Consider the following 52,664-nt stretch of genomic DNA (forward strand, 5'->3'; position numbering starts at 1 on the left):
AGAGAGAGAGAGAGACAGAGAGAGAGAGAGACAGAGACCAATATTATTGGTAAAAGGTGCTATAACAGCAATACCACTGTACTATTTAGACTCTCCCAACCCTACTGCAAGCTGTGCTTGTGACAATCATCCATAGCAGAGGTATTATACAATGTTCTGTCTCCATCATGGCAGGGTAGCTCAGACCGAGACATTTTTCAATATAAAATGTGTTCAAATGTCGAGTGGACCTTCGGTTATATTGGAAAATGCCCCAAGCTGTATTATCCTGTCATACAGCTCATTGTGGGTTGAAGTGTTACTTCATCCACCACAAGGCAGAAGGTGGATCAATATCAGGGTCGTAGGCAGATGCATCTCAAATGGCAGAATCTCCATTAAAGTAAGATCTTTGTATATTATCCCTGCTGTACAGACTAAAAGAAAACCACCCCAAAGAAGAGAAAGGTTAAAAAGGCTTTTTAATTTAGTGTGCTGATTAAGCTTATTTAAGCATAGGCTGAAATTGCATGCACTTAAATAAAAAGAATGCCATTCCATACATGAGTCACCAAGAACAACTGCTCATAATTCACTTGCACCCACAGTAAAAAGCTCAGATTGTGTGCTGCCGGGTAAACTTTAATAGATTTCCAGACAGTAATTTGAGAAACATATTCACACAGAAACTACTCATCAGTGAGGGCATGTATATTGTCATTTTTCTTTTTTTTGTAATATTTTCAAGATACATTCACTGGGTTTTACGCAAAAGAGTTGCAAAGAATACAAAGTACATTGTACAGTGCATTATCAACATGAAATACACTTGAGTCTGACTTTGAGCTATAGTTGTACAGCAGTGCCCTCTGCTGGAAAATAAACAGCAGTGCCAGTGGATTCCAATGGTGGATAGAGCAAGGAGGGCCGTATCTGTATCTGGATTTCATGCCAACTTCTGGTCTTAATAATTTAATTAGCCCTAACATTCATGCCACCTGACATTCTAGCTACAATTCTTGATAAATGCATGAATGACAGCCAAAGACTGTTCTCGTGTCACTATGTGAAACGTTTTACTGTGATTTAACTGAGTGAACCATTGTTGGTGTGCACTGCAAACTAGCTAAAATTTAGCAAATTTAGCCAGGGTAATTGGCGGAAACAAAAACTTGTGTTAACGCCAGCCCTCCAGGACCGGAATTTTCTTGCAACAGGTGGTCACAGCCGATTTGAATCTGCAACCCCCTGATTTCTACACCATTTCCCCTACCCTTAGGCCCGTCCATTATACTGGACACATATAACGAGACCTGATACCGCCTACCCTGGTCCTAGAGAGCCGCGGGCTCCACTGGGTTTCACTGTCACACAGTGCTTAATGAATGAGCCGCTGACTGCATGGTTACATTCCCATGCCAGATTTCTTAGGTTTGAACGGGTTCCTGTTTTTAAGGGAAATACTGGGACTGGGACCCTGGACCTCTCCGAGACCAGGGTTTTTGGGGGCCTCTTCTCTGGACACAAAACAAAACGGGGGTTCAAAAATGTGTACCATATTAGGATAGGATATCACCGGCAGCTAATACCACGAGGCCTATTCGTACCAGCTCTGCGCGGGCTGAGTTTGGTGAGCTGGACTGCCGGACTGCGGCCGAGAGAGCAGGTACCGGACGGCGGTAAAGCGCGCGGTCCGCGCGGAGCCCTCTTCCAGGTGCGGCGGGCGATCAAAAGCGCACAAACACCGCCGCGGTCGCGGTCCGCGCCATGCAGACTTCCTGCTCCCCCGAGACAGGAAGGGGATATTGCCGAGGTCCAAACAGCGGAGAAGGACTGTCACACAAGCCCTCGCCGTTCCCTGTTCAAATACAAAACACGCCGCCGAGGATAACATGCTCTCCCCTTCCCTTCCTTCTGTTTTTCCTTTTCCTATCGTTGGCCGGGCTGTCTGTGTACACTCATAATGCTAACATGATTAAGGCAAATGATAAACGAGAGGTGTTGTGGAAAAAGAACTGAAGATAACAAGTTTTCCCACAGATAGCATGCTTCCGTTTTCTTTTTTGTTCCCTTTTTTTCATTCATCCTATCATTTTATTGCCCGTGTTCACTGATAAAGTAGCAAAATATATATTGGTAAGTCAGGTGTTGTGGAAAAAAAGATGACTAAGCGGTTTAAAAATAAAAGTGAAACAGAACACATAACAAACAGTTTTACTATGATTTGTTGACCGTCGGAAGACTTCGCTGGAAATTCAGTGGTGTCCTTTGGATTACATTAAGTCATTCACAAACAGAACCTTAATCCAGGAAGCAGATTTTCCGCGTCATCAAGTTTTGGCTTTAAAGACACCTATCAAACACAGAAAATGAATCAAATGGAAAGTGAATGTAAGTGATGTCACATACTTGCCAAACGCTACTTAAGGAAAGGCTTATTTTCAGCAGTATCATGGTGCTCAAAGTGCTTATTTCCACGTATGGCCTGTCACCAGGATAATCCTTCAAACATTCTGTGTACAGTAAATACATCCCCATTGGCCCGCATTACCTGGAGTGGAATTTTGGCAATACACAAAAGTGTACACACCAAACTTCCGAACGGATGTGCGAAGAAGTCTGTGTGTGTGTGTGTGTGTGTGTGTGTGTGTGTGAGACCCATTCATAAACCATACAGTACAACTATCCATGACAGCACACTAAACCTGTTTTTAACGAGAGGCGATAGGGGCTGTCGGACGGCCCGGTCTGTGTTCCTCAGTGTATTATCGTGCCCCATCACCCAGAATCATGACATGGCCGTGCCAGCACTGCCTGTGGCCAGCCGCCCAGCAGGGCGGTGCATACAGCCAAATCCTGATTTCCCAGGGTTTTACTAGAGAGGGTGCCGCACGTGTCATCACGCAAGAGGTGTCAATCAATCAAAGTGCTTGATCGTAAATTATTGCTGGATGAGGCAGCATATGCGCCTACAGATGCAAAATAGGAATTCTAAATTGTGAGAAAAAGACAAGGCAGGGCAGACAATAGCCTGTGCTGTGGAAAATAAGGTGAACACAATGAAAGAGAATTATGTTTATCTTTTATTAAGTAAAATCCGCAGACATCTGGAAACGTGTTTTGCACATAATACATTTTAAAGAAGAAAATCAATGAAAATTATGTGTGTGTATGAGAAAGAACAAACAAAATCTTGTGTAGGCTACTTACTGGTGTCCATGCACGTGTAGCAATGGAATATACAGATGGGTGACACAGACGTGGGCCACGAACGGCAGGGACTTCACCTGTTATGGGAGATTTTGGACCGACGTGCTAGACAGCACTCCACCACCATCATCAAAACACCAAATAAGGGAATATATTTTTGAAGAATGGTGTTCCATCCCTCCAGTAGAGTTCCAGGGACTTGTAGAATCTATGCCAAGGCACATTGCACCTGTTCTGGTGGCTTGTGGAGGCCCAACACCTTACTAAGACACTTTATGTTGGTTTTTCCTTTAATTTGTCACCCATCTGTATACCAACCTAGTCCAGTACAGGATGTCATAAAATCGTTCATTATTTTAGATGAGCAATCTGACCAGTATTGACACTGTCTGATTTAAACAAAATCGGGGGTGGCGATATACTATGCAAATATTTAGACTACACTGGAGTACAACCACACGAATTTAAAGTTCTCTGGTGCTCCATCATTTGTGGCTTATTTTGATGATGTTATTAAAATGCAAAACGTGACTGTTTGCCCGCTGGTGCACCTCGGACCTGGCTAGGCATACAGCGGAACAACACGCTTTAACTGGTAGACTGGAAAATTCAGTGGGTGGCATTTGGTCTGTTTGTGCAGGAACCAAGCCCGATAACGAGATGAGCGTTATATTTTGACTGCGGGTTGCGATTAAACATGAGACGAATTGGAGGCTTGTCCCATTCTTCCAAATGAATGAGTTGCAAATAGCCGGGACATCAGTTAAATATTTAACGATCGATTTCCCGATTAATAATTTTTTCCCCCCAGATCTTTACTTATTTCTGTTTAATCCTCCCACATTTCTTGTTCAGCGTTTTAAAAAAAATAAAAATTAGTTATAAAGTGCGGATCCATATTTGGATCATTAAACAGACCTAAAGTGAATACAGTTTAGTTTTGTTTTAAATTTACAATGCAATTTATGTAGGCTATTTTAATATGGCTATTTTATTGATGGGAAACTATACATTTGTCAACAGCAACCAATAGGATCGAGCAGATTTACTTAAAGACATATGCAGTATCATGTGTATTGAAAATAATGAAGTGGTCCCCTACAAAAAAGAGAAAAAAAGAAAATAAATGTTCTATGAAAAAGTCTGATATTCTGAAAAAGTACGTTTCTGTGCAGCTGAAGCTATGTGGACATTATAGGGTTAAAAAGCAGTCCGTTCCTGTCATAAAATCTCGTCGGATGCAGCGCGTACATAAGGAAATCTCACGATACTTTCAGTCAGTGGCGGCTGTCTGGCCCCCTCACTCAACTCCGGACTTGTATCTGACATTTGAATGAAAGCAGTCTGAAAAACTACGAACTCACACAACATAAGAAAGGATGGCGTCGGCTTTGGAGCAGTTCGTGAACAATGTACGGCAACTCTCCGCCCAAGGTGTGTACTAGCTGAACGCAGCGGCTTTTTGATCGATTTGAACTGCTAGCTAACAAGATTAGCAACCGGATGCTAATGCTAAATTAAACGCCCCGGTTCTTGGCAGCATTTTTGTTATGTCATGTAAACAAACCCGTGCCTTACCATTGCAGGTCCTACTGTGTTCAGAGTTAATATTAGAGAGCCACGTTATTTAATCATGCTGTACATATGTTGTGTTTGCAGAACTAGCACGGAATTGACATCTGGCAAGATAATTGACTTTTGTTTTCTTCCAGAAAATATTTCTGGGGGAATGTCGGCTTGTCGGTAATCCCACCCCCCATCCTCCTCTGATTGGCTAAAGCTTTTCAAGAACAAGTGTTACTAGCTAATACGCCTGTCAATCTAGTTTAGTCGGCTACAAAATTTCGGTTACACTTCCTGTGAAAATGGAAAATGTGCAGCCAGGCCTTGACAGTGGCTAATGTTTACCTGCTGGTAGCTTGACATACAAGTCCTGGCCTCTAACTGGTCAGGTATAGGCCAAAAGTGAACCACAAAGCGAGTCATGTAGTGTACAATGATTGACCCGTACCTCATTCGTGTTTTAATATTAAAAACGGTAATGCAGATAGCCAACTTTTCGCTAAAATGCTAGCGTATGGTAGCTCTGGTTATCGATGCTAACAACCCTAAGTTAAGTGAATCATGTCGATAGTCTAGGAAATACAAATTTTGAATTATTCATCGGAAAAATCAGGTCGAATAATCTATGAAAGTCTAAGCTTAACCATGTATAACATATCGACAAAATCAGCATTCCTTAACCATGGGTGTTTAACGTGTCTCATACTCTCAATAGTGGAACATACCATAGCTCAGTGGGCAGGCTAGTGATTCTGCTTTGTAAATCTGGCCTTTTTGAACTGTGTGTCTGTCCCCTGGTCTCAGGTCAAATGACTCAGCTCTGTGAGCTCATAAACAAGAGCGGAGAGCTGCTGGCCAAGAACCTGTCTCACCTGGACACCGTGCTGGGGGCCTTGGATGTGCAGGAGCACTCCCTGGGGGTTCTGGCTGTGCTGTAAGTCTGCCCCAATCGGTTGGGCTCTGGGAGGTTCTGCTAAATGGCTAACTCTTTAAGTAAAGTTTATCAGAGAGTATTGGGAGGCTGCCCCAAATATTGCATGAAAACACTCAAAAAATGTGGCTGGCCTTTTGTTGCATATGCATGTGGTACTAGACCTCCTCAGTGAAGACAGTGTATTGCATTTTACGCATATCCAGAGTGACTCACACAGTGAAACATTTTAAATACTGTACATTTGTACGGCGAGATATTTTACCGAAGCAGTTCAGGTTCTGTGCCTTGCTGTAGGGTACAAGCGCAACTCCACAGCTCTGAATTTAGCCCAAAACCTTTGAGTTACCACCCCAGTTCCCTATCAGTATACAGTACTGCCACCCCAAAAGTGTTTTCCAGTATCAGAGTTGTCTAAATTTGTCTGTCTCGTAATCCTTTGACACTATGAACCTGGCCAGTTTGACTGTAAATTGAAGTCTGCCTGACTTCTGCGGACATGTCTTACTAATAGGGCGGTGGTGAGCTACGACTTCCTCGATGTGGGGCTCCAATTGGAGACGGTGATACGACTGGATCTATAGCATGGCCATGTTTAACTTACACCAATCAGAGTGGTGAAAACCAGCCGCTGTAAACCGTAACTGCTTTCTTTGCACTCTAAAAATTCATAGTGCTTCCAATTTTTTAAACCGTCTTATCTTCACCTGTGCACAGGTTTGTGAAGTTTTCCATGCCAAACATCCCAGACTTTGAAACCCTGTTTTCCCAAGTCCAGCTGTTCATCAGCACCTGCAACGGAGAGCACATCCGATATGCAACAGACACCTGTGAGTCCCACGGTTCGGCTTCCTGTGAGTGTGAACTCTCACCAGGCGGAGAAACGCGCTCTAAACGTCTCTCTCTTTCTGTGATTACAGTTGCTGGCCTTTGCCATCAGCTGACGAACGCCCTGGTAGAACGAAAACAGGCAAGAGATCCCTTCGTCCTGGTTCATTATTCTTTATGGGTCACTGCAAGCAGCCCTGATTTATCTGCTCAAACCGATCATTGTATGGCAATCGTGTGTGTGTGTGTGTGTGTGTGAGAGTGTGAGAGTGTGTGAGAGTGTGAGAGTGTGTGAGAGAGAGACTAACTCTTGGTATGTCTCTTTTGTTACAGCCGTTAAGAGGGGTTGGTATCCTAAAACAGGCAATGGACAAAATGCAGATGAATTCAAACCAGCTTACCTCAATTCATGCAGACCTGTGTCAGGTAAACAAACCGGGAAAGCTGTCCTCATGGAACAGGTCACTGAATATTTGTTCTCAGGCAGCCCTCCTTGATTGACATTTAGAATGTGTGTTTTTTTTATTTTATATGTGCCTCTTTGGTCTTAATGTACCAGCCATTGACTGACAAAACTGGGGCTCATTTTTATGTAAGGAATTTCTGTTGTTTCTTCAATTCCCAAGTGATCGTAGCTCTACTCCAGTGTTGTCGCTGCCTGTAGAATTTGGGATTAGGCAAAACGAGTGCAAAAGGGAACTAAATTTCTTACCACTGGGTTATGGGGTTGACCACATTGATCTTATTTAGTTTGTTTTTTAAGAAATCTTTGATTATAAATATGTAAAATGCAACTGAAGTATAAGGAACCTTTGTATGAATGAAAGTTTCGGCCTGTATCCTGGTGTAATTTGATCCGGTAGGCGATGTAAGACCTGGGGTCTGAAACCTTTGTTGAAACTCGCCTACAGCTGTGCTTGTTAGCCAAGTGCTTCAAGCCCGCCCTTCCGTACCTGGAGCTGGACATGACGGACATCTGCAAGGAGAACGGGGCCTACGACGCCAAGCACTTTCTGTGTTACTACTATTACGGAGGCATGATCTACTCAGGACTGAAGAACTTTGAGAGAGCACTGTATTTTTACGAACAGGTGAAATCACTGCTCCTAAACGCATGCCTCGTGGTACTGGCGGTCACGTTGAACAGGGACGCTTTCGTGTTTTTCCCGCCAGAATCGTACCTGGGGCCGATTTCCGGCACTGTTTACGCAATGCTTGCAGTGGAATGTTTACTGGGAATATGAGGCCGTCATGTTCTCAACAGACGTAGAACGTGCTGGAACACGTTTTTGTAAACAACAAAAAGATGACTCCCCCCGCTAACACAACACGTTCTCACGGTGGTGCTGCCGTGTAGTGGGGATGTTGTAATATTTTACGTTAGCCGTGTTGTTCATTTAAGATTTACAGCTTCAGGGTATTGGAAACATTTTACCTGTAAACCCGTCAATCAATCGCCACCTTTTGTATGTGTGATGACTCAACAAGTGTCAAAAGGTCTGTTTGCCAACCCAAACCAGTGGCATTACCACTTTCATTTTAAAGCAAAACAAGGACGCTGTGTACTTTTGCGAGGAGCAGTTGTATTTATGAGCTGCATTCCGCACACAGTTTTTAATCCTGGAGCCAGGTTCATTTAGAGACATTTCACCGCCCATTGAAACGGTTTCCCTGCCCTGTGAATTGAACGGCTTTTGGCGTACGGTGTTTGCGCAATCGGGTATTTTTGAAATTGATGAAAAGCCCTGAGGCTGCGAACACACACACTTTTTTAGTAAACGGTTTGCGTGTGGTTTTCGTTTGTCGGTATGCTCTCGGTGTGCTAGCCCGTGACGCCCCCCCCTCCCCCCCCCCCCCCCCCCCCTTTCCCGCCAGGCCATCACCACTCCCGCCATGGTCGTCAGCCACATCATGCTGGAGGCCTACAAGAAGTACATCCTGGTCTCCCTGATCCTGCACGGCAAAGTGCAGCCGCTCCCCAAGTACACCTCCCAGATAGTGGGGCGCTTCATAAAGGTGAGGCCGTCGCTATGGAAGCCGAAATGCGTCCGTTTGACGACCTCATGCAGGGAAGCTGATTGTAATGGCGCGGTCTGTGTTTCGGCCATTCTGGGATTTTTTTTTATACCTTGCTTGCACATTCTGTTTCTGTTTCTTAGATATTCAAATGCTTAAAAAAAAATTTTTTTTTAAGTCTTATTAACAAATTGATTAAAAAAAATTTTGGAACCAGGACCCACCCCCTCCTGCAGACACAATGTTTTTTCGTTTTGATGTACGAATCTTTGATTAATCACAGCTTACCTTTGCTGCCTGTGGCATTGTACCCACACAGTTGCGTGTAGGTAGTAATGAAATGTGAGTATCACACGCACTGTGAGCAGAGATGGGAGTACTACCTACACGCGCTTATATCTGAAGTATGCTGAGTGTCTGTCAGTTGTTCTCAATCCATTTGTTTTCCTGTCAGTGCAAAAAAACAAGAATTACCCTGATAGTCATCTGATTTATGCTTTCTTTCTTGTTCTTCTGTATTGACAGCATAATAATGTGTAAATTGCAGTACGTAATTATGGAAACTGGCCTCCGGGCCTTATGTTGACAGCCGCTCGTCTTAAGCCATTCGCTGGTCTCCCCTGTCACAAGAAAGGTCCCGGGTATTGCAGAGATGGGGACACATGATTGGAACAGGGTTGCCTAATTTCTGTGAGCCGGCCAATCAAACCAAGTTTTCAAATGGTTGAGTTGAAGAAACCTGTGTAACGCCATTAATGTGGGCCAGATAACGCCTGACAGTTATCCTTTAATGTGTGAAACGTGGGTGACAGGATCCAGTCCTGGAGTGCTGTGGTCCCTGCTGAGTTTCAGTGTTTTACAGCACTGCTGATTTAAGTCACTGATTGGCCAAAGAATCCTCACAACTGAGGCTGCTGGGTGGCTCATTCGGGTAAGGCACCTCACTGTTGTGCAAGGATGAGCTCCATGGTCTTGAACTGAATCCAGAGTATAAGTATTGAATCCAGGTTATGGGAGGGTTCCACATGGGAGGAAACCACAAAGTTCAGTAGGAATGCTGCTGTTCTCGTTTTTTTACGTTTTTTGAAAAAAAACCTTTGTTTTTTTAAACGTGTCCCCAGCCGCTGAGCAACGCCTACCACGAGCTGGCGCAGGTGTACGCCAGCAACAACCCGGGGGAGCTGCGCAGCGTGGTGAGCAAGCACGGCGACGCCTTCTCACGCGACAGCAACACGGGCCTCGTCAAGCAGTGCGTCTCCTCCCTCTACAAGAAGAACATCCAGCGGCTAACCAAGGTGAGAACCCATCCACTGTTCCCTCCGTCTGTCTTCAGCCCGTACTTACCGACCAGACCCCTCTGCCCCGCGACCATTGGGGTTATCTGGCCACGCCCTCCCTGATTGGTCGCTCGTCCCGGTCACCGTGGCACCCCGTACTGGCCCTACAGGGGTTGCGGTCAGGACAGCAGAACTATTGGCCGTCTTGTTCCTGTTAATCTTTTCCTCTCGGCCATTCTCTGACATGGAACGACTTCTGGAGTCCCTGACTAGGCACTGCCGCCACATGGGAACATAAAGATATGGATGCTGTAACTGCATAAATGGTGGAAATGAGCGGTGCAAAAAAAAAAAAAAAATTACATTACAGTCACTTAGCAGATGCTCATAGAAAAGTATGACTAATAAAAGTAACATCAGGGTTACTCTCAGGAATACACAAGTGCATTATCACCATGAAGGCACAGAGGATTGTAAAGGCCCTTTTATAATCAAGTGATCTGATGAACCAGACAAACCTACTAAAAAATTAGCATTGTAAACAAACGGAAAATGCCACATAATTAGTTTTCCATTTACATCAGTTCATTTTCCTTGAGAAGCGTGTTAGCTGGCAAGCTAAATATCTTAGCAATTAACTTCTATATTGCCAGCTCTTTACCACCAGCTTTTGTGCTAGAGCTATTTATGTGACCACAGGTTGTCTATGTGTTGCTATTAAAGCTGCAGAATTCACAGAATTAGCTAGCATCTTGATAGTTTTATTGTTATTTTTTTTGGGGGGGGGGGGGGGTAGGCAGGGGTGATTTTTGGGTTTGTAAATAGGGGGATGAGGTAGGTTTTAAGGTAATTGTAGGACGTGTTTGTGTTTCAATTAAGGAACATCAGAAATCAAAGTCTCTCTCTCTCTCTCTCTCTCTCTCTCTCTCTCTTCTCTATCTCTCCCTCCCTCTCCCTCTCTCCCTGTTGTTGTCTCCGCTTGGCAGACGTTTCTCACGCTCTCCTTACAAGACATGGCGAACAGGGTGCAGCTCTCCAGTGCGCAAGAGGCAGAGAAATACGTTCTGCACATGGTGAGAGAATAACAGCCTGCTTGCGGTTACAGCTACACCTATGGATTATATACTGTAGGACGACACTCTAGACACTCAGTCATCTGTCTGGGCATTTAACACATACTCCCAGTCCACTTAAGCAGTATACATTTTTACATACTGTCCATTTATACAACAGTATATTTACTGAAGCAATTTGGGTTAAGTACCTCGCTCAAGGGGACAATGCTCACACACCACCTGCGAATCAAACCTGCAACCTCTGGGTTACACACCCGGTTCTCCGAACTATTTTATGAAACAAAGTAAAGTCCGTTTGTGTCTAAATCAAGTGGATAGCCCAAGTTGCTGTATCGGTCGTGCATGGAGAATGATGCCTAAAAAGAACTGATTCTGAACCGAAAGTTCTCTCTGTGTTTGCAGATAGAGAATGGTGAGATCTACGCCAGTATCAACCAGAAAGACGGCATGGTCAGTTTCCACGACAACCCAGAGAAATACAATAACCCTGCGATGCTCCACAAAATTGACCAAGAGGTAGGACGTATGTTCTGGACATTTGGATACAGGGGCCTCTTTGTATGTATAATAATGTTCACTAATGCAGAAACATTTTAATGTGCACATTTTCTGCGTCACAGATGTCCTCTGGGTGGCAGGTTCCCTAAAAAAAGCTCAGTACATTTTATCCAACCTGGCTTAATGTGGTTTCCATTAAAAATCACATGAACTCTGCATGACTGTGAGTTTCATTAAAGAAAAAAACACTGGCTCCATTATACAAACTTTCTACATTATATCAGTCCTGCATTAGCCTGGATTCCATTGAACAAACAGGCTACATTATAAGAATCCTGCATTAGTCTGGGTTCTGCTAAACCGGAAACAGGCTTGCTGTGTTGTTGCAACCCTGCATCACAGAAGGTTCGGAGTAGGGGAATGTTCTACGGCTCAAATGTGGCTCTTTTTGCTGAAAACATTAAGGTTTTGACATAAGAACACCGATTTTTGTATTGTGTGCCATGGACACAAAATGGCATATGCACTATGACCAAGGCTGCAGACTTGTCTCACACACACAAACAGCTGGTGCAGTTGGTACCTAGAGGGGTGGGCGTGTTTCACATCCCGCTCAAATCCGGTCCCTACCCACCTTCTGTCCCAGACCTCAGGCCACCAACACGTGAAACCCAGTGCCACTTACCCGTAGTGCTCTCTGCAGTGTTCTGCTATGTTCTTTCTCCTCGTGCTGGAATACTGTCTTTGAGAGCAGTAACAGCCGTATTCACAACGACCTTCGGTTTATGGACTGACCTTGAGGGACTGCAGTATGAAACCAGAGAAAGCATTAGCTAAACACTGTAAATGAGACAAAGGGGCGGGTCTTAGGACAGTCTCTAAAGAACACAGCATGGAAAAATCTACAATGTTTAATAGAAATAAGTGCCAGAGGAAACAGACGGCAGAGTGCTTCTGAAAGCGGATGCATTATTCACAAAGCTGATGTTGATTAGAATAATAATGAACATTCTAATTTAATCCTGGCTACTGCTGATTTGAGTATTAGTGTAATTTCTAGTGATTCATATAAAAGATAAGGCTACAGTAATTTAACTGTTCAAATCGGTGAAGGATTAGTTTTTAATGGTGTATTTTCATGTTTCACTTTAAAAGTTCACCAACAGACTCAGGACAGTTCAGAGCCCTAATAACCACCAATCCCGATGTGCTTGTATGAGAGGCTCTGCTGTGTATGTACTCTGCATTACAGAAATGTCCTGTGCCACATGAATGAAATGGTGTTCCTTTGTTAAAAGTTTGCGGTGCACTCCCCAGCATACATTACTAATTAACAGTGTTTTTGTTTTTCCCCATAGCAAAGTCCCAGTGTCAGCTACCCAAGTATGCTGGTAGACTGCTGTGTGACCCTGTGTGCTTTCTCTCCTCCGCAGATGCTGAAATGTATAGAACTAGACGAAAAGCTAAAGTCCATGGATCAGGAGATCACAGTAAATCCACAGTTTGTACAGAAGGTATGCTCTGACCCTTACACTTGGGAGTGGCCAGTCATGTTCATTAGCGCTCACGGCTGCAGCCTCTGCTCTCGATTTGGGAGAAAGCAGACAAGCGTGCGCTGCCGTCGGAAGCGTGTGATGTCAGCGCTGGCGGGGTCCAGATTTGATTGGTCCGTCAGACCCGTCCACGCTGTCGAACAGCGTTAGCGGCACGAGCCAGCCGGCAGCTCGGAGAATTAAATCTGTAATGGCCTCGTGTCACCCTGCTACTCGGCACACTGGCCAGAGAGGAGACCAGTGAACCTCTGTCCCCGGCCTCGTGGGTCCTGGAGGGCTGCAGTGTGTGCAGGTCTGCAATGTCTTTCTGCACTTAATCAATCCTCTAGAGCAGTAGCTTGCTGTTAGCATACCTTTTACTTGGTTACTTTCGGCCAATGTAATGGTTGCTGATTTTAGTGAAAAGAAAACCCGTCAGACCCTGTGGCTCTCCAAATGCCAAAAACTCCTGATGTTATGTAGTTTTAGTATGTACTTCAGCAGCATTAACTGAGCTTTCTTGAAGTGAGATTAATCTAGCAAAAAATAGTGTTATTGGAGTGTACTTTATGCCAAGCAGACCCGTCTAACTTCATTCTGAAGGTCTGTATGTTGGAGTATGTTTATTTGTCTTTATTTCTAACAGTAATTGCGCCCTGTTTTTTGACAAGTCTGCAAAGATAAGGGCCATGGGAAATGAATCTGGGTATAAAATCTATAAAGCCAGGTTACTGATTTGACCAATTAAGCCGAGGGTAATTGGTTGGAACTGAAAAACTGCTCGCAGCAGATCCTCTGGGACAATTTGGTCGCGCAGTTCCGAGGTAAACTGTGAAGGAGAGGAGTAATGCGTCTTCTTAAACTGTGCCTTTCAGAGCATGGGATCGCAGGACGATGACGTAGGAAGCAAGACGTCGAGTTACTCCTGAAGCCCCCTGGGAAATATCGAGCCTCGAGTCAGGCTCTCTTTGGAAGATGTTTTTTTTAAAGGAGGAAAAAAAAAAAAAAAAAAAAGCCTGGACATTGTTCAAGAAAATCTGAGTGTGTGAACTAATTTATTGCTTTCACACAATGCCTGGAGGAAACTAAACAAAAAAGGAAAAAAAAAACTTGTTTTATTTATCAATGTTCAGATGGAAGAGCCGTTTGCTGCATTAACAGAAATAAAAGGAAAAACTGGACTTTTTGTTCACAATAAGTAAATAAGTGATTTTTTTTTGCGATTTATTTTATTATATGGCATTTGAATAATTAGTTGGTAATTCGTGCACTACAGACCTGTTTCTTTATAGAATTAAGGAATGTTCAATGTAGTGCAATGTTGCAATGTAGTGTCCAACCACAAGGTGTCACACTCCATTTACAAATTATCTGATGATTTTTGTAAACGCAACACGTGTATTTTTGCGCTGGTACAATTGGGCTTGATCGATTTGAAAATTCTGGTGATGGTTGGAACAATAACGCTAATATTCGCAGATTTATTGAATGTATATTGCTTCAGTGGAGACTGAGCTGAATGCGGCATTCAGCGTTAAATTGCTATCAGATTACCAAATGTATTTGGTTTTATTTAGGCTTTAGGCTGTGTCTTATAAGTTTTTTTTTAACTTGTGGCATGACCTTAGCGAGTTGGACCTGAACTGGAGAATAGCTCAACTAACGCAAATTGTGCTACTAGACATTGTAAACTCTAGCTGTATGTGGCTACGAGGCGTTTTTCTGGCATTCTTTGGCGTGTCAGTCTGTCTCAAAATGTGACAATTTGGCACGCCCAGTGATATTGTTTTTGAAAGACCGGCGTTTGAAGCGTCTTTCGTTCGGATAATTAGAAAACACAGCTAGAATCGGAAGTGACGCAGGGCAGTGCAGCACTTCAGAGCTCAATGGAATACAAACAAGCTGTGCCCCGCCTCTGTTTATTAAAGGATATTCACCAGGTTCTGTGCATGCTGCTAATCGGAAGTGTTTCCCTTTACTTATTCGTGATCTCACCTAGAAAGGCAAATTGTGGTTTCAGGAAAGGGGCAAAGATACTGGAGGGTTTTTTTTGTTTTTGATTGACACCACCAGCTCGCGCTCTCTAACCAGCCAATTGGAGTTTTCGTGCGGCTGGAAACGCCTACTAAAGGCGAGCTGCGTTTCAATACACCAATCGGAACCCTGTTTTAGCTGACCGGGAGGGGGCGTGAGCTCTACAGGAAACGACACCTACCCCCGCCAATAGAGGGCGAAACTCTCCTCTGGTGACCAATCACTGCGAGGCATTGGGCGGGCTCCACAATGCTCGCCGTGTTCTGTTGAATTCTATTGCCGACCATTAAAAAAAATAATAATCGGGAGAGTGGAAGTAGAAGAACCAGGGGTAACGCGACAGACATACAGACAGGGCTGTATTTAAAGGGACCGGTGGCTATTCTCAACAAGAAAACGAAACATCAGTAATTTGATGGTCTTTATTACTGACCCTTGGATTTTGGTTTGGCTGTCTCATTTTAAATCCGGACCGTTTCTGTGCGGCTGGCTAGCTGACTGGCTAGCTATATTCATTTTCTCTCGGACACGTTTCATCGTTTAAAAACACTACATAGCGGGCTAAATTGAATGTTGTTTCTGTCATGAGTCCGGCCGGCTGCGCTCATGTGAACGGTTTTAAGGTGGAGAACTGGAAGCAGAATCTACGAGTCATATACCAGTGCTTTGTGTGGAGTGGGACTGCTGAAACCAGGAGACGCAAGGTAAAAAAAATAAAATAAAATGCAAAAAAAAAGAAGATAAAACGAGCAAGAAAAAAATAGCAGGCTATAAACGAAACTCCAAACCTCAAGCAAGAAAATGGCATGCTTTCATATAGATGTAGGCGCTGTACACACGCCACTCCACACAGTTTGAAGCACATAGCACAACTCGCATAACGTTACACGCACACACCATTTGCTGGGATATCAATTTCAATCCATATAAACTGCACCAGACTGGGCAGAGCAGTGGTTATGTAGATAGTTATGTAGTGCTAGCTAAATCGAAAACCAGGTACCTACTGTATGGCCAGTGTTGAAACTGATGGCTCTACAATGGGTATCTAGTTTGTAGCATCTCAGCAAGTGAGTTAGCAACGTATTCATAATTCAAAACATGGTTCCAAACAACAGCCGAGTATGTACATAACAAGCCATTAAACTAAAATTCGTAAATAAGCCATTAGTTGCAAACCCTGGTATCACCAGCATGACAAGATACAGCTCTTTCAAGTGTCTTTTTGGATGTTTAGCTTGCTCACTAGGCAAATTAGCTTTGTTACTTGTACTGTGAACAGTTAGCTGGCTAACCATGGAAAACAGCAGTGTTTTAACTAAGGCAACATCAACACCTTCGACGGAGCGAAGAAACAAATCAGGCAGCCAGTGAGTTTGGTAATGTGGTTAATCTTGGCTAGTTATAAAACTGCAGTTGGTGGCAGCTAAGCAATATCTGCAACGAAAATGCATGCTGTAAGCTAGCGTACTCGAGGTAACAAACAACCATTTGTATAGTACAGGCAACAACCTCAGCTAGCAGATGTCAGTGTCCTAGAAAGATACCCAAGTTTATGCAAAGAATGCTATCTAGCTAGCTGACTAAGGGTCTGCTAGCTAATGCTGGCTGCCGAATATTTAAGCCTTTTTTATCGCGTCATATTCTCTGATTGTTGTCATACGAAGTTGATGGCTTGCATTTGGAGGGGAAAGAAAGACAAGGACGTATTTAAAGAGCACATCGACTAGCCAACGTGCTAGTTAGCTAGCTCCACATCCGATCAATTTGAACATCCTTTCACACCCAGTGTGTTCGCCTGGCATGTTCCGTTTCCTTCTTTTCTGGCTAAAGTGACGAGGCAAGAATGGGTCTCGCTGACTAGCTAGCTACCTGGATACAGATTGGCAAATCACCACCTTAAACACCGTTCCAGATCTAAATCCAGGAAGATGCGTGGGGGGAAAACGTTAAAACACGAAGCCGACAAGGTGTGCCTGTGCAGCAGATGTCTATCTAGCCAGTTTCCCTCCCGCACGCCTGTATTGTTCAGAGAGAAACACGCAAAGCCACCCCCTCTGTCCCTCCATCCCTCCACCCTACCCCTCCATTCAGTCAGAATTTTAATGTGGGGACACACGAGGGCCAGCACACTCCACTTTTTTTTTTTGTCACGCCATCTGCGCTCATCTCACCCGGCTCTATGACACAGTGCGTAGCCAGCTGTTGGCCACCTCTCACAGATGCAATATACTTCCGTAAATTCGTGGCTTTGGCATTTCACAGCGCTCAACATACATATTTATCGCTTTCGCGCAGGCTTTAAAAAATGAATCCATATATGATACACAGATATGTCACTTGAATTGTTAATTAATGGATTGGTGGAGGCACATAAGGTAATATGTGCATGACTTTCGTAAGGCTCTTTGCATTTGGCTATATAGATTTCTAGGGCTTTGATTAATCTGGCACTGGCGCCAGAATACTTAAACACATGGTTAAATTGGTCAGAGCTATTGAAACTGGCAAAAATTGAGATTCACAAAAGCCAAACCTATATGCGGATTCTCACTGTAGTTTTGTATTTCACTGAGTTTGTATATTCACCATTACCTTTATGGCCATTTTAAAACTTCTTGTGCTTTGGGGTTTAGAACTCTGGACTCAATATTAGTATGTAGTCCTGTATTTATGGTGTCTTTTCTGTATGCTGTAATGTAAATATGCATTTTTAAAAACATTTTATGAATGACTGTAATGTATATATGTATATATGTTGTTTCTGTAGACATGTTTGTTCTATCAAGGCAATCGCAGCATGGCTTACATATGTCATACATTTTTATTTCGTTGTTGATATAATAGGTACTACAGAATGATGTGGGATGGACTTCATTGGTGAGTCAAAACCCCTCCTCATGCACTGACATCATTAGAGGCCTGCTTGAGATGCATAAGCCAATCAAAATGCTCTGTAACTGTCTCTAGCTTCCCCCACACGTCGTGCCAGTGACCGTACGCTAACCAAACTGCTTATGAGACCTAATGACCCCTTGCTGAATCGCTAGTCTGGCTTGCCAGTAGACGGCAGGGCGAGGCAGAAAGGTGGTCTGGCCAGCGGCGAGAACGGCAGGATCCGCGCTCGTTGCGTAAGCGGTGTCCTCACACTGACGTCGCCGGTTTTTCTGGCGAGACACAGATGCACAAGACAAACAGTTCTCTTCACAAAGGTCAGATACCTGCTGTTTGTACAGCGAGGTGTCTGGTGGGCCTCGCATTTAACCCACGCACCTGCTTCCCTGTGGCATTCACCATCACAATTAACTTTACAGCTCCCTTCGGTAGTGTCGGTTTCCACGGTGATTAACAGGAACACTTTGCCCTGAGCTTGTAATGTGTGCAGCTCGAACAGTCAGCACTGTAACTAAGGAATTAGCACAACCTCTCCTAACCCCATCAACCTCTCAAGCAGCACTCCAAATATTATGTGTCCCAGAAATTCTCAAGCGAGCTAAATATGATCATCATAATTACAATGCTATGAATGAGGCTTACTATTAATTAGTCTTGCAACCTAACAGTTCCTACTAATGCAGTAAAGTGTTGTTGTTAATGGCTTGTCAGTTTCACAAATTACATTTTGTTTTTATAAGAGGTGCATTTGTGGCGGGGGCCAGACCCCAGGGGTGTGCTTGTCTGGGGGGCCAGTGTAGCTTTGCACATGGCGTGGCAGGGGGGTGCAGCAGGGCAAAGCCTAAACTTATTATTCCACCGAGCTTGTGCTGCGGACTTCGTCTCCCAAAATCCACTGCAGGGAAGGTCGCGTGGGTTCACTGTTCGAGCGTTGGCACCGGTTGCTTAGCTGCATTGGCTCAGTGAGATTTAGATATAGTGTGTGTGCTTGTGTGTGTGTGTGTGTGTGTGGGGTGGTTACAATTTCTGGCCCTCAGAATGTAAAACTCAGCAAGTTTTCGAGCTCTGTACGTAGCGCCAGCTTCTGCAGGGGTTGAGCTCATCCTCTTCCACAGCCAGCGAGTCTAAGCGGGGCAGTCGGGGTGATGGTTCAGCTCAGGGCTGCATCGCGTAAGAAAAAAAATGCCACTAAAGTGCGTAATGGACGCTCAAATCCGAGGCCTGGAGTTCAAGTTCAACAGCCTGAGATTTTATATGTCTTATGAACCCTGGAGTGTGTTCTCAGCCCCTTCACAAAACATGTTGAATGCCTTCTAATCATATTAATGTCCTTGCTTATTTTTAGGTCATACCATTTTATGTTGGGGTTCTGCGAACCCTTGTATACAAGTGGGTGTCAGGTCTGCATTCTTGAATGTCACCAAACTGGGTCACAAACATGATGCTGTTTGTAGCATGAAACAGGAAGTGGAACTGTAATTGCCAGACGGTCGCTGGTTTCTCCACAGATAACCCTGTAAGTGTGTTAGATAACTTCGATGTGAAACACTGATCGAATGACAGGACACACTAGGTGTCCTGTGTCGAACCAGGGCTCTAGTGTTTGGTTAAACATGTTAGTCTTAGAGTCTGACCACAGACAGAGTGTTTGACCTTGGAAACGAATGTAAGGGGAGGTAGTGAACTTGCCGGCGTTTGATGATCGCCAACAAGCAATGTTTTTTTCTGTTGCAGCCTGCACAAAGGCAAAGACCTTGTTTGAAAAAAGAACCGATTGCAAGTTAAACCTGACCTCTGATTTCTCTTTTAATCAGAAGTATTAATAGTAACTCAGCCTCTTTTTTTTCCTGGTAAAAATTAATTAAAGGTTAATGCACATGGGTGCTTTGAAGCTGCACAGATACGATTTGAATGAGGAGTGATGTTGGGTGATGCTCTGCTTTAACAGACGTTATGTACTGTTACATAGACATAGTAGGCCTATATATACTGTCTGTGTCTATACACAAAAATGTGTGTATGTGTACACACACACACACATGCATATTTATATTTGTGTATATATAGATATATACATGTGTGCTCAGACACAGAAACACATGTTTGTGTGTTTTTGGGGGCTGAGCAGACTCCCATGTTACAGTGTCCCTCTCAGTCCTGGGATGAACCCGTAACAGCTGGTTTTTTATGTGGGACTGCAGAGGGGAAGCACACCGGCTTTGCCGAATACTGCCTCAGCAGTGTCGCAGAGCGTCCCATTCAGGATTCAAACCCACAACCCCGCAAAATTCAGCGCTGCCAATGAGCACGTGATATACACACTGTAATGCTAGTAACTCCATGTAATACTGTAGCCCCCCCAGTCCATCGCCGTTTGAGCCACTCCAGGTTTTGCTGGAGGCATGCCAGCCAGGACTCCTCCTTTTGGTGGATTCCCTTCAGTGCACTAGCCTGCTTCCAATTGGACCTGGAATGGATCATAGTGCTACCCATTTGGAATGTCATTTACACCTCTGGCCTTGTTACAGTGTAATCTGTTAGGATGAGGAATCACTGCCTCAAAGCATCCTTCTGAGCCCTGGCTGCCCAGTAACTGAATATCTGTTACCACGGAGACCTTGCCATTTATTTAGCCAAAAGGTATGTTCTGTGATGCCACGCCCAGCTGAAGGCAATTACACTGCCTGGCCAAAAAATAAAGGTTGCGCACACTAATATTTAGTTGGACCGCCATTAGCTTTGATTACGGCGCGCATTCGTCATGGCATTGTTTCGACAACCTCATGCAACGTCACAACATTTATTTCCATCCAGAATTGCATTATCTTGTATTGACGACGGGAGAGTCGAACCTCTCCGTAAAGTCTTCTCCGGCACATCCCAAAGACTTTCAGTGGGGTTAAGGTCACGACTCTCTGGTGCCAATTCATGTGAAAATGATTCCTCATGCTCCCAGAACCACTCTTTCACAATTTGAGCCCGATGAATTTTGGCATTGTCGTACTGGAATATGCCTGTGCCGTCAGGGAAGAAAAAATCCATTGATGGGATAACCTGATCATTCAGTGCATTCAGGTACTCAGCTGACTTCATTTTATTGCCGCATAAAGTTACTGAGCCTAGACCTGACCAATTGAAGCAAGTCGAGATCATAACACTGCTTCCAGAGGCTTGTACAGTGGGCACTGTCCAACAAAATCCAAACGGCGACTTTTTTTTTGGCCAGGCAGTGTATAAAATATACAGAATATCTGTATGGTTGTGCCATTCTGACCAGCTGTCCTGCAGTTCTCTCTTCATGTATTTGCACCAAGCCAAAGCTGGAGTGTTTTCTGGGTGCAGAGACGTGGGCGAGATTTAAACGTGTTTCTGCACCTGTGACCAGGTATAAAAAACTGAAGTGAAAGGGGCTATTAATGTATCTACCGGGTCCATGGATAATTTCAGCATTAACTTTATACAGCGTTTAACTTTAGCCTGTAAGTAAATCCCAGTGATAGTTTTTCCTTCATAAACACAGATTTCCCATTTAACTTTGGAGATTGCTGAACTGTTAAGGGGAAGGGGAGGATCTTTTTTAACAGGATCAAAGTTGAGGACGAATGTTGGTTGAATGCATGCTAACGTTAGAGCTGCGGTGACTGCTCTCAGGTAGCATGCTCTCAGCTCATGATTGGCATGCCCAGGGCCCCTGCACCCCTGCTGAAGGAACCATAGCTGCCCACCTCCCAGTCAGGTGCAGGTACTCCTGGAAGTCATCAAGGCCAGGTCACCTCCAGGAGCAAGGTGTCAGTCTGCTGCACACACAGGGTGTGAAGCCAGGCCAGGGGGCCCATTCATTAGTATGGTACTTTTTATGTAGCTGAATATTTGCTTAAACAGCTTAACAGGTTTAACAGTTTAAGTGCCATGGGCCACCGTTGGGTGAATGAAACCTCTGGGTACATGTCCTCCCTGCCCACTGCTTCAGACAGGCCCCTGGGTACACATCCTCCGTGCCCTCTGCTTCAGACAGACCCCTGGGTATACCTCCTCCCTGCCCACTGCTTCAGACAGGCCCCTGGGTACACGTCCTCCCTGCTCTCTGCTTCAGACAGGCCCCTGGGTACACATCCTCCGTGCCCTCTGCTTCAGACAGACCCCTGGGTATACCTCCTCCCTGCCCACTGCTTCAGACAGACCCCTGGGTACACGTCCTCCCTCACCACTGCTTCAGACAGACCCCTGGGTATACCTCCTCCCTCACCACTGCTTCAGACAGGCCCCTGGGTACACGTTCTCCCTGCCCTCTGCTTCAGACAGACCCCTGGGTACACGTCCTCCCTCACCACTGCTTCAGACAGACCCCTAGGTATACCTCCTCCCTCACCACTGCTTCAGACAGGCCCCTGGGTACACGTTCTCCCTGCCCTCTGCTTCAGACAGACCCCTGGGTACACGTCCTCCCTCACCACTGCTTCAGACAGACCCCTGGGTACACGTCCTCCCTCACCACTGCTTCAGACAGACCCCTGGGTACACGTCCTCCCTGCCCTCTGCTTCAGACAGGCTCCTGGGTACACGTCCTCTCTGCCCTCTGCTTCAGACAGGCCCCTGGGTACACGTCCTCCCTGCCCTCTGCTTCAGACAGGCCCCTGGGTACACGTCCTCCCTCACCTCTGCTTCAGACAGGCCCCTGGGTACACGTCCTCCCTCACCTCTGCTTCAGACAGGCCCCTGGGTACACGTCCTCCCTGCCCTCTGCTTCAGACAGGCCCCTGGGTACACGTCCTCCCTGTCCTCTGCTTCAGACAGGCCCCTGGGTACACGTCCTCCCTGCCCTCTGCTTCAGACAGGCCGCTGGGTCGCGCGCGGTCTGGAGCGCGATGACATTGTCACCGCCGCCGCTTTGTCTTTGATTGGCAGGCCGGGGCAAAGGGGGCGGGGATGGGGGAGGGGGCTGAAAGGGATCCCGCGCAGCGGTGCGGAGTTCTCTCCTCCGTCTGCCGGTTTCCACGGAGACCTTGCCGCCTCCCGCGGCAGATGGCCCGGTGTTCCCGGGGGCTCCTCCCCTCCCCGCCGCGGCATTGAGGCCCGATCTGTCACGCCTGTCCGACCGCCGGCCCCGCCGAGCTGTGTGTGTGTGTGTGTGTGTCAGTGTGTGCGTGTGTGACTGTCACTGTGAGTGAGTGTGAGTGTGCGTGTGCGAGTGCGAGTGCGTGTGTGTGTGTGACTGAGTGTGTGTGTGTGTGCGCTTGTGTTCGTCTGTGACTGTGAGTGTGTGTATTTGTGTGCGTGTGTGTGTGTGTGACTGTGACTGTGAGTGAGTATGTGTGTTTGTGTGTGTGCGTGTGTGTGTGCGCACACTCGTGTGTGTGTGCGTGCATGTGCACCTGCATATGTGTAGTCGCTGGCTCTCCGGTAGTACTGTGTGGACTATAGGGTAATAAATAGTTGCTGGCTCTCCTGTAGTACTGTGTGGACTGTAGGGTAATAAATAGTTGCTGGCTCTCCTGTAGTACTGTGTGGACTGTAGGGTAATAAATAGTTGCTGGCTCTCCTGTAGTACTGTGTGGACTGTAGGGTAATAAATAGTTGCTGGCTCTCCTGTAGTACTGTGTGGCCAGGTGGGTGGAAGAGCCCCTGTGATTTCCCTCTGATTTACCCCAGCAGCTCAGAGTGGTTCCCTCCCTGTCAGGGCGGAGCTGGGTGGGTGGTCTGGGGCTAACCGTGGCCTGTGAACCTGATCCTTGGTTACGGAGGTAGGCTACACCTGCAGCGTGTATTACAGCACACGGTGCCGCTTTAATGTGTGTGAGTCTGCTCTGTCTCTCAGCCTTCTGTCTTCTGTGAAGAAGGAAAATCAGAGGATGAGTGTAGGTTCAGACAGAGCTGTCATCCCTCGCAGTTCTGCCGCAACCGTTTCATCTGGAGAATCAAAAAAAAAAAAACACATTTGATGTTGAGCAGTTTTCTTTCCAAAAGTTGAGACTAAAGGACTATGTTTTGTACACACTGGAATGTGTTAAAGCATTTCTAACTAACGCGTTCATGGTCCCTACATTATTATAACGGATGATTATCGATGGGTCCATCTTTATTCGTTTATTAGAAAGGGACAGAAGAACGCAGTCAATCGGAGGAGGATGGAATAGTGAATGGAACGGGGCCGTTTCCTGTCGAAGAGTTTGGGGCCGTTTCCTGTCGGAGGGCGTGGGGCCATTTCCTGTCAAAGCGTGCCGGGCCGTTTCCTGTCGGAGGGTTCGGGGCCGTTTCCTGTCGGAGCGTCTGGGCTCTGAAGGACCGTGAGGCGAAGGCGGGTGTAAGATTGAGTGCACCTGTCCCCCAGGCCCTTCTGGGGACAAAAACAGAAAGGTTCCGTTCTGACCTTGGCAGGACTTTGGTCCACGCGTGGAATGCGAATCAGAGTGTCTGTGAAGTTGAGACGCGGGGGCGAGCCTGTCGAGCGGTTCTGTCGCAGAAGAAGTGAGCCGCCGGCATCCTGGGTTTGGTGAGCTCATCCCGCGCCCCCCCCCCCCCCCCCCCCCTCGCTCGTTCGTCTGTTTCACAAAACCGTTCCCTCTTATTTCTTCTCCTCTTGCACAAGGTGTCTTGTGTAATATGGAGGTGAGGGGGAGCTAATGGCGGGTTTTTTCCCTGAGGGGGCGGGTGGTGTATGAGCACTGTGTGCGTGCGTGCGTGCGTGCGTGCGTGCGTGCGTTCGTGTGTCTGTGTGTCCGAGTGTGTGTGTGCGTGCGTGCGTGCGTGCGTGCGTGCGTGCGTGCGTGCGTTTGTGTGTCTGTGTGTCCGAGTGTGTGTGTGCGTGCGTGCGTGCGTGCGTGCGTGTGTGCGTGCGTTCGTGTGTCTGTGTGTCCGAGTGTGTGTGCGTGCGTGTTGCTGTGATCGGGAGTGTGATTATCATGTCCAGGTGAAATGCATCTCAGCTCGCCTCCTGGGTTGTGAGCTGTTAGCAGGGCGGATGTGACACTTGATAGGGAGCTGGTCGAAACTGGCTCTCCACATCTGACAGTCTAATCACCCCCCCCTGCATCCGATTGGCTGCTCAATCCGTCGCAGCCCCTCCCCTCTGATCCCCTGGGGTGCCACTGCACAAATGCTGCTGCTGTGTTTTTTTTAATTCTTTGTAGTGAGTCGTAGTTTGAATTATTGTGATTTTCCAAATGGTAAGTTCTAGTTGCTGTTATAGATTAAATGATTGTTTGTTGTTTGCTTGACCCGGTGAAACTCATTCAGACAGGAGCAACTTTACTACCTCTAATGTGAAACTGAGGTCTTTCCTTAATTACGTACTGCAGCTGAGGCCAGAGCGATAGCGCCCCCTCCTGGTCCACCCTGACGGCCCCAGCTCCCTGACGCGGCGCCCCGGTCACAGCCGAGGACCAGCTGCTGAGCCGCGGCATTCGCTGAGACCAGCGACGGTCACTGCCTGTCACAGTGGGCCACGCCCCTCCCACAGTCCGATGCTCCGCCCACTGCTTTCCTCTAACCGTATAGAAAAGGCCCCCCCCCCCCGCCCCCTCTCAGAATTCACACGCTCCGTACCGTGGCGCTCCTGGTTTCGCCTGCAGTGGCTGATGGGACTGCGGGCCGCTGTTTTACACCCCTCCTCTCTTACCCATCGTCGGCCGCGACGCTCAGATCCCGACACGTTTAATCACGTCTTAATACCCCCCCGGTGCCGGCGGAGTTGGCGGCGGCCCCGTAGAGGGAACAATTAAAGCGAATTGAGCGACGGCGGGAAAATCCCGCGTTGGGGGAGCGCTGCGGAAAAAAACCGAGCGCTCCCAAGATCCTCCCTTCCAGCGCTGCGCTAACGAGTGCCCAGCGAGCGGCTAATTAATCTGCACCGGCCCGCCCGCCGCTCCCTCTCCTCCTCTCTGCTTTCGGGCCGGCACCTCGGGCGGTTCTGTCGGGTCCCCGACCCCCGCGTTTGAGGTTGGGGGGGGGGGTCACATGGGATTGGACGAGCGAGAAAGGGGCGGTGAGGAAGTGCAGGGACCCCCGCCCTGCAACAGGCAGCTTAGTGGATATCCTTTCCTCAAGTTTTGTCTTTTTTTTTTCTTTTGGAATTCTACTGGGTAGTTCTGACCGGAGGAAGTTTTGTTAGCGCTTAGCCGATGGCCTTTTTTTAGAGAGAACGTGGGGAGGGGAACGTGAGCAGATTTGGCGTTCTGTATAGGGGCTTGGCTGCTGGCGGCTGATTGGCTGTTCGGCGGCTGTCTGGGGGCTGATTGGCTGCAGCGGTGTTGTAGGGAGGCCCGCAGGCTCCCGTGGGTACGGCGTACAGCCGGGGTTAAATCGCGGCTCCACCGCTACGCGGAATCCGCAGGCGCTTCCCGTACAGCTTCCACTTTTGATTTTTTTCCCGCTTTACCCCCCCCCCACCCCCGCATGCCGGGGAATTCTGCCCGAGGCAGTGGTGTCAGTCACTGCCTCAGATCCGGATTGATATTCCGTGGGTACCCTGTGTGCTGAGCCTGCAAAGTGCTCTGCTTTGGCTCCTTAAAGACGTGCTCAAATCTGCCCCTGGTGTTCAGTAGCGCTGCTGTTTCTCAGTTCTACCTGATTGGTTAATTGATTAATGTCGCTGATTGGCCGGTCGTCACACTCTCCCAGGTCTTATCCTGTCCCTGACGCAGGGAGGGCGGGGGCGGGGGCAGGGGGCGGGGCCGGGGGCAGATTTGAGCGTTCCTGCTTTGTGACCGGTGGTGAAGCCACTTCGAAGCTTGCTGCACATGAACACAGCTGTGCAGCTAGCCGCTGGGCTAGTCCTTTGTGATTTGTTCATGAGTTTATTTTTTTATTGTGGGCTGTCATGTGTTTTAATAATAATAAATAATAATAATGATAGATCAGTGGATAAAGAACATTTATAGCACAGTTCTGTGAAAGCTGTAGAAGTGATTAATGTGGGGAGCTGAAAAGTATTCGGTGGGTGGAGTCATTTGGTCTCATGGTTTTGCCATCTGCGGCGAAGCGCTGTAATTGGCTCAAATCTTTTTGGGGTGCGGTTTGGGAGGAGTGGGTGGTGTGGGGGTAGTTCATGGAGCCTCTCAGTTTTTGATGTGGCGTCAACATGAAGTGCCCCGCCCTCAGCGCAGTGAAGATCTGGCTGTGCGCAGTGACATGTAATGAGCAGGGCTGCATGCTACGAACACTGCTTCCCAAGGTGAAGGACATGCGTTGGGTTGAATTTAGCACAGAGGTGTGGGAATGTGGCGTTTATTAGCCCTTATATACCAAGCGGAAAGCATGCATAGTGCAGAAGCTTCTCTTTAAAGCCTGCTTGCTTTGTGCATTTTTCATAAGGTATTCATTATTTACAGTTATTTATGAACGCTTGAATGGGCTGAGCTGCTGCTTGAATATGGGAGAAGCTTTTACATATACTTAGCCTGCATTTCACATTTTTATGTTTCAGCTTTCAGTTGTTTTTTGTTTTGCAAGCCGCTTTATGAATGTGGAGAAGGAAGTGAGAAAAGCGTTTGCGTTCGCGGTGAACCCCAGCGGGTGGGAGGACCGGGTAGCGGCCCTGTCTAAATACGCTTGTGCAGTTCAGGAAGTGAGAGATTGAGGGGAGGAGGATGGATGGATAGATGGATGGATGGGTGGGTGGGTGTAGAGCCCAGCATTTCTCCTCTTTGGTGCAGATTAAAGGTGTATGACATCACTGGCAGAATCACACAGCCAGGCGCACGTCAGGATGTGTGAGGTCACGTGGCCGGAGGGAGGGATGAGCCACTCATTCAGCCCCTAGTGCATGATGGGAAAGGAGAGAGGAAAAAGATGGGAGGAGAGTGGAATTTGGCTTGCAGACTGTCTCATTCACATGCACACGCATACACACACACACACACACACACACACACACACGGGTTTGTGGTACCACAGTTGGATAGAAATAGTAAAACTTGTCCGCTGTCTGTCCCCTTCCTCTTTCAGTTCTCTGTTGCCTGCTCTCGCCCTCCATCAGCTCCTCTCTCTCTCTCTCTCTCCCCCCCACCCCCTCCCTCCCTCCCTCCCTCCCTGTGTCAGGGCCCTTGTCACAGTTAGCAGTTGTTTTTGATTTCAGTGTGCGACGCAGACAGGCTGAATTCTCTCTGTCCGTCAGTTCCAGTCGTCTGCCTTTATCCTCCTCCCTGTCCTCCCGTTGCCTCCTCTCTTCCCCTCCTGCTCCTGTTCCTCAGCCTCCTGCTCCTGTTCCTCAGCCTCCTGCTCCTGTTCCTCAGCCTCCTGCTCTTGTTCCTCAGCCTCCTGCTCCTGTTCCTCAGCCTCCTGCTCTTGTTCCTCAGCCTCCTGCTCCTGTTCCTCAGCCTCCAGCTCCTGTTCCTCAGCCTCCTGCTCCTGTTCCTCAGCCTCCTGCTCCTGTTCCTCAACCTCCTGTTCCTGTTCCTCAGCCTCCTGCTCTTGTTCCTCAACCTCCTGTTCCTGTTCCTCAGCCTCCAGCTCCCTGTTCCTCAACCTCCTGCTCCTGTTCCTCAGCCTCCTGCTCCTGTTCCTCAGCCTCCAGCTTCCTGTAGAGCTCGGCTCAGTTTCATTCATCACTGATTCCTCTTTCCTTGTAAAGCTTCCTTTAGTCTTAACCTGAGACTTGCTTTTCTCTCTCTCTTCCCTCTGCCTTGTACCCCTGTTTCTCTCTCTGATTCTCTCTCTGATTCTACCTCTGATTCTCTCTGTTTCTCTCTCTGATTCTCTCTCTGTTTCTCTCTCTGCTTCTCTCTCTGTTTCTCTCTGATCCTCCTCCACCCGGTTAGTGCTATTCCTTTCTGTTGAGTCATTGAGAATCACAGTCAGTGTGGGTGCGTGCGTTTGTGTGTGTGTGTGTGTGCATGTGCGTGTGTGTGTGTGTGTGTGTGTGTGTGTGTGCATGTGCGTGTGTGTGCGAGTATGAGTGTGTGTGTGTGTGTGTGTGTGTGTGTGTGTGCATGTGCGTGTGTGTGCGAGTATGAGTGATTGTCATGCTGATGTGTGTGATTCCATTTGATCTGCTGGGCCTCGGGGCCACCCCACATTTAGCCCCACCCCTGCGTGCCCTGGGACTCTCCTTTCTCCTCCCTCTTTCTCTTCCCCGCCTCGTTTCTCCTCCCTCTTTCTCTTCCCCGCCTCGTTTCTCCTCCCTCTTTCTCTTCTCCGCCTCCTTTCTCCTCCCTCTTTCTCTTCCCCGTCTCGTTTCTCCTCCCTCTTTCTCTTCTCCGCCTCGTTTCTCCTCCCTCTTTCTCTTCCCCGCCTCGTTTCTCCTCCCTCTTTCTCTTCTCCGCCTCGTTTCTCCTCCCTCTTTCTCTTCCCCGCCTCGTTTCTCCTCCCTCTTTCTCTTCTCCGCCTCGTTTCTCCTCCCTCTTTCTCTTCCCCGTCTCGTTTCTCCTCCCTCTTTCTCTTCCCCGCCTCGTTTCTCCTCCCTCTTTCTCTTCCCCGCCTCGTTTCTCCTCCCTCTTTCTCTTCCCCGCCTCGTTTCTCCTCCCTCTTTCTCTTCCCCGCCTCGTTTCTCCTCCCTCTTTCTCTTCCCCGTCTCGTTTCTCCTCCCTCTTTCTCTTCCCCGCCTCGTTTCTCCTCCCTCTTTCTCTTCTCCGCCTCGTTTCTCCTCCCTCTTTCTCTTCCCCGTCTCGTTTCTCCTCCCTCTTTCTCTTCCCCGTCTCGTTTCTCCTCCCTCTTTCTCTTCTCCGTCTCGTTTCTCCTCCCTCTTTCTCTTCCCCGCCTCGTTTCTCCTCCCTCTTTCTCTTCTCCGTCTCGTTTCTCCTCCCTCTTTCTCTTCTCCGTCTCGTTTCTCCTCCCCCTTTCTCTTCCCCGCCTCGTTTCTCCTCCCTCTTTCTCTTCCCCGTCTCGTTTCTTTTCCCTCTTTCTCTTCTCCGTCTCGTTTCTCCTCCCTCTTTCTCTTCTCCGTCTCGTTTCTCCTCCCTCTTTCTCTTCCCCGCCTCGTTTCTCCTCCCTCTTTCTCTTCCCCGCCTCGTTTCTCCTCCCTCTTTCTCTTCCCCGCCTCGTTTCTCCTCCCTCTTTCTCTTCCCCGCCTCGTTTCTCCTCCCTCTTTCTCTTCCCCGCCTCGTTTCTCCTCCCTCTTTCTCTTCCCCGCCTCGTTTCTCCTCCCTCTTTCTCTTCCCCGCCTCGTTCCTCTTCCCTCTTTCTCTTCCCCGCCTCGTTTCTCCTCCCTCTTTCTCTTCCCCGCCTCGTTTCTCCTCCCTCTTTCTCTTCTCCGTCTCGTTTCTCCTCCCTCTTTCTCTTCTCCGTCTCGTTTCTCCTCCCCCTTTCTCTTCCCCGTCTCGTTTCTCCTCCCTCTTTCTCTTCCCCGCCTCGTTTCTCCTCCCTCTTTCTCTTCCCCGTCACGTTCCTCTTCCCTCTTTCTCTTCCCCGCCTCGTTTCTCCTCCCTCTTTCTCTTCCCCGCCTCGTTTCTCCTCCCTCTTTCTCTTCCCCGCCTCGTTTCTCCTCCCTCTTTCTCTTCCCCGTCTCGTTTCTCCTCCCTCTTTCTCTTCCCCGCCTCGTTTCTCCTCCCTCTTTCTCTTCCCCGCCTCGTTTCTCCTCCCTCTTTCTCTTCCCCGCCTCGTTTCTCCTCCCTCTTTCTCTTCCCCGCCTCGTTTCTCCTCCCTCTTTCTCTTCCCCGTCTCGTTCCTCTTCCCTCTTTCTCTTCCCCGCCTCGTTTCTCCTCCCTCTTTCTCTTCCCCGCCTCGTTCCTCTTCCCTCTTTCTCTTCCCCGCCTCGTTTCTCCTCCCTCTTTCTCTTCCCCGCCTCGTTTCTCCTCCCTCTTTCTCTTCCCCGCCTCGTTCCTCTTCCCTCTTTCTCTTCCCCGCCTCGTTTCTCTTCCCTCTTTCTCTTCCCCGCCCCGTTTCCACGCGCGTTCTGCAGGAGCGGCGTTCGCTCTGTGACCGTGCGAGCCGCTCTGTGACGGCTGTGTCCCGGAGCGCACAGCGCCGTCCTCACCCTGCTGAGCCGCGCTACGCAGACGCGCTTTCTGTCAGTCCAGCGTCTGGAGGCGCCAGAGATATTAAAAAAAGAGGGGGCGGAGAGAGAGGACGGGGCGGAGCGGGGTCGAGCGAGGGAACGTGCAGTGTTCTGAGGAGCGCGTTGAGGAGCGCGTGAGTCACCGACCCCTCCCCCGGGGCGGAGCCACGCGTCTCCGGAGGAGCGATGCTGTAATCAGGAGCGGAACTGAAGAGAGAGCGGAGAGGGGGAGGAGGAAAGGGGTCGTGCTTGTTTGCTGATTCTCCGCCTCCCGTGCCCGTTCTCTCCCGCGCCGGTTTGGCGGCTGATTAGATGTGAAATGGCACATTCGTGATTCATCCCTTATGTAAGAGGGGGGGTTTTTTTTGGCTCGCCCTGTGGCCCGATGCCTTCCCAGCTCGCTGGCGGTCACGTGGACGCTGTTTCGGCCGCTCTCTTAGGCCGGCGGGAGGCGTCGCTGTCAAACGTGCTGTAGCTGCACCCTGACAGGTGACCGTCCAATCAGAATCTTACCTGGACTGCTTCAGGTAGTCCAGCTGTGTAAACGGGTGCTGTGCGAGCTGCGTAAGTCGCTCTGGATAAGAGCGGCCGCTAAATGGCGGTAACATAAGAACGGATGGCGATTTTTTGCACACGCCCCCGGTGTTTGCGTCGGTGGCTCCCTCCTGTGCGGCTGGATTCGCATGAATCGCCGCCATTGGTCACAGAGACAGAGGTCACCGTGTCCCCGATGAGCGATGGATCTTCACTGCTACCCTGACGGACCGAACCTGAACCAAAAGCCGGAGTGCGGCAGCCTTTGCTCGTGAGACGGGCTGCAGAACGCTCTTCCGCGTCTCGAGCTGCTTCTCCGCGGCGCGTTTTCTGTTCCGCAGCCCCTCCAGCGACGCTGACGCCGTGTCCCGGTTGCTCATTGGCCGATCCCCCCCCTCCGAGCGTCCTGCCCTCTCCGGGTACCCTGTAAGTAGCGTTGGAGGGTGAGCTGGGGACGAAGGGAGTGGGTGAGGTTGCAGGGGCGCCTTGCGGGGTGCTGTACCTAGCGGGACACGGTGCTGATTCGGTGAATGGGGGAGGGGCGGAGGAACGGGGCTGGAGGGCGGGGCTTGCTTTGTCATGACGGCAGGCTGTTTGCAGGGACCCCCCTCACTGCAGAGCCACACAGATTAGGCAGTTAGGGTTAGGAGGCACGGGCTGGTGTGAGGGGCAGTGTTAAGGTTAGGAGGCACGGGCAGGTGTGAGGAGCAGTGTTAGGGTTAGGAGGCCCAGGCAGGTGTGAGGGGCAGTGTTAGGGTTAGGAGGCACGGGCAGGTGTGAGGAGCAGTGTTAGGGTTAGGAGGCACGGGCAGGTGTGAGGGGCAGTGTTAGGGTTAGGAGGCAGGGGCAGGTGTGGAAGTGCTTCTCCGTGCGATGGTTTTCTCTGCACAGGTGGGACGTCTCTGAAGTCCTGTCATGTGTTTCTTCCACTCATGAACTCCGCCAGCCGGCTTCACTAATTAGTTCTGCCTCCTGGCTGACGAATTGTGCTAATTAGCAAATACGGGTGATTGAAACAACAGACTGGGCGAGAGTTTTACTTTCTGAATCTGGATTTTCCACCTCAGGATGTCTGACACACACACACACACACTCACACAGGAACACACACACACACGAGACACACATCCACGAGCACGCCAAGAACAAGCGCCGCAACCTCGGTAAGAACACGCACACACACACACACACACACACACTCACGTGCACGGCCACTGAAGCACACTCACGCACACACACAGTTTGCCTGTTCACCACTGTCGTATTCCAGAGTGCTGTTCAGGGGTCTGTGCTTGTGCTTTGAATCCCAGCTCTTGCATTGGCCTGAGGTGCCTTTGCGTAGATGCTTCACATGAACATGGAGGTGTAGAAATGGATGAATGAGGAAAGTATCAGTGTGTGCCCACTGCCCTGGTGCTGAGCCCCGGAGTGTCCCAGAACTTGTCCCCTGGAGCGAAGGCATTTACGCATCGCGGTGTGGTCGTCATCATCCTCTTCCTCCTCCTCCTGGCTCTCAGTTGTGGGGTTGCAGCAGGTGTGGTCTCTGCAGGCCTGGTGGTGTTCCGGGAGAAACGCGTGTGTGTGTGCATGCGTGTGTGTGCGCGGGCGCGCGCGTGTGTGTGTGTGCGTGTGTGTGTGCGTGCGTGCGTGCATTAGAGCTTGTCCCTCGGTTTGCAGCAGGTATAGCAGGGCTTTGTTCGCCTGGTGCCTCTCTCTCTCTCTCTCTCTCTCTCTCTCTCTCTCTCTCTCTCTCTCTCTCAGCCGCTGAGTCATGTAGCAGACTCTCACTCCGAGGGCGGAATGACTGCTGTGGTTTGGTTTCACTTTCTCTCTTTCACTCAGTGCCTGTCTTTCTCTAACACTACCGCTTGCTTTTCTGTCCCTTTCTCTCGTCTGTTTCCGATTGGCTTTCCACATTCTGTCTTCATCCCTTTCTCTGTCTGCCTCTTTCCATACTTGTTATGCATCTCTCTCTCTCTCTCTCTCTCTCTCTCAGTGATTAGTACCACAGGTACTGCTGCAGTAGACTCCTCTCTCCTGTAATCGTGACTAACTCTGCCTTTTTAGTCCAGACTTTGGCTGGGTGTTGGGCTGAATGTGGGTGGACTACATTTGGAGCTTAAAAATAGACTGTGAAAATGGCAAGTCCTGGTTAGTGTTGCCAGCCTGCCTGAGAGCACGGACAGGCACACTGACGTCCTGAACACTGTTCCCCCTGCGTCCTGAACACCGCCCCCCTGCGTCCTGAACACCGCACCCCTGTGTCCTGAACACCGCCCCCCCCCAGCATACTGAAAACCATTCCCCTGCATCCGGAACACCGCCCCCCCCGTGTCCTGAATGCAGTTCCTCCAGGTATTTTGAACGCAGCCCCTCTGTGCCCTGAACGCAGCCCCGCTGGATCCTGAACGCCGCCCCCCCTGTGTCCTGAACACTGTTCCCCCTGCGTCCTGAACGCCGTTCCCCCGGACATCCTGAACGCCATTCCCCCGGGCATCCTGAACGCCACCGCCCCAGTGGAGGATGGTGGTGACGGTTCTGGTGACAGACGGGGCCCGGCTCCTCTCTGCTGTGACCCGGTGGGCTCGGCGTGGGCCCTGCGCTCTTACAGTGTCTGCCAAAGGCCTCAGAGTAGTGGAGTAAAGAGTAACTGAGCGCGCTCATAGACCGCCTTTCCTGACAGGGCAGTTACAGGGAGGAGGGGTTGTTTTGATGGTGATAATTATTCCTGCCAGGAGCAGAGAGTTCTCCATGAGCTTCGTCGCTCTTAGGAGGAGGAAGAGGAGGAGGAAGAGGGTGGTGGTGGTGGTGATTGCATCAGTGGCAGGGCTCTCTGCCGTAAGCGTGGTGCAGCCTGTATTTGACCTGCTGATTTGTTTCAGTGAGAGATCCACAGGAAATATGTTAGAGGTACAGGAAGGGAGCGTGCGCTTTGCTGACGGTCACTGCGTGTCTGTTACTGATGGGGCGAGGAGTTTGCTGTCCTGTGGAGTCATTTTCTGTCTGTCTATCGGCATGAATGCAGCACTGACCTGCTCCTTAAAGCCTAACAGGCCCCAGTCTGCTGCAGTACTGACCTGCTCCTTAAAACGTAACAGGCCCCAGTCTGCTGCAGTACTGACCTGCTCCTTAAAGCCTAACACAGGCCCCAGTCTGCTGCAGTACTGACCTGCTCCTTAAAGCCTAACAGGCTCCAGTCTGCTGCAGTACTGACCTGCTCCTTAAAGCCTAACAGGCCCCAGTCTGCTGCAGTACTGACCTGCTCCTTAAAGCCTAACAGGCCCCAGTCTGCTGCAGTACTGACCTGCCCCTTAAAGCCTAACAGGCCCCAGTCTCCTGCAGTACTGACATTCAGTGTTTGTTTCTGGACACTGCAGCTGTGGAAGTTCAGCATTCCAGCTGTTTTTAGCATCTTGTTTATGTCTCTGGCACACACACACGTACATGCACACAGACAGACACACACAGACACACAGGCACCAGGGGTAATCTCAGACAGTTAAAGAGTAGGAGATGTGTGGGTGTATACACACACATGCATACAGTACATGCGCACACAGACACACAGGCACCAGAGGTAATCTCAGACAGAGTAGGAAACATGCGCGGGAGCACGCACGCACACACACACACACACACACACACACACACACACACACACACACACACACACTTTCATACCTAGAGTATCATGTTCCTCCACAGGAATGTCTGCCTCACTTGCCCTTGTGCTGCTTAACCATACTAACCATAACCCTTTCAGATCCCTCTCTCTTTTCCTCCCTCCCTCAGTCTCTCTCTTCCTTTCTCCTCCCTCTCTTTCTCCCTCTCTCCACCATTCCCTCCTTCTCTCTTTCCCTCTCTCTTCCTCTCTTCCTGTCCTCCTCTCTCCTTTTCTCCTTCTGTTGTCCCTCTCCCTCCATCCTCCTTCTATCTTCCCTCTTTCTCTCCTGCCTTCCCTCTCTCTCCTCGCCTCTCTCCCTCCTCATTCCCTCACTCCCTCTCTTTTCTTCTGTCTCTCTCTCTCCCTCCCTCCCTCCCTCCCTCCCTGTGAAGCCACTGCTCTTTTTGAGGCTCAGCTTGCAGCATCTGGGAGAGGGAGAGGAAGAGGAGGGGATGGGGCTAGCGAGTAGGACAGAGAGAGAGAAAGGACAGAGAGAGAGGGAGGTATGGAAAAGGAGGCAGTCGTAGGTTAGATGGAGAGGAACTGTACTGTTACTACATGTTCCGCTGCTTTCTTACGCTGTATGTACTACTTGTTTAAAAAAAAATAATTAAAAGGAGGGAGTGGAAAAAAAGCTGGTATGTGGTTCCCAGAAGAGAGAGGGATTTAGAAGGAAGGGTTATAAGATGGAAGGAATATGGAATGTGAATGTAAAGCAGGGACAGAGAGAGGGTGGAAAGGAAAAATGCTCTAACCTCTCACCCCGTTCTCACACTCAGCCATTTGATCACCTGACCAGGCTGTCATAAGAGAACGCTGGCTGAACAGTATGAGCCAATCACATGCTCTCGTATCAGTAGTCTCTCATCCTCTCCCTCTGTTTCTCTCTCTGTCTCACTCTCTCTCCCTCTCCATCTCCCTCTGTCTCTCTCTCTCTCTCCCTCTCTCCCCCTCTCGTTATTGTTCTGTTTTTCTCCTTTCTGATGTCTCTTGCACGTGTTTCCCCCTCCTCTCTGTCGCCCTCTGCAGGCCAAGTCGTGTATGTGTCACATGTGCGGCGCCCACCTCAGCCGGCTCCACTCCTGCCTGTACTGCGTCTTCTTCGGCTGCTTCACCAAGAAGCACATCCACGAGCACGCCAAGAACAAGCGCCACAACCTGGGTAAGGACACACACACACACACACACACACACTCACATCCACGAGCACGCCAAGAACAAGCGCCACAACCTGGGTAAGGACACACACACACACACACACACACACACACTCACATCCACGAGCATGCCAAGAACAAGCGCCACAACCTGGGTAAGGACACACACACACACACACACACACATCCACGAGCACGCCAAGAACAAGCGCCACAACCTGGGTAAGGACACACACACACACACACACACACTCACACACACACACACACACACACACACACATGCCAAGAACAAGCGCCACAACCTGGGTAAGGACACACAGACACTCTGAGGCCATGAGGGGGCGGGGCAAGGCTGGACCTCGTTTAGAGAGGACCAGTCCTCTCCTGGAACAGCAGAGACCAGGGTTTAATTAGCTCCTGTGCATTAATCAGGTGGGCTGGGGGATCGGGTGTGTGTGTGACAGCCATGCTAAATGAACTCATTATTACTGAGAGTGTGAGTGTATAAACACTAATAATGTACCCTAATATTACTGAGAGAGTGGGTGTATAAACACTAATAGTGTACCCTAATATTACTGAGAGTGTGAGTGTATAAACACTAATAGTGTACCCTATTATTACTGAGAGAGTGAGTGTATAAACACTAATAATGTACCCTATTATTACTGAGTGTGAGTGTATAAACACTAATAGTGTACCCTATTATTACTGAGAGTGGGTGTATAAACACTAATAATGTACCCTATTATTACTGAGACAGTGGGTGTATAAACACTAATAATGTACCCTATTATTACTGAGAGAGTGAGTGTATAAACACTAATAATGTACCCTATTATTACTGAGAGAGTGGGTGTATAAACACTAATAATGTACCCTATTATTACTAAGGGATTGAGTACCCAGGTATCAAATCATATCCACAAGTATGTACATGCGCGCGCACACACACACAGTTGCGCGCACACAATCGTAGACACACGGTCACAGTCACGTGTACACACATGCACTCACAGGCACACACACACATGCACTCACAGGCACACACACACACGCACATACATGCTCGCAGTCACGTGTACACACTCGCACTCCTGGGCATACACCACCCAAACACGCACACACGCACACGCACACACACACGCGCACACACACACACGCACACACTGAAAGCGGGCGGCTGTGTGACTTTAAGGGCCAGCTCCGTGTCTGGGGAAGATGTCTGCCGGTCTCATTTCAGCAGTTTCACACAAACTTTAATTACGGCTCCTAACGCGCGCTCGTTAGTGTGGGGCGTGTGTGTGGAGAGCGACCGGTTGTTAATACGGTAATAACCGCGGTAACGGCGGCGGTAACGGTCTACGGGTGACGGGCTGGGCCGGGGGAGCCCCTCGCGGCGCGCCGATCGCTCTCCGTCCCTCTTATCGAATCGCTCTTTCTCTCTCCCCTCTCCCCGGGAGCGGAGGACACCGGCGCTCTGATTGGGTTACGGGCTCACTCTTTATGGGGAGAGAGATGTAGATGGGCGGGGCGCAAGCTACACGCAGCGCCGCAAAATGAAATGTCACATCCCTGATATTTCACTCGTTTCCTTCTTTCGTTTCATTGCTCTTTTAAGACTTCTTTTCTCTGTTTATTTGTTTATCGGTGATGTATGCTTTTTAATTTGCGGTATAATATCCGAAGGGTCCCCTCCATCGCCCCCTTCCCCGCCGGTTCCCATGGTAACTGTAGCCGGGGCGTCTCCGGCTGCATCTCGCCGCGTTGTGCAGTGCGCCCGCCCACGGCCAAAAAGAGACGGGTGCGTCCGGGGTCCGAAACCGTCTCCCGCCCTCCCAAGTCTCATCGGTTTCGTTGCCGTGGCAACCCCTCCAAACACACCGTGCACGCGCGGGGCTTCTCTGCAGCGGCACGTGTGACTGGCGTGTGAGTGGCGTGTGTGTGTGTGTGCGTGTGTGTGTGAGCGTGTGTAACTGGCGTGTGAGTGGCGTGTGGGTGCGTGTGGCTGGCGTGTGAGTGGCGTGTGAGTGCGCGTCACTGGCGTGTGAGTGCGTGTGAGTGCGTGTGGCTGGCGTGTGAGTGCGTGTGGCTGGCGTGTGAGTGTGTGTGAGTGCGTGTGGCTGGTGTGTAAGTGTGTGTGAGTGCGTGTGGCTGGTGTGTAAGTGTGTGTGAGTGCGTGTGGCTGGCGTGTGAGTGCGTGTGAGTGCGTGTGGCTGGCGTGTGAGTGCGTGTGGCTGGCTTGTGAGTGCGTGTGGCTGGCGTGTGAGTGCGTGTGAGTGTGTGTGGCTGGCGTGTGAGTGCGTGTGGCTGGCGTGTGAGTGCGTGTGGCTGGCGTGTGAGTGCGTGTGGCTGGCGTGTGAGTGCGTGTGAGTGCGTGTGGCTGGCGTGTGAGTGCGTGTGGCTGGCTTGTGAGTGCGTGTGAGTGCGTGTGGCTGGCGTGTGAGTGCGTGTGAGTGTGTGTGGCTGGCGTGTGAGTGCGTGTGGCTGGCGTGTGAGTGCGTGTGGCTGGCGTGTGAGTGCGTGTGGCTGGCGTGTGAGTGTGTGTGAGTGCGTGTGGCTGGCGTGTGAGTGCGTGTGAGTGCGTGTGGCTGGCGTGTGAGTGCGTGTGAGCGCGCGTCGCTGGCGTGTGAGTGCGTGTGGCTGGCGTGTGAGTGCGTGTGAGCGCGCGTCGCTGGCGTGTGAGTGCGTGTGGCTGGCGTGTGAGTGCGTGTGGCTGGCGGGAGGCTCTAGAAGGAAGCCTGGGGTTCCCTCCCGCCCTCCCCAGAGCGCGAGCGGCCTGACCCTCATGCCTCCCCTGTGCACACCATGACAAGTAGCCACTTCCTCTCATATACCGTCCAGCGTCGTATGCAGTATGCAGTCACACACACACACACACACACACACGCACGCGCGCGCACACACTCTGGCCTGGCTCCTGACCATGTAGCCAGGGGAATGCCTTTGTGTCAAGATGTGCAGGGTCGGGGGGGGTTCTTGTATGCCTATAAATAGGTTGTCACGGCAACAGAACTCAGGTATTGTTGCCGTGGAGTTTGAGAAGATGAGGGATGCAAAGGGAGAACGGGAGACCCTGCGGCCTGTTACATCATCGTCATCACCGGCTACGCTTCGCCCCCCCCCACCTCCCCCTCCCCCCTCCTGACCGGCACATCGAAGGCACTCGGATACAGAGAGCAGCGAAACAGACCAGCGCACCACAGCGGATCGACAGCAAATCGTTCTGACCCTCTCCGTCTCTCTCTCTCCCCCTTCCCCAGCTATAGACTTGTTATACGGAGGCATATACTGCTTTGTGTGTCAGGACTACATTTACGACAAAGACATGGAACAGATCGCCAAAGAAGAGCAGAGGAAGGCCTGGAAGTTGCAAGGTAGCGTTTCGCCTCGCGACTCAGTTTTCACTTCACGTCTGGCGTGTTTAACTGGAGCTCAAAAGTCATGTGAAGGTATTTATGAGTTCGGTATAAAGTCAGGTTCTGCCTGCACAATCCAAGACTGTTTATATGGTTGGGCAATATACACACACACCCATGCTCATTCTCTGGCCTCTGTCTGTCTGTCTGTCTGTCTGTTCCCTAGGCGTGGGAGAGAAGTATTCAACATGGGAACCAACCAAGAGAGAGCTAGAGCTGCTAAGACACAATCCCAAGCGCAGGAAAATCACCACAAACTGCACCATTGGTGAGCTTTTCCCCCTCTCCTGCCTTACCTGTCCCCAGGAGTCCTGCTCACCTCACTCTGTGTCCTCGGGTGCTGGTGCTCGAAAGGCATGCCATGACGCCGTCGCCCCCTAGTGTCAGAACCGGAGTAGTGCTGGGTCCCTCGCCTGGGACTTGGGTGAAGGGGGCACAGCAGTACTGGACTTAAACCCACACACGCACACACACATGCTGGATGTTACCTGTTTCTGTGGTAGCAGCAGAGGCTGTCTAAAGCGGTGTGTGTGTGTGTGTGTGTGTGTGGCACTCCTAACCCATGCTTCGTCTCTCTTCCCCTCCGTCCTCGGACCCCCCCTCCCCCCCCCATGGCAGGCCTGCGGGGGCTCATTAACCTGGGGAACACCTGCTTCATGAACTGCATCGTGCAGGCGCTCACCCACACGCCGCTCCTGCGCGACTTCTTCCTGTCCGACCGGCACAAGTGCGAGATGCAGTCCAACTCCTGTCTGGTCTGCGAGATGGCCCAGCTCTTCCAGGAGGTGAGTGTGCGGGAGGCGGGGCTTGCGTCTGAATGATGCCGATTGGCTCTCGCACGGCACGGGCGTCGTTACCGCCAGGCCCGTTTGGCTTGGTGCGCAAGCTCACCTTCCTCTCCTCTTCGTCCTCCTCTCCTCCTCCTCCCCGTCCCATCCCGTGTGGGGTCAGTTCTACTCCGGACACCGCTCCCCACACATTCCGTTCCGGCTGCTGCACCTGGTGTGGACGCACGCGCGCCACCTGGCCGGCTACGAGCAGCAGGACGCCCACGAGTTCCTCATCGCCGCGCTGGACGTGCTGCACCGCCACTGCAAGGGTGAGCGTCTCCGGAGGGAGGGGCTAGGGGCTAGGGGCGGGGCTCTCCAGGACACACCCTGATTGCCGCTGGTGTTTGCACTGCTGCTCTTTGAGCCAGGGCCATGTTTGCTCTTTTGTGGGGGAGGAGTTTGGGCAGAGGGGAGCAGGGTGCTGCAGTATTTTGAGGCGTTGTCCTGATGAGACCCCCCCCCCACCTCCCCCCACCCCTCCCTTCTTTGGCTTTCTTTCTCTGTCCTTGGTAACAAAGGCGATGACAACGGGAAGAAGGCCAACAACCCGAACCACTGCAACTGCATTATCGACCAAATCTTCACTGGGGGGCTGCAGTCGGACGTCACCTGCCAAGTCTGCCAGTGAGTGTGTGTGTGTGTGTGTGTGTGTGTGTGTGTGTGTGTGTGTATCAAATACTGGAGCTTGAGGCTCATACCCTCACCCTAGGAAGTTTGTGATTTCTCCCCCATTTCCCTCCCTTTCTCCCTCCCCCCCCCCCCTTTCTCTCCCTTTCTCCCTCTCCCCCTCTCTTGTATTCTGGCTCTCTCCGGAGCTGGATCAGTAACCCAGAAAGGCTCGCTCAGTCCCGGGCTGAAAGCCTCACAGGAGAGGGGGTGTCGCGCTGCGGCCCGTTTTTAAAGCTCATTTTCCCAGGGGGGGGGCGACCGGAAGGCGCTCGCTCGCTCGCTCGTGACGCCCTTACCCACAATGCCCCTGAAAGCAGCCCCGAAAAGTCTGCCCCTTCCCCTCCCTTCCCCTCCCGTCTCCCCTCCACTCTTCTCCTCTCCCTGCCTGGCTGTGCAGTGCGCTCTCCCATGCCACCCTGTGGACAACATCGTACATTACAGCACAATGACTCATCTCCCCAAACATGAAATACGCTCTTTTTTTTTCCCTCCTTTTAAATTGAATTTAATTTGTCGGCTGTTCCATGCCAGCGTCCCATGTTGGTAGTTGGGAGTTGTTGTGCTTAGACTGTTATCATTAAGTCATTTTTATTATTTTTTAAATTTAGTAAACCCTTCAGACGTTTATTGCTGTAGGAGCGGTTATATTTTGAAAGAATGCTTCTGGACCTGTCATCTATTAAAGAAGACAACCGGCTGTTGTTGCGGTCTTACAGAAAAATGCTGCACATTACATTGCATTGCATCCATTAAGCAGATGCTTTAAGGCAGAGCGACTTCCAGTACTAACTGCATAAGTGCTCTCACAGAGAGCAGTAAACCTGAAGGGGAAATTAACACTGTGAGACACTAACAGTGTAACAAATAATGCTTTAATGTTTAATAAAGTGCCAACCTGTGTATACAGACACACACACACATGCACTCACGCATGCACGCGCACACCCTTACTCATACAGACACACACGTGCACACGCTCACACACACGCATTTACCCTCTAACACACGCACACACACGCACACATTCGTCCTCACATACGCACACATACAGAAGCACATGCACACACACACATTCACCCTCTCACACACGCACACACACATTCACCCTCTCGCACACACACTGACCCTCGCATGCACATGCACCCTCTCTCACACACGCACACACACACACACGCACGCACATACATATTCACCCTCTCACACACACTGACCCTCACATGCACATGCACCCTCTCTCACACACGCACACACACACACATGCACACACACATTCACCCTCTCTCACACACACACACACACACACACACACACACACACACATTCACCCTCTCACACACACACACACACACACGCACGCACATACATACATATTCACCCTCTCACACACACTGACCCTCGCATGCACATGCACCCTCTCTCACACCCACACACAAACACACATTCACCCTCACACACGCACGCACACACACACACACACACACATATTCGTCCTCACATACGCACACATGCACGCATACAGAAGCACATGCACACACACATACACACATATTCACCCTCTCACACACACTGACCCTCGCATGCACATGCACCCTCTCTCACACACACACACACACACACATTCACCCTCTCTCTCACATACACACACACATTCACACACACACACACACACACACACACACATTCACTCTGACCCTCACACTCACACACACACACACACTCACACACACACACTCACACACACACACTCGGCTGACCCCTCCCCTGTGGGTTTGCAGCGGGGTGTCTACGACCATAGACCCGTTCTGGGACATCAGCCTGGACCTGCCCGGCTCCTCCACCCCCTTCTGGCCCCTCAGCCCCGGGGGGGACTGCGGCGTGGTCAACGGGGAGAGCCACCAATCAGGGGCCACCACGCTGACGGACTGTTTACGAAGGTACCGCCCCCCTCGCTCTGCTTTCTCTTTCCGTCTCTCATTCTCTCCTCTCCTCCCCTCTCTCTGTCCCCTGCTCCCTCCGTCCGTCTCTCTGTTAACACTGACTGCCACTCCTCCGCTCTCTGAGTTCAGTTCAGTTTGCTTTATTGGCATGGCGAAACACTACTGTACTGCCAAAGCATACGGTAAACAAACCATACATCTAACTCTGAGAAATACATGATACCAGAGGCTAGAAACAAATGAACAGTAACCAAACAGTAACCACTCATGAAAGCAGAAACCTTCCTCTGATAGACTATGTGCTGTGAGCCAGCTGACCAGTGTCTTTCTGACTCACCTGAGCAGGTGTGTGTTCTGTTTCTGACTCACCTGAGTCTGAGCAGGTGTGTGTTCTGTTTCTGACTCACCTGGGTCTGAGCAGGTGTGTGTTCTGTTTCTGACTCACCTGGGTCTGAGCAGGTGTGTGTTCTGTTTCTGACTCACCTGAGTCTGTGTAGGTGTGTGTTCTGTTTCTGACTCACCTGGGTCTGAGCAGGTGTGTGTTCTGTTTGGTCATGTTCTGCGCAGGTTCAGACTGTTAACTCTCTCCCTCTCATTTTTCTTCCTTCCCTCCCCTCTCCCGGCCTCCTTTCTTCTCTCTCCTTGTTATTTTTCCCCCTCTACCTTTCTGTCAATCATCACATCTCTCTCACCTACTCTATACCCTCTCTCTCCCTCTCTCTCTCTCTCTCTCTCTCCCTCCCTTTCTCTCTCTCTCTCTCTCTCTCACTCACTCACTCACTCTCTCTCACATGCTCTCTCTCTCTCTCTCTCTCTTCCTCTCTCTCTCTCTCTCCCTATCCTCCTCTCTCTCTCTCTCTCTCTTTCTCTCTCTCCCTTTCTCTCCCTCCCTCATGCATGCTCTCCCTCTCTCTCTCTCTCTCCCTCTCTCACTCTCTCTCTCTGTGCTGCAGGTTTACACGACCAGAGCATTTAGGAAGCAGTGCCAAAATTAAGTGCGGTGGTTGCCATAGTTACCAGGAGTCCACCAAACAGCTGACAATGAAGAAGCTGCCAATCGTGGCGTGTTTTCATCTAAAGGTGAGACCTCCAGCCACACCCCCCCCCCCCCCCCACCCCCCCCCAGCATTCTCAACCCCTGAAAACGCGATGCGGAGACATGGCTGTGCGCGAGGAACGCTGTGACCTCTGACCTCGGTGCTGCTGTATTATCCCTGCGTGTCGCTGTGGTTTGAGCATGCTCAGTCTGCTGAAGAGTTGATGTTTTAAAATTGGTGGTTCAGTCGTTGGGATCTGAAGGTCCTGATCCGTTCCACAGGGACGATCACAAAATACGTGACTTAATTACAAGTTATTTAGCTGGTAATTTCTCTCCCGCTTGGAACCACTACTCACGTTCCCATTCCATCTCTCTCTACCCCTCCATCTCTCTCTGTCCCCTGTGTGTCATTTCCTCATTCTCTCTCTCTCTCTCTCTCTCTCTCTCTGGCAGCGGTTTGAGCACTCGGCCAAGTTGAGGAGGAAGATCACCACGTACGTGTCCTTTCCCCTGGAGCTGGACATGACCCCCTTCATGGCCTCCAGGTGAGTGCCCATCACTGATACACCCCCTGAAACCCCACTCCCCTCCAAAGCCAGTGCTTATCACCTTCTCTCTTCCGTAAATCTGATACCACCCGAATATGCTCTGATACCCCAGCCCCCGGAGTGTCTGGGACACTTTGAGTCTTCCTGTGTATTCTGGTTTCCTCTGGAGAGCTTGCTCTGTGCAGCTGTGTGTCACAGCCTGTCTGTGAAGGCCACTGAACACTGAACAGTGTAAACCTACTGAGCAGAGGATCAGTGCTGGAGTTACAGTCCCGTTGCTTATTGGAGAACAGAATCCTGATATTCCCCGGGAGGGGGGTGGGGGTGCTTTTTGAGCTGAGTGTGTTTTAAGCATTCCTGTCTCCCCCCCATCCCACAGTAAAGAGAGCCGAGTCAACGGACAGTACCTGCAGCCAGTGGACCCCCTCAACAACGACAACAAGTAAGCACCGCCCCCGCGTGAGAACGGACCAATCGGGAGCCGCTGGTGTGGGAGCGGGTGGGGTTGACTTTTTTTATAAACTGTGCCAGATTGGATTAGAAGAGTACAGGTGCAGCTGGCGTGGTGATGTCACCCCAGCCATGTGACCTAACTCGGCGCACGTGGCGTGATTTCTGTCAGCGTACGCGGTACTGATCCCCCTCGCCGCCGTCTGACCCCCCCCCCCCCCAGGTACTCCCTGTTCGCGGTGGTGAACCACCAGGGGACGCTGGAGAGCGGCCACTACACCAGCTTCATCCGCCAGCACAAAGACCAGTGGTTCAAGTGCGACGACGCCATCATCACCAAGGCCAGCATCAAGGACGTGCTGGACAGCGAAGGGTGCCCTGCCTTTTCATGCCCTTTCATCAGTTCATTATGATTATGAATTAAAAAAAAAAAGATTCACTTATTTATAGAGACAGCAATCTTATCCAGAGAGACTTATGGTGCCATTAAGGCCTGATACAGGAAGTTCCCGTCATAAGAGCAATGGCACACTAGGGCATTTGCACAGAACAGGAAGTAGCATTGCATCATAACCTGTGCACTGGTAACTGGTGAACAGTAAATAAGGACTCACCTCCTCTAGTCTAAACATGTATTACATTTAACTGTTATTTCAACATTACATGCCCTCAAACCCCTACATTACATGCCTTCAAATAAAGAGTAAACCCTGATAGAGAATAAAATAAAGGCCAGACTAGAGGGGTACGGAAATGTACTTTCTTCTTAAAATATGCACCCTTACTCACAATATATGATCACTGCCTGCAAATATCTTTCCTAATCGTCTAGTTCATATGTCAACCTGAGCTATAATCACAACATTCCGTTTTCCTCAGTAACTTAAATCAAAATGGAAGCGTCTATCTCGGTTGCTTTTAGAACGAGAGCAGCAGAAATATGGCAGAAGGGTTCATTTAGTCTTAGTGCTCATTATAAGGAGCAGTCAAGATAACAGGATGTAGCTAAATAATGCCTACAGACAAGCGGTTTAATCTCTTGCCCCAAAAGGGACCTTCAGTTCCAGTTGCGCTGAAATGCTATCAGTAATAAGTCAGACGTGCATTTCGCTTTGAAAACGTTGTACCAGTCAGCAGGTTCCTCGGCTGAGTTTGAGCTGCAAAGTCTTTAGGTACGGCCGTTCGCGAGTCGTGAGGAAGTGATGTCGGAGTGTCGGGTTACAGCGGTTTCCTGTTGAGCATATTTGGCGGGTCTGACTCCTCCCCCTCTTCTCTCTGGCAGGTATCTGTTGTTCTATCACAAGCAGTTCCTGGAATACGAGTAGCCTTACCCAGAGGACTCTGAGAGACACGTGCAGCCTTCAGGAGACGAAAGAGAAAAAGGAGAGAGAAAAAAAAACAAACAAACTGTAACGGAGCCGAAGGAAGGAGAAATGAGAAAGCGAGACGCGACACACAAACCTACCTGAAACTCTTACTTAAGATCATTTTTCCCAATGAACAAAAGCGAAAAATGACGAGTACATCATGCAAACTTAGAAGAAAATTCAGCACTGAGCTACCAGTATCTACTTGACAACAAACTGGGGGGGGGGGGGGTCAGATGGAATATGCATCCACATTGAGGTGGGGGAGGGGGGGGCGGCCCACGCTTGGCTCCGAAAACTTGGCTGGTGAGGTGGGTGGCGCCCGTCATTTTCTGGGAGGAGGAGCCAGACAGAGGGCACATCTCAAATTCTATTGATGTTTTCATCATCAGTACCCATGGTGCTCTGGGTCCAAACTGACCAAGCATTTTGACATCACGCTGGGAGGAAGACCTCACTTTTATTTTTTCGTTTTTGTTTTTCTGTTATTTTCTCCTATATATGCAGAAAAGTCTGAATGCAAAAAGTAAAAACAAAAAAAAAAACCCACGAGTATGATGTTGTGAACTTTGCAAGAACGTTTTTTATGTATTGTATTATTTGTGACATTAGTTCTGGAATACTGTATGAATCTAGTAAAAAAATCTATTAAAAAACCCAGAAAACCCCAGCTCATGGGGATGGAGGCAGAGACGGGACAGAGCGTGGGCAGGGTCTTTGTGTGGGGAACGCCCCGTGGAACACGCCTGTACCATCGTTCCAGCGTCACCATGGCTACAGGTCCACGCCTCTGTCCCGTCTCTCCGTCCTTTCCTCCGACTGCGGGCTGGAAGATCTATTTTTTTAAAAAACACTTGTTGAATTACTTTGCTGTCATGTATCTTGTTGTCATGGTACAGATGTTGTTTTTGAGCGTATATTTTTTCCTTTTTTTTTTTCTTTTTTGCTTTTTCTAAATATTGTGGAGCTGTTTTTGATATTACGATGGTTGCATTAACTCAGTTGGTCGTGGAAATGAGTGAGAATAGCTATGGACGTCTCGCGGCAACATTAAGTACGCATGATTTCAGTGTGGTTCGCGTCGGAGTCGAAACGTGTCGATGCTCAAAACTGTAGCACAGTCCGGAATCACAGCATAGCCGTTCCCACCGTTATTTAAATGGTGGCTCGCCTCCACCGATACCAGAAGGTTGTTGGTTCGAACCTCAGCCGAGTTGTACCAAAGACTCACAGCGGTTTAGGGTTGGAGCTGCACGTACGCCCGAGCGTGTCTTTGTGGGAGGGGGGGAGGGGGGTGGGTTTGGGGGGGTGGGGGGGGGGGGCAGACTAGTTGGACGTCTGTGGGGTGGTATACGTTCGCAAAGCACCTTACCCGTTTAACTGCCGGGCCCTGACCTGACAGGAAGCTTCATGTATCTGCGGGGTCTGTGGACGGCAGCGCCGTGCCAGATTTAGTATTACCCGTGGCAACGTTGTGCCCGTCCTGACCGTATGCAGTACAGCAGCTTCAGGTGTGACGTCGTGCGGCGCGGGGGGGGGGGGGGGGGTCAGTGCCTGCGAGCCCAGCGGGCAGCTTGAGCTGGATTCAGCAGGCTGTGCACAACATGGCCGCCGACTTCGCCTCGCGCTGCTTTCCGCTTCGCCCACCTAAGCGCAGCGACGGTTAACGCTAACATGCTAGGCTACGCGTTTCTTATAATATCAGCAACCGCCAAACGTGCAGCGAGAATACGAACGTCTTGGCTAAACGCATTACTTACGGACAGAGCAAAATGTGCTTTGAACCTTGGCATAATTGTTTATTTTTTTGGTTTCGTTTTTCTTTTTCTTTTTATTTTGTATTACTTCTGTGTATTGCTAGAAGAGGCCAAGAGCCGTGATGTTGTTAATTGCATCGCATTGCTGCCACCGACCCAGGGGATTGGAGGAGGAGCCGGTTGGGGACTAAACAGAAGTATATCTACGTCCTCCAGTCTGCTGCAGATATTTATTTTTATTACTTTAAACCGGAGAAAAATGGGGAATTAAAAAAAAAAAAACACATGGAACCTTGTGAACAAACGTGCCGAGGCTTTCGATGCGTCATGGCGGAGACGGGGAGAGAGAGAGAGAGAGAGGGAGAGAGAGAGAGAGAGAGAGACAGCGCCACCTTCGGACATTCAGGGACAGAGCTGAAACGTTTCGAGGAGAAAGCTTCATCTGTTTCAGTGATTAAAAAGACAAACAGAACAAACCTGCTCTGGGTCCTGTGTTTTCTCAGTCGCCCGCCATCCGCCCCCCCCCCCCCCCCCCACTTTTGCTCCCCAGGCTGCTGTTCATGCTTCTCAGCCTCCCTGTCAGCAAGTAATCTGGAAGTAAGCAGCGACAGCAGCAGCATTAAGTCCTATTTATTGGCATCAGGAAATGTTAAAGGATAACGTTCACACACGAGGTCAGTGCTGCAGTACTCTGTGACCTCTGACCTTCTTGGCCCAATGAAAGAAAGCCTATCCCTGTGCCACCACCCTTACTTAACACGGTCTCCTTGTTTTAGATCCCCCTGGCTGCATCGCAGCAGAGCGTTCTCCTGGATTACAGTCCGGAGGCTTCAGTCAGACCTTTTTCATGGTCACCGCCATGTTCCCAGTGCCACAAGTTAACACGGGATGTCGAGAGACCAGATCCTACTGGAAGGTAAGTGGAGAGGATGTAAGGGCAAAGAAGTCGATTTTTCTTTTGGCCACTGATCATGAGGGTGTGGTCAATAAATAATGTGAATAGAATGTCACCCACCTCATTACCCATTGGGTTTAGGTACACCTATATGATACTTGGTAAGGCCCCTGTTTGCCACCTGAACAGCCTGAATTCTTTATTGTTGGAAACATTCCTTTAGGATTTTGGTCTGCGCTGACTTGATAGCATCACACAGTTCCTGCAGATTGTTCAGGCCACACTTTCATACTGTGAACCTCCCATTCCACCTCATCCCAAAGGTGCTCCGTTGGGTTGAGACCTGGGGGCTGTGCCAGCCGCAGGAGTGAACTGTCACTGTCACGTTCATGGAACCAGCTTGAGATGATGTGTGCTTTGTGACGTGGCGTATTACCCTGCTGGAAGTTCCCATTTGAAAAAGGGTAGACTGGCCTTAAAGCGATGTGCATCGTTAGCCACAGTGCTTAGGTATGACTGGTATTGGTATATGGTTGGTATCAAGGAGCTTGTGCGTGCCAAGAACATGTTCCCCATACCGTTACTCCACCAACAACAACCTGCATTGTTGAAGCAAGGCTCTCCATAGATTCATGCTACGTCAAATACTGAACCTATCATCTGCAAGTCGCAGCAGAAATCGAGATTTGTAAGACCAGGGGACATTTTTCCCAATCTTCAGTCATCCAGTTTTGGTGATCATGTGTCTTCCTGTATATCTCTGCTGCTGTAGCCCATCCACTTTAAGATTTGACACGTCGTTTAGAGCAGCCCTTCTGTACACCACTATTTTTTTTTTTTTTTTTAAAGCTATTATTGAAGCATTTGAGGCTTTGTTTTCTGCCACAAACCCACTGCTCTCTGGGTGTTTTTTGTTTATCGCACCATTTTCTAAACACTGGAGACTGCAGTGCGTACAGCTCCCTGGAGGAAAGCCGTTCCTGAGATGCTGGAACCACCACGTCAGGCACCATCAATCATACCACAGCCAAGGTCACTTAAATCACACGTCTCGCCCCTGCTAATGTTTGGTTGAACAAGCAAACTAAACCTCTTCACCATGTCCGCATGCTTTATATATTCAATTGCAGCCACATGATTTACTGTGTGGAGGCACAGGCTATTTGTGTTAAGCAGGTGTACCTAATGTAGTAGCCACTAAGTGTGTGTGTGTGTAGATCTATAAATATATCTATAAATCTCTAATGCAGTCTTCTAAGATTTATATATTCAGAAAATCAGGGAATTCCCGAATATAATTTAAGTGCAGTTGAGTAATAGGATCTACCAGTAGATGGCACTATTTCACCAAATACCCTGTTCAGAAATGGCAACCAGAGATCAATCATTTATGCAAAACAAATATATTAATGTTCAAATAGATGTGTGTACTTACTGTGCAATGTGCACCTTAAAAAAAATATCAATGTTCTAGAAAAAAGCTCCATGGTTATTTCTCTTTTTCGTGATTGTCTTGGTATAGTAGTTATGTCATTACTAATCATTTAGCAGATGCTCTTCCAGAACTACTGAAGTAGAAAAAAATCAGTGTTAGGAATACATTCATTATAGTAATTGATATTATTATTATTATTTATTATTATTAGGAGAGCAGTCGTGTGTTAGCATTGTGAAATAACAGTGACGATTTTACATGGTACATGCAGCGCATCTTTACAGTGGGAGAGAGGGAGGTCTCCCAGACGACAGCTGGCACCCTGTGTGTGAACAGAAGTTAATGCAGTGATGCCCGGGGGCTAATGAGAGACTCAAATCTGTTACCATAGATACACAGACACGCGCAGTGCCTTCCTGATTTTCCTCCTCTTCAAGCGCGGGTCATCTGAAAGGGTTCAGCACACCCTTCTAGACGGTTGATACCTGCCTTTTTTACCTTTGTGTGTAGCTGACGGGTTAATTCCGATTGCTTATTTTCAGTCCTCTTATCTCTTCTTTGTAGGGCTTGACATTAACACCCGCCAAATGCTCATAGATGCAGTGGCATGTAACTTTTGGTAGTATTTCATAATATTTTTAATTTACAAAAGGCATCTGAAATAATTCGGTCAATTTGAGGTGATACTACAACTCCCATGAGCACTGGGTGCACACTGTATGTGTGCCACTTTTGGCCCGTGAGAAATGCGGAGTGGCTTGTGACTTTGGAAAACCACTAGCAACAGTGGCTGGCGAGCCAAGAAGTTAATGTCGAGGCCCTGCTTCCTTGCGCCCTTGTGTCCTTTCCTCGCTCCTTAGCTCCACCGAGCATACAGAAGAGGTGCGAAGACGAGATAAGAGAACTGAGGAATTGAGGCAACATGTAATAGGCCCGAAACAGGGCTCGGTCAAAAACTGCAGTTCACCTTGGGAATTGCCTTTCCTCGCCAATCAAACTTCTTTGATTGTAGGCAGAGGACCACAGCAAGGCTAAATAATCCTGCATAGTACGCCTTTAACTGTGCTCACAAACGTTTCCACGAACAATTCGGCATTCATATTTCATTGATTTATTTTTTGTAAATCAATTTTTTTGAATTGATTTATTTATTGTAAGTCTAAGTTTGTTCTTTGATGAGATCAAAATCTATGTGTGTTTGGAAACACGCGTAAAGGCATACACAGAAGATGTTTATATTCAGAATGCTTTATTATTCATGCAAAGTCATTTTAAGTAGTTACAGATCTCATGTTAACAGCAACTGTTTCAGTACAAGTATATTAATGCAATAATATATGTACTAATATTAAATATGCTGTTGATTTTTTACTACATTAAAATAACCTTTCAGTTTCACTTTAGCTTTATTTAGTTTTAAGAGCAGGTGTGGTAGCTTTTGTTTATTATTTTGATTTTTTTATTTCAGTTAATGATAATGTTTTTTTTAATGTTCCCCTCACTCACTTATCCTCTTAATTTTATTTTGCAATCATAACCTTGTTGGTACTGCATGTAATTAATTTATTTTACTGATAAAAGTGATTTATGATCGTTGATAACGATGTATAAAAACCCACAAACGTGCAATTCAACCCAACGCTGTAGCTTTTGGATTTTTCGGCTAATCATGCCTTGGGCGTTTAGGGACCATGCATATGAGGCGCAGATACGTTTGTGGAGAGCAATGAATAGCTGATGTTTGCACACGACCCTGCTGGCGACATGCCTTTTACGAGATTGCTGGGGTGTTTCCTTATGCAAATCAACATGAACGGGCACGCACAGTTGATTTATGAACAGTTGGCATTCATCCTCTCATACATCTTGGACACGGACAAAATGGAAGGTCTGTGCACGTGTCATGCCTCCCACGCTGGTTTTTCATAGGAGGACACTAAGGACAAAGCGAAGAAGAATTTAAGACGGGTTTTGTAAATGAATCCCAGTGACCTGAAGCGGACAGTTCATATTGCACAGTAATTCTGCGTTTCACTGCCTGCTGCTGGAGTGTGACTCGCGGGGCATTACCCCCTCTCTGACCAAACCTGTCACTTTGCCCCTGAGAGGGCTTGGGTGTCCTCAGGTTTGTTTACCGTGTGATTGGTAAGAGCGCGGGCTGTGCCCTCACCCTCACCAAAATCACAGTGCAGT

General features: G+C 49.2%; 2 protein-coding genes across 4 annotated transcripts; both read left to right on the forward strand.

The window, feature by feature from the left end:
* Positions 1–4,451: 4,451 nt before the first annotated feature.
* Positions 4,452–14,102, forward strand: LOC118216700 (COP9 signalosome complex subunit 3). The gene is made up of 12 exons (XM_035398110.1): positions 4,452–4,623; positions 5,557–5,686; positions 6,401–6,513; positions 6,604–6,653; positions 6,845–6,937; positions 7,423–7,602; positions 8,387–8,527; positions 9,649–9,822; positions 10,791–10,877; positions 11,283–11,396; positions 12,812–12,892; positions 13,786–14,102. Exons 1-12 carry the CDS (start codon positions 4,569–4,571, stop codon positions 13,837–13,839), a joined length of 1,272 nt encoding a protein of 423 aa, XP_035254001.1. The 5' UTR covers positions 4,452–4,568; the 3' UTR covers positions 13,840–14,102.
* Positions 14,103–15,065: 963 nt separating this feature from the next.
* On the forward strand, positions 15,066–46,407 carry LOC118216699 (ubiquitin carboxyl-terminal hydrolase 22-like). Of its 3 annotated transcripts, XM_035398106.1 has the most exons (14): positions 15,066–15,648; positions 17,792–17,824; positions 35,995–36,127; positions 39,389–39,502; positions 39,711–39,812; positions 40,163–40,329; positions 40,496–40,643; positions 40,893–40,998; positions 42,819–42,977; positions 43,934–44,060; positions 44,473–44,564; positions 44,947–45,009; positions 45,241–45,390; positions 46,300–46,407. In XM_035398106.1, exons 1-14 carry the CDS (start codon positions 15,529–15,531, stop codon positions 46,340–46,342), a joined length of 1,557 nt encoding a protein of 518 aa, XP_035253997.1. In that variant the 5' UTR covers positions 15,066–15,528; the 3' UTR covers positions 46,343–46,407. The 3 variants fall into 3 exon arrangements, with proteins under 3 accessions (XP_035253997.1, XP_035253998.1, XP_035253999.1); XM_035398107.1 differs by lacking the exon at positions 17,792–17,824 and having other exon boundaries at positions 15,080–15,648; XM_035398108.1 differs by lacking the exons at positions 15,066–15,648; positions 17,792–17,824; positions 35,995–36,127 and adding an exon at positions 36,236–36,344.
* The last annotated feature ends 6,257 nt before the right edge of the window (positions 46,408–52,664 follow it).

Source organism: Anguilla anguilla, chromosome 17, assembly GCF_013347855.1.
Source record: "Anguilla anguilla isolate fAngAng1 chromosome 17, fAngAng1.pri, whole genome shotgun sequence".
In the NCBI taxonomy this organism is placed as follows: domain Eukaryota; kingdom Metazoa; phylum Chordata; class Actinopteri; order Anguilliformes; family Anguillidae; genus Anguilla; species Anguilla anguilla.

What these genes read in the sequence shown, in the direction of transcription:
- LOC118216700 (XM_035398110.1), top strand. Translation starts at nt 4,569, where the DNA reads ATGGCGTCGGCTTTGGAGCAGTTCGTGAACAATGTACGGCAACTCTCC. An exon ending in CCCTGGTAGAACGAAAACAG is followed by an intron (nt 6,654 to 6,844) that starts GCAAGAGATCCC and finishes CTTTTGTTACAG; the next exon opens with CCGTTAAGAGGGGTTGGTAT. An exon ending in TAGTGGGGCGCTTCATAAAG is followed by an intron (nt 8,528 to 9,648) that starts GTGAGGCCGTCG and finishes ACGTGTCCCCAG; the next exon opens with CCGCTGAGCAACGCCTACCA.
- LOC118216699 (XM_035398106.1), top strand. Translation starts at nt 15,529, where the DNA reads ATGAGTCCGGCCGGCTGCGCTCATGTGAACGGTTTTAAGGTGGAGAAC. An exon ending in ATGTGGGATGGACTTCATTG is followed by an intron (nt 17,825 to 35,994) that starts GTGAGTCAAAAC and finishes CGCCCTCTGCAG; the next exon opens with GCCAAGTCGTGTATGTGTCA. An exon ending in TGGCGTGTTTTCATCTAAAG is followed by an intron (nt 44,061 to 44,472) that starts GTGAGACCTCCA and finishes TCTCTCTGGCAG; the next exon opens with CGGTTTGAGCACTCGGCCAA.